The 65,142-nt window shown below is 50.5% G+C and overlaps 2 protein-coding genes, 3 long non-coding RNA genes and 1 other non-coding gene across 8 annotated transcripts; 2 read left to right on the top strand and 4 right to left on the bottom strand.

Moving 5' to 3' along the window:
* The first annotated feature begins 2,895 nt into the window (after nt 1-2,895).
* On the top strand, nt 2,896-35,041 carry myo1eb (myosin IEb). 2 transcript variants are annotated; one of them, XM_088620595.1, is made up of 27 exons: nt 2,896-3,262; nt 11,444-11,572; nt 12,310-12,399; nt 13,619-13,713; nt 14,212-14,299; nt 14,780-14,869; nt 15,904-16,035; nt 16,765-16,899; nt 17,223-17,355; nt 18,723-18,919; nt 19,373-19,453; nt 19,908-19,994; nt 20,715-20,801; nt 21,173-21,340; nt 22,131-22,216; nt 22,402-22,483; nt 22,872-23,077; nt 23,643-23,787; nt 24,730-24,844; nt 25,813-25,982; nt 27,122-27,267; nt 28,353-28,499; nt 28,835-28,992; nt 29,907-29,981; nt 30,237-30,435; nt 31,326-31,501; nt 33,014-35,041. In XM_088620595.1, the coding sequence occupies exons 2-27, from the start codon at nt 11,495-11,497 to the stop codon at nt 33,088-33,090; spliced, it is 3,243 nt and encodes a 1,080-aa protein (XP_088476721.1). In that variant the 5' UTR covers nt 2,896-3,262; nt 11,444-11,494; the 3' UTR covers nt 33,091-35,041. The 2 variants fall into 2 exon arrangements, with proteins under 2 accessions (XP_088476721.1, XP_088476720.1); XM_088620594.1 differs by having other exon boundaries at nt 2,896-3,252; nt 11,435-11,572.
* A 2-nt stretch (nt 35,042-35,043) lies between these two features.
* mindy1 (MINDY lysine 48 deubiquitinase 1) lies at nt 35,044-50,756 on the bottom strand. 2 transcript variants are annotated; one of them, XM_088620602.1, is made up of 11 exons: nt 50,652-50,756; nt 49,459-49,637; nt 46,468-48,296; nt 45,952-46,009; nt 43,099-43,163; nt 40,994-41,152; nt 40,295-40,397; nt 39,494-39,636; nt 38,894-39,091; nt 37,891-38,031; nt 35,044-37,737 (listed from the first exon to the last, which is right to left on the bottom strand). In XM_088620602.1, the coding sequence occupies exons 3-11, from the start codon at nt 47,152-47,154 to the stop codon at nt 37,654-37,656; spliced, it is 1,638 nt and encodes a 545-aa protein (XP_088476728.1). In that variant the 5' UTR covers nt 47,155-48,296; nt 49,459-49,637; nt 50,652-50,756; the 3' UTR covers nt 35,044-37,653. The 2 variants fall into 2 exon arrangements, with proteins under 2 accessions (XP_088476728.1, XP_088476727.1); XM_088620601.1 differs by lacking the exon at nt 50,652-50,756 and adding an exon at nt 50,212-50,279.
* Nucleotides 48,296-49,681, top strand: LOC148639925 (uncharacterized). Its single transcript, XR_015930565.1, has 2 exons — nt 48,296-48,877; nt 49,443-49,681. It is a non-coding gene; the product is annotated as an uncharacterized LOC148639925 (long non-coding RNA).
* A 1,109-nt stretch (nt 50,757-51,865) lies between the features above and the next one.
* On the bottom strand, nt 51,866-51,947 carry trnas-uga (transfer RNA serine (anticodon UGA)). The gene has a single exon. It is a non-coding gene; the product is annotated as a tRNA-Ser (tRNA).
* Nucleotides 51,948-52,522: 575 nt separating this feature from the next.
* On the bottom strand, nt 52,523-54,707 carry LOC148639927 (uncharacterized). Its single transcript, XR_015930566.1, has 2 exons — nt 54,621-54,707; nt 52,523-54,587 (listed from the first exon to the last, which is right to left on the bottom strand). It is a non-coding gene; the product is annotated as an uncharacterized LOC148639927 (long non-coding RNA).
* A 3,836-nt stretch (nt 54,708-58,543) lies between these two features.
* On the bottom strand, nt 58,544-58,751 carry LOC148639928 (uncharacterized). Its single transcript, XR_015930593.1, has 2 exons — nt 58,640-58,751; nt 58,544-58,606 (listed from the first exon to the last, which is right to left on the bottom strand). It is a non-coding gene; the product is annotated as an uncharacterized LOC148639928 (long non-coding RNA).
* Between the last annotated feature and the right edge of the window lie 6,391 nt (nt 58,752-65,142).

The raw sequence follows: 65,142 nt of genomic DNA on the forward strand, positions 1-65,142 counted from the left end.
TGGCCAATAAAGTGATCTTCTAAATCGTAACAATCAGAACGATAAATGTGTTCTGTAAGAACAACAAATAGGTGGTAGTGATAAAAAACATGGCAGTCTAAGTCAGGAGTGCAGAGTGCAGAGGGACATTGATTTCTGAATTGTTGCACAGTTGGCTTTAATTTAGGCCCGCTGTTTCTGAGCCGTGCCGTCTGTGCTTCAGGAGTGGGTGGTTGGGATCCTGAGTGTCGGATTGGGCTTGATGCTTGTGAAGAAGAAGAAGGGTTAAAGGGGGAAGAGCAGGGGTGTCCAATCCTGGTGCAGGCAGGGCCACTCCGTGTTTTTAATGTGTCTCTAAAGCAGCAGCACCTAAAGAGCAGAGAATAAGATCAGATCACTTTATTGGCCACATACAGATTTTTGCATTAGGAATTTGTCTTTTCGCAGACCCCAGCTTGCTCTGCATGAGACACACAGACAGGGAGAGAAGCTGGGGGTCAGAGCGCAGGGTCAGCCATTTATATGGCGCCCCTGGAGCAGTTGGGGTTCAGGGCCTTGCTCAGGGGCCCAACGGAGTAGGATTCCTCTGCCAGCCGCGGGATTTGAACCGGCAACCTTCCAGCCACAGGCGCAGATCCTGAGCCACAGAGCCACTGCTCTGCCCCCTGCTGCTGAAGTGGCACAGCTGTGCTGCTACCCAGCTCATTTAATTCATTAAGAACCACGTTGGAGTGAAAACCTGACACCCACCCTCCAGCCCTAGTATTGGACACCCCTGGAATAGCCTGTTGATAACAAGCTGACTGGTTTACACAGCTTTTTATTGCCTTCACTGTTATCCACGAACAGTCATTTCCCAGCTCTTATAACAAGCTGCGACTGCGGTATACGCCTGAAGTGTGTGACTCCACTTTTTGGTTCGTACTCTGCTCTATCGTGCTTATTGCACTTTGCTGGTCAGCGTGGGGTTGTGCAGCATCTGGTTCAAACCTGGGTCTGACCGCACTCAGAAGGTGCGCTAGTGGTCATGCTATTAAAAACGGGAAAATGACTCTCCAATAAAATGTTTCACTCCATCGTTTTGTAGAGGTCCCCAGGAAAGTTTAAATGTCACTCTCAGTTACCAGTTGCTAAAGCCGGGAGCAGTTATGAATGACAGTTACTTTGTTAAGCAAGTCATTTGTGAAGTTAAGGTGGTTCTCGTTCTTGAGGCCTGGAGGCCAGATTCCTGTTGATTCCTGCTGGCTTGGGAACGACCCAGTTTAACACTAAGGATTACAACTAAATTGTTGTTCATCTTTAGGAACTGGTGATGTAAGGGTGACTGACGGAACCTGTGGGGTTTGGAGGCTCCTGCACAACGTCGTCATCATCATCACCACCTCACTTTCGCTAACCGCTATCCCAGGAAGCACTGGGATCAAGTTGGGACACACCTTGGATGGGTTAGCAGTCCATCGCAGGGCACAGAGACACACTCACGCCAGGGCCAATATTCCCAGAAGCCAATTAACCCCCCAGCATGTCTGTGGACTGTGGGAGGAAACCAGATCCCCTAGGAATCCCACATAAACTTGAGGAGAACATGCAAACTCCACACAGACAGCGCCCCAGGTACTGATAAGTGGAATATGGAATTGAACCCAGGGCCCCAGCACTGCTGACCACTGTGCCCTCCTGCACAATGTGATAACCCTTGAAGTACTGTTCTGGAGTAAGACCTTTGAGTGTCAAACTTGTTTTTACCCCCCCAAAATAAAACAGACAAAATGGAAAGAGTTCTGCAGGACTTGTGACAGACGGTCTGATGCCGTCTTGACCCCCTTCTTCGGCAGGACACTGCTTATCCAGCAGCTCCATCACCCTGCAGCTCCCAGCTGGCAGCCCCCTGGAGCTCAGCAGGTGTGAGCCTGGCCAGTACCTGGATGGGAGACTCCTTGGAAAGCTGAGGCTGCTGGAAGAGGTGTTAGTGGGACCAGTAGGGGACACTCACCCTGCAGTCTGGGTGGGTCCTAATGCCCCAGTATAGTGACAGGGACACTATACTGTAAACAGGTGCTGTCCTTCGGATAACACATAAAACTGAGGTCCTAACTCTTCGTGGTCGTTAAAAATCCCAGGGTGTTTCTCGGAAAGAGTAGGGGTGTAACCCCGGCGTCCTGGCCAAATTCCCCCCTGGTCTTTACCAGTCATGGCCTCCTAATAACCCCCGTCTCTGAACTGGCTTCATCACTCTGCTCTCCTCCCCACTGAGAGCTGGTGTGTGGGGAGAGGACTGGAGCATCATCCAGGTGGGGCTGCACACTGGTGGTGTTGGAGGGGATCCCCATGACCTTAAAGTTTGGGTTGTCGCTGGGCACTAATATCTTGAATGAGGAGGAACACACGTTGTGTCGACGTATTAAAATATGGCTAATCATATATTCATTATATAAAATATAGCACAACACTATACTCCTCCCCAGACAGATGGCATGATCCTATTTCTGGAGTAGTAAATGGGGGTTTTATTGTAATCTTTGCAGTTATTGCCCCTGTCTCAGTAACTAAACCAAATTTTAAGAAATACCTACATACTATATATTCATAAATATATATTACTCATATTTGCATTTGCACATACAACTCTGTTTATCTTTCAAGAAAGCAGGAGGAAAGGTGGATAGTTCAGGGTAGCTGCGTCAGCATGCGTAGGCTGCAAAGGAACAAGTACACACAACGTTTCGGCCTTCTTCAGGTGTATAGGAATAAACCTATTACTTGTTCCTTTGCAGGAAAGGTGGGTGTTTAGTTTTATGTCCTCACCGCGGCCGGTTTCAGGTGAACCTGCGTTCCGGGGACGTACCGCAAGGGGGCGCTCCGCTCCCTGCCCGCCGCCGCCGCCGCCACCTCCTCGCTGCGCCGAGAGCGCAGTACCCACAATTCACCTTCGCCGGTGCGGGCTTACCTGTCGCGGCTTGTAACCTGTTCAGCCGCTGGGCGCTGTTACCCCCCGCCAGCCCCTCCTTAAAAAACAAACTCGGATTGGGACGAGGAGACTAGGAGCAAGGCCGACTGAGGCTCGGAGGATCACGCACAAACCCCACTTATATCTCGGGTGGCGAAGTGGCTTGTTCGCGAGTGTTATGGATATTATATGAGCGCAGTTTCCAGATTGCCAGCCCTCGGAGTTTTGGTGAAACTGGACGCGTTTCGGACACTGATTCTGAAGGAAGCCGGATTTTCCCTGTGTATTTTTAGATTCCAGGAAGTTACTTGAAAAAAACCACAATGGTAAGTTAAAGTGATTTAATTGGCCTCTCCGAGGTGCTCAGCATTAGGCAGCCAAGCAAGTGTTTAATTCGTATTATAGACGCTTTTTCTCGCGTCCGATATCCTTTCTAGGGTCCGTCGTGTCCTGTTTCTTTCGGGAAATCTCGGAAGTTGTTTGAAAGAATTCCTCCTTCAGAGTTTGTTCCATGGGCTTCGCACGGTTAATTAGATCACACGGAAAGCTGCTGGCGGCGTTTCGCCTCCTGCTTTTATAGCAGGAGTGTGAAAAGTTAGTAAATTCCCCGGGTCTTGAGCGACTTTCCTTCGTTCAAGAAAAACTGGGGGAAAACTGATGCACGGATAGCATGCAGAGGTCGCGGAAGTCTTGGATCGGCGGTGAATTGTGTTTTGTTGTTGTTTTTGTTGTTGTTTGAACCTTTCCTTGAGATTCTTTTAATCTGAACCTTTCCCGCTGGCGACTGCAGCCCCCTCGGGTGGAATCCCCAGGTCAACCCCAGCTGCACGTTTCCTGACTCCTGTCAATGGATCGTGCCATCTCGTCATTTTATTTGCACAAAGGGTGGTGGGAGCATGCAACAAGCTCCCCAGCCACGTGCTTGAAAAGCGATGCTCCGGGGGAGTTCTTTCCAGAAACAGCGGGATGAGGTTCTGGGAACGATGAATTACGGACTCCCACCCAGGCCAGATGGGCCGATGGCTTCCTCTCGTTCGTCGTCTTGCTCCTGATCTCGTGTTTTGACCTGGCCGTCAGCGCTGGCAGGTCTTTCACCGTGTGCCTCTTTCCCTTGTTGTTTTTTCCCTCAGTTGTTAATATTTAATCATGAGCCACAGGCCGATGTGTCCCGCCAGGCTGCTGCCTGAGTGGATTGTGAGAGGTATTGCAGAGTGCAGGCGTGGGGCTGCTGTGCAGGGTGTCACAGTTGGCCCCAGTGAGAAGGGCCCAAGTAGAAACTGTGCACTCCTGGCTTGGCGACAGGAGGTGTGGTCTTTACACAGAGAGTTGTGGGTGATGGTAACAAGCTGTTCCAGCCACGTTGGTGGTGGTGGTGGTGGTGGTGTGTCCCGGTGATCCTACAGGAGAAGGCCGGGTGGATATACTACATTTCCGACGATATCTACGGTGCATCTTGTGTAGGGTGATAACAGAAGCAGGTAATCGTCCCAAAGTGTTGTTTAAACTGTAATAACTGCGCTGCGTGTTCAGATTTACAGCTGCCGTCTAAGACTGGGAAGCTATCCAGAGGCAGCAAGGAGCACCAATATGGGATCAATAACTATGTTCTTGTTACGTGATCTATCCAGCGCCTTCCTCTCGTGCCATGGCCACCTTACGGCCTGGTGTGCAAGTGAATTTAAGGACAGAGAGGGAAGAGTGTCATTGAGTTTGTCAGGTGGCGTTGTGCTGATAACATAGACAAATGGGTGTTAGTGTGGCATGTGAGCTGGAACTGAGGCGGTATGGTGGCGCAGTGGTTGAGCGTTGTTGCATCGCAGGGCCTGAGCCCCGGGTTCAATTCCAGACCTGGGGTGCTGTCTGTGTGGAGTTTGCATGTTCTCGGAGGGGGGGGATGGGGTTTCCTCCAGGTGCTCCAGTTTCCTCCCACAGTCCAATGACATGCTGGTGGGTTAACGAGCCTCTGGGGAGATTGACCCTGGTGTGAGTGTGTGTCTGTGTCTGCGTGCCCTGTGATGGACTGATGTGATGCACCACCCTGACCGTGGTGTAGCCTGCCTTGCGCCCTTTGTTTGCTGGGGAAAGGCGCCCCTGAACTCTGAAGCGATTAGAACATGCAAACCTGTTGGCTTCAGTGTGTTCAGGAATAATTATAAAATGTGAATAATGTCATGGGTTCCTACTGGTGACGAGGAAATGGAACGGTTTTATTACAGAAATTCTGTAAAAGCCGGACCTGCTGTGCAGGTGAAGCAAGCTCAGTTCTGCTGGGCCCGGGTGTGCTCATATTCAGGCTGTAGACGTTCTTAGCTGCTTGGGAAACGGATGTGAGGAAGATGAGGAAGGAGGGGTCACAGGAGCATGTGCGCAGGCGATCGAATGTAGGCAATGAATTGAACCTGGCCAGGTGGTCTCTGATTCTCTCGCGATGCTGCGCCCAGTGCTGGGGGCACATTGTAGCTGTCTGATAGACCGTGGCGTGTTTGACACACCTGAACAACAGTTCCCCTCGAGGCAGTCTGAATTGACACATTGGCCAGGTCTGCTGTTGCCTTCACCGGACGCACTGGAAGCTGCTGCACCGATGTGTCTTTAGTGAGGTCAAATCAGACCGAATCCTGCAGGACCAGCGTCTTTCTGATCTTAACCCGAAAGATCTGGCCTGAGATAACGCTGCCTTGTGCACGTTTCTGGACACGGTCTCGGAACGCAACCCCACTGGAGCCCAGCAGCTGGGAGCCTGGCCAGTACCTGGGTGGGAGACTCCTGGGTGAGCTGAGGCTGCTGCTGGAAGAGGTGTTAGTGGAGCCAGTAGGGGGCGCTCACCCTGTGGTCTGTGAGGGTCCTAATGCCCCCGTATAGTGACGGGGACACTACACTGTTAAAATAGGCACTGTCCTTTGGATGGGACGTAGGTCCTGACTCTCTGTGGTCATTGAAAATCCCAGGGCGTTTCTTGAGAAGAGTAGGGGTGTTATGCCGGTGTCCTGGTTAATGTTAGTGTTAATTTCACTGTCCTGGCCTCCTCATCTCTGAACTGGCTCCATCACTCTGCTCTCCTCCACGCTGAGAGCTGGTGTGTGGGGAGAGGACTGGAGCATCATCCAAGTGGGGCTGCACACTGGTGGTGCAGGAGGGGATCCCCATCACCTGTAAAGCGCTTGGAGTGGAGTGTCCAGAAAGGCACTATAGAAGTGTAATTAGTTGTTTTATTAGTCCACCTCCTGCATTGTCGGGCTCCTCCTCTTTCTGCGCTGGAAGGGTCAGGACAGGTTCTCGCTCGGGTCTGTCTTCCTCTGCCTGCGCTGACAAGCGCCGACCTGCCTGGCGTGCCGGCCTGTGGAATTCCAGGCTCCTCCGCAGAGCAGCAGGAAGGGGGCAGAGGCGCGGGAGGAATTCACCGAGCAGAGGGGTGCTGATGGTGCCTCGGCTCTCACCACTGACCCCACACTGCCTCCCTCTGTCTCTCCCAGTGCCTCGGCTCTCACCACTGACCCCACACTGCCTCCCTCTGTCTCTCCCAGCGCCTCGGCTCTCACCACTGACCCCACACTGCCTCCCTCTGTCTCTCCCAGCGCCTCGGCTCTCACCACTGACCCCACACTGCCTCCCTCTGTCTCTCCCAGCGCCTCGGCTCTCACCACTGACCCCACACTGCCTCCCTCTGTCTCTCCCAGCGCCTCGGCTCTCACCACTGACCCCACACTGCCTCCCTCTGTCTCTCCCAGCGCCTCGGCTCTCACCACTGACCCCACACTGCCTCCCTCTGTCTCTCCCAGCGCCTCGGCTCTCACCACTGACCCCACACTGCCTCCCTCTGTCTCTCCCAGCGCCTCGGCTCTCACCACTGACCCCACACTGCCTCCCTCTGTCTCTCCCAGCGCCTCGGCTCTCACCACTGACCCCACACTGCCTCCCTCTGTCTCTCCCAGCGCCTCGGCTCTCACCACTGACCCCACACTGCCTCCCTCTGTCTCTCCCAGCGCCTCGGCTCTCACCACTGACCCCACACTGCCTCCCTCTGTCTCTCCCAGCGCCTCGGCTCTCACCACTGACCCCACACTGCCTCCCTCTGTCTCTCCCAGTGCCTCGGCTCTCACCACTAACCCCACACTGCCTCCCTCTGTCTCTCCCAGCGCCTCGGCTCTCACCACTGACCCCACACTGCCTCCCTCTGTCTCTCCCAGCGCCTCGGCTCTCACCACTGACCCCACACTGCCTCCCTCTGTCTCTCCCAGTGCCTCAGCTCTGTTCGATGCTAGTGATGTCAGATAGGTAGCGACCCCGACAGTCACATGTGACAGGGTGGGAAATTGCTGCAGAGTCTTTCCAGCCTGCTGTTCTCTCCTCTTCTGATCTAATCAGACAGAGAGGCAGGACAGCTCCTCGCCAGGCCCCTTTCACAGTCCTCCCGACCGGATGGGACTGTTGTAGAAAAGAGGAACGACATTAAAAGCAGCCTGGTTGCAAGAACTTAACTTAGAAAGTGAAAGGAGAGCAGGAAGAGAAGGTCTGCCTGCGTGCTTTTTCTAAGCAGTAGTTGTTGACAGAGCCACAGAGTCTCATGGTAGTTTAAGGTGTTCAAGTGTGTGTAGGGGCTGAATTGATTTAGACAGGGTGATCCTTATCTAAAGTCTTCATCTGAGGTGTATGTTCTCCCTGTGTTCAAGGGGGTTCCCTCTGGGAGTTCTGATTTCCTCCCACAGGCCAAAGGCATAGTGACAGATAAGTTGTCTTCTGGGAAAACTGGCCCTGGTGTGCACGTTTGTCTGCCCTGCAACAGACTAGTGTCCTGTCCAGGGCGTACCTAGAATAAGCTCTGGCTCCCCCTTGACCCCAAATTGTGTAAAAGGATTAGAAAATGTTCAAACAGAAATGCAGAAGTAAGGACTGTGGATAATGGTCACCCTGTGTGTGCAGTAAATATTGACAGCCGTCATGACTGTCATTTTCAAAGGCTGACTCTGTCTTCATTATGGTTGAAAAGCACAAGGCAAATAGTGAAGTGGCCTTTGTCTTAAGAAAAGAGAGCAGGGTAGATAACAGATGGGGAAGATGCCTGGTGTATATTTAATCCAAGAATCTCCATCCACCTGAGTCCACTCAGGAATCCTTTGCACCAGCATTGTGTGATCTGACTCTGATAGTGGACTGGTCCACCTCCAGGAGGGACCTGAACTGCGACACTCTGTGGCTCAGTGTTTGCGTGGTCCTCCGTAGATATGGACACGGAGGCCGCAGGTGTTGGTGCAGATCTGTGTAACGTGTAAAGTGCTGTGGCGTGTTTGACACACCTGAACCACAGATCCCCTCGAGGCCGTCTGAATTGACACATTGGCCAGGTCTGCTGTTGCCTTCACCGGACACACTGGAAGCTGCTGCACCGATGTGTCTTTAGTGAGGTCAAATCAGGCTGGTTTCCCTCAGTACATGGAGAAAAAAGCCCGGTCTGTTACTGCGTTACAGTGCTGGTGCATTCGACAGATCAGGCTATTCCTGCTACAAGCTTTGTAAAGGAAGGTATTTGTCCTTCGTTTCCAATAGAGTGTAATCCTTGTTATTAATGAGTTTGACTTCCTTTAACAAGCAGTCAGTCTGATCAGGGGCAGTACGGTGGTCAGCACTGCTGCCTTACAGCTCTGGGGCCCTGGGTTGAAGTCATGGGGCACTGTCTGTGTGGAGTCTGAATGTTCCCCTTGTATTCTTGTGGGTTTTCTTGCCAGGATAGGCTCCTGCTTGCCTGCAGCCCTTGATTAAATTGTTTAGGAATGGTGTGGGTGGAATGTGTCTGATCAAACTTTTGTCTCCTCTTGCATCCCATCTCTTTCTCTAATCGAAGATTCCATCTCGTTTCCAAGTCCTGGCTGGATTTCAGTTTCGAACTTCCTACCGTCTCGTGCAAGAATACAGTTAACCTGCCCGTCCGTTGGCGTCTTAACATTTCAATGTCCACGACCTGACTTTGGAAGAGGCAGCAAGATTCACTGACCTCTGCTGGCACCTCGGCTCCTCCAGAATGAAGTGTTGAGTTGCTGCAGCTCGTGTAGCTCGTTTAGCGGAGCAGGATCTGAGTCCCATCCTCTTCCCCCCCCCCCCGGGGGCTGGACGGGAGGCTCGGAGGCTTTCGGAAGCTTGCGTCCCCTGTGGGAGCTGTAATTACTGCCTACGTTGGTTTTTTTATAGGTCCTTAAACCTGTCATTTAGTCCCTGTGGTGGCTGTGCTGAGGTCCGTTTTTAACTATACAGGTCACAGTCTGGTCTCCCAGCCTTCCCCGAGCTGTGCTGGCAGTACAGTGCTACAAAAAACCCCACGCGATCGCAGGGAGAACATGCAAACTCCACACGGACAGCACCCCAGGGCCCCAGCTCTGCGAGGCAGCTGTGCTGAACACTATGCCACCGTGCTGCCCCTGGACATGCGCCCATGCCAGCATATCAAACTCAGGGATAACGAGGGTTAGGCTCTGACTTGGGGAACAGGGTGTCCCCATACTAAGCTGCCACACGGTGAGGAGGTGACCTGTGGGTTTGCACCACTGATGCCCCAGGTACTGGTACATGCTTCCAGCAGCTACGTGATGGAAAGTTTTAAAACTCCCGTGCACAGGTGGTAGAGAAAGGTCTGGCGCCAGTAACCTTTTCTGCATCGCAGACGGGGGCGAGGGTGTTAACCAATCAAGACGGAACTTCCTCACGACGGCTGTGCCGCTGTGGTGCGGAGGGGAGGGGGGTGCGGACACTCGTGCACACATCTGGCACATCTGGGTCGTCTTCAACCAGGAGCTCCGTCCTCTGCCCAGTCGACCCTGCAAGATCGCACTGAGACGCGACTGCTGCCCCGTGTGGGGTAATTAATTCAAAGGTTAAAACCCTTTAAAGAACGGGACATCGTGATCAGAGCTGCCGGCACGTTTAGTGTGCAGTTGACTTCCCAGGAGGTGCACACACCCCCTCTGCAGTGTGTCGGCCATCGTTTGTGAGAGAAGAGAGTTGCTCGCCTGTCCAGGGATGCCGATGTTGTCTGAGTTCCTGCGTGTCAGATACGTATATTGAAATTGACGTTAAAACTTATTCCTGGAAGCGGGTGGCTTGGTGGTGCCGTGGTTCACATTGCTGACTCGCAGCGCTGGGGTCCCGGGTTCAATTCCGGACCTGGGCTGCTGTGTGTGTGGAGTTTGCGTGTTCTTCCTGTGCTCGTATGTGTGGCCTCCGGCTGCTCTGGTTTCCTCCCACAGTCTAAAGACATGCTGGAGGGTTAGTCAGCTTCTGGGACAATTGGCCCTGGTGGGAGTGTGTGTATCTCGGCCCTGAGGTGGACTGGGGCCCTGTCTGGGGTGTACCCCACTTTCGTGCCCACTATCCCAGTACAGTAGGCTCTGGCTCCCCTGCGGCCCTGAAGTGGAACACAGGGTTAGAAAATGGATAGGTACAGTGGATGGATAAATAGTTTGAATTGGATTCAAGTCTGAGAACTCACTTCAAGGGGCACTTTACACAAAGGGTGGTGAGAGTATGAAATAAGCTACAGAGTCACCTTACTGAAACCTTTGGGTTCATTCAAGAAGCTTCTGGATAGGATTCTTGGATTAATGAGCTACTAACTCCCACCCGGGTTACATGGGCCCCTGTCCTTTGTGACCTTTCCTAACATGGCCTGTTCACCCAAGTCAGGGATGTCCAGCCTGGTCCTGGTGTGCCCCAGTTCGGCGGGATTTAGCCTTAAAATCGGTTTCTAAAGACATGGATCCTTCTTAAATATGCTGTGTTCTTTTAAGGAATCTCAAAGCCATGTTGAAAAACATGATTCAGCCCTCAAAGACCCCTGTTCCCTTCACTAAAATATTACTTGCTTATTTAACCACTGGCTTAAAGAAGTGTTCCTTACTTAATTGTTGAATAACAGGTGATTTAACGTAACCTGGAAGAATTAACTGCTTTAGGCTGGAGATCCCTGCCCTACGTACAGGCCTGAAATCTTTCCGGGACAGGAATTCAAAATCTAATGTGGGATGCAAGCGCAGACTAGCCTAGTTGTTGCAACTGCTCTCTGCCCTTCTCCAGGCTCAGAAGTGCTCGATCCAGCGTGCTGCGCTTGAAGCATGTACAAGCACGAACTTGCTCTTCTCCAGTGACTGCAGAGGCCTCCGGTTTCCCCAGGCAGCTGAGGACAGAACTTCCCCGGTCCTACACACACCTGTCGGATTCTGTTCCTGCCCATCCCTCTGTTACACAATCAAACTCTTAATTGACTTAATAACAGGATTAATCTGAACTGTTCTGGCTGTTTTCAGACCTTAGACATGTTTGACTTTGCCTTTGACTGGGTGAAATAAAATCCCAAATGACAATGTAGGAAATTGTAGGAAATGGCTTGGCCCAGAACAGCGACGCAGCTACTTCTGCAAAGGAGCTGTGCTGAGGTGGAAGGTCAGGGGTCAGGAGTTAGGGGTCAGGGGTCACCGGCATGACCCTTTCCTGACCCTGCCTCCGGGTGTCTCTGCTCTTCAGGGCAGCAAGGAGCGGTACCACTGGCAGACCCAGAATGTGAAGGTAAGCGGGGTGGACGACATGGTCCTGCTGTCCAAGATCACCGAGGACGCCATCGTGGACAACCTGAAGAAGCGCTACATGGACGACTTCATCTTCGTATCCTTTCCGCTGCCCCGGTTCCGATTCCTTTCCCCCTCGGGAAGTGAAGTGTAATCTTCCAGGCTGCTGTCCCCCGTGAGTGTGGGACTTGGGAAGGAAGGCTTCCTTGAGGTAGACAGGTTAAGCAGGCCCTCATGAGTGATTTCAACAATTAAGAGGGCTTGTGAAGTTTGAAAATGGTTATCCTGAGACGTGGAGCCCTGCTTGACGTAGGCGTAAAAAACAGTCCCTTCCAAGTTTCTGTAAAATACTTGCAGATGTCGGTGTTACTCTTGCACTGTTCAGTTATCATGGGGAAAAAAAACATCCAGGATTCTGGAGTCAAGATGTCATATAAAAGAACGCGACACGCTTCCAGTTTAATTTCTCCTCTCGGAGAGCGGTAGTTCCACAGCCCCTGGGAAGTTTGGTTGTCGTGAAGGTGAGGACAGAGGGGGGCGTGGCGGAGGTGAAGGGGGGTCAGAGGGGGGGGTGTGACGGAGATGAGGGGGCGTGGCAGAGATGAGGAGGGCATGAGGGAGGGGGGTTTCAGAGGGGGGCATGACGGAGGGGGGGTTCTGAGGTGGCGTGATAGAGATGAGGGGGCGTGGTGGAGATGAGGGGGCCATGATGGAGGAGGGCTTCTGAGGTGGCGTGGCAGAGGTGAGGGGGTCAGAGGGGGCGTGGTGGAGATGAGGGGAGATCGGAGGGAATTGAAGTGGAGAGGTCACTGTCCTTAACAGGGGTGCTCTCAGACCTACATCGGCCCCGTGCTGATCTCTGTCAACCCCTTCAAGCAGCTGCCCTACTTCACGGACAGGGAGATTGAGATGTACCAGGGCGCTGTGAGTATCCAGCCAGGAGGCTGCCTTGAGCTCGTGGACGAAGGGAATAGTGTCCCTTCAGTCAGGGTCTCTAGCCATTCCACTTGTGCCTACAAATCACCCCCCATCTAATCCATCACTCCTTAGACCAGCCAGTTCCTTATCTTAATCATGCTGATTGCCAATTAAACGGTGCTGGATTTGGATGCAGAAATCCGTGTAGCTCGATTGGCAGGGATGAGTCCGGGTCTGTGCCTTTGTGACCACTGACCTCCAGCATCCAGTCATTCAAGGACACTCATTCTAATTCTCAGACGTTTTTCAGGCAGTAGATCCCCAGGACACTAGCAGGTGGGGGCTGGTGTTTTTCTGGGGAATAAAAAGAATTAAGAGGCCTCATGTGTGACTCCTGGAAGATGGCCTTCCTCTAGTGCTCTGTCTACGGGCCACATGGTTTATGAGACAGGAGTGGTTCAGTGATTAAAAACAACTAAGCTCCCTGCAGGCGAGCAGTTTGTACCTGGGCTGGGCGGATCAAGGCAGGCCAGCGCCTGCGGGAGCTGGTGTCTGTGCGAACAGCTGTCTGCAGGCGTGTGGCCTTCTTCCTTACCTGTGCTTGCGACCCGCGTGACGGAAACCAGGGTCCTCAAGCTTAATGCTCGTTAAGTCTGACTGACAACTGCTGAAAGACAGTTTTACAGCTGGTATTCCCTGCTTTCACTGATGTGGTAGGCAGATCTAAACGTGTGCGTGGGAATACATCAGGAGTCCCTGTTTTGGCTTGTGTCCATGTATTTGTGCTCACTGCCAGTGATAGTATGTGGAGCTCCTTATCTCACGCACGCACATGCACAGCACTAGGGAATGCCATTCTGTCGCCACGGTTACTCCCCAGCTTGAGTCGGATGTTGGCAGGACCTGGGCACGTGTGACCAGTGTGGGTGTGGTCTCGCTCTCCCCTCCTCTGGTCCGGTCGCCCCCTGTGACAGCAGGGGGAGGGGACCAAAAAGAAGTCTGGCGCCATCTTGTGTGGGGGAAAAGAGCTCACGAATGTTGTGTTTTTACAACTGTAGCACGTCCCTCAAGAAGAGCCGAATGAATCTGCCTTTCTCAGTGCTAGGGAGATTTTCCAAAATGTGTCAGCTGTGTGAAGCGAAGGAGTAGTGTTTCTTGTTGATGCCGCTGTTCGGAGGTGCACTGCGGGGCTGTGGGGGTGTTAAAGTGGTGTCGTGTCCCTCAGGCCCAGTACGAGAACCCCCCTCACATCTACGCCCTGGCGGACAACATGTACCGGAACATGATGATCGACGCCGAGAACCAGTGTGTCATCATCAGGTGAGGCGCCCTCCCAGAGCACTGTGGGATACTCCCTGCTGGAGGCCAGATAGCCAGGGCAGTGGTCACTGGGGGGGGGGGGCACTGCAGAACCTTCTGCTCACAGAGAGAGCTGCATCACCCCTGGGCTCAGTAAGCCCCGGATGATGTTTCCTGATGGACAGCAGTTTTGGTCTCAAGCCCTCCAGATCCTTTTGTTGTCTACGTGTGCTTCATATCGGGATCTCGTGGCTGTAAGAGGAGAGTGGTCCCCTTCTCCGTTCATAAGCACGTATGAACAGTGTGGTTTCTGAAATTCCCTGTGACCTGATTTCCCTTGATCCACGTGCTGCGGGTTATATCATACACGCTGTCAGTTCGGCCACCTCCTCACCTGGGTGCGATGAGAGGTCGGGGGTAGGGGATCCGTGTTGTCCTGTCAGGCGTGTGCTGTGCTCCAGTCTCTTTCCTCGGCTGCGCTGAGCACCTGTTCACCTGTCTGCTGTGCTCCGATTGCAGTGGGGAAAGTGGTGCTGGGAAGACCGTGGCAGCCAAGTACATCATGAGCTACATCTCCAAAGTGTCAGGCGGGGGCCCCAAAGTACAGGTAAGGGGACAAACGGGGGGGGGCTGGAAGCAAAGGTCAGAGGGTGGGAGGGGGTCTGGCTCTGCGGCCACTCGTGCATGGACTCCAGAACCTGCTGCAACTAAGCCAGACTGGGCCTGATGAGCCTGGCACTGCTTGACGAAGCAAATACCACTCTTGGCTCAATGGGACCAATGGGTTTGGACAGCGTCAAGAAATGTAAAGGTGACTCGGTTGGTTCTGTGCAGGGAGAGGGCATGGGTGTATGTCCTGTCTGATGCCATCAGAAGTTACACCGAAGTGGCAGCTTTCTTATCGGTGATCACAGCCGCTAAAGTAAGACTCGGTCAGTGGGCGCAGGGTCAGACAAACCAGGTCAGAAGCGGTTCAGCTGACCAGGTCTCCCAGCCTACCAGGTGGGGAGCTGGGTGAAATGTGGAGGGAACCCTGTACTGCTGCTCTTCAACTCTGTCTCGCTGGGTCCCCTCTTCCCTCTCGCAGCAAGTCAAGGACATCATCCTGAAATCCAATCCCCTGCTGGAAGCGTTCGGGAATGCCAAGACCGTCCGGAACAACAACTCCAGCCGTTTCGTAAGTCTGCCTGATCTCTTCTGGTCGGTCGGGACGTTGGAGCCAAATCCGTGTTTAGCACGGTGTTAAAATAATAGGAACACCAGGTTCCTGTTTTAGAAGGTACCACCCAATATGGGATCCGCCATGTGCTCTTGTACTGGAAGGGCGCACATACACGCCCCCTCCTCTGACATGCCCACCTGCTGGGCCGCTCCTCACTGGGCGAGCTGCGAGTGGCCACAGCACCCCCCGGTGGCGGGTGGCGGAGGAGCTGCTCGGCCCTCTTTGACATCGCTGGGCGCCTGCAGGTAGCTGGTGGATCTCAGGCGTCACCCGTGGCTTGGGGGTCCCCTGGCTGACTAATCCCGGGCCTATCCTAATGGCAGTCGGCTCATCCTGTACTGCCGTGTGGGACGTCCCAGTCACAGCTGCCCAGAGACGTGCTGGGACAGCACACAGACCGGGCTCCAGGCTCCCAACACCTGGATCAAGGAGCTCTTCCGGCACCTCGGGATCCCCAATAACAGAGCGCTTCTAATCAGTTGAAAAGACCCAGCTAGCCGTTGCCCCAAACCGGGAAGATTATAAGGAAGACGTTTCTTCTTCCTCTAGTGCCCCAGTGTGTGATCATTTCCATAGCTCAGTCGACTGGGGCATTGCCACTGAGAAATAGTCCATTTCAAAACAGCGGCTTAAGGCAGACCCCCAGAGATCAGGGGGGCATGAGTGAGACGATTCTCAACTCAAAAGACAGCCAGCCTCCATCAAACCACCAGAATCGATCAAAACTTCAGAAGTGAACTTAAATCATCCTGCGTCCCAGTGGCCCTTTCTTAATACTGCTGGTCATTCCCAAATGCCCCCAAAGTCCAGTCTGATGTTTTTAATTTGGGATCGTTGGAGGTCCCTGGACTGGTTACTCTGGGGGGTGTTGCTGTTGTAAAGACCCGGTATGAGCTCTTGAGAGATCTGTAGGTCGCCTACAGCTGAGCAGCATCGCCAAGTGCCCGGCCACAGGTCTCTGACCCGCCCCTCGCCGCGTCTGTCCGCAGGGGAAGTACTTTGAAATCCAGTTCAGCCGCGGGGGGGAACCCGATGGAGGCAAGATCTCCAACTTCCTCCTGGAGAAGTCGCGAGTGGTCAGCCAGAACCGCGGAGAGAGGAACTTCCACATCTACTACCAGGTCCGGTGCTTCCCTGGGAGAGAGTCTTCCAGCCGCCAGTCCGCTCGCTGGAGGTGTATCAGGGGCGCAGTAACGCTAATTCCAGACAAAATATCAGGCAGGGTGTTAAGCAAAAGGAGTCTGTAAAGAGTGATGCTTTTCGGTGACTCCGGGGTCTGTACAGTGATGTGCTGAGTCCAGGGGTGGGATCCGTCTATTTTCCAACTACGTTATCCAGTACAGGGTCACAGGGTCACGGGGTCACAGGGTCACGGGGGAGGTGGAGTCTATCCCAGCATGCAACGGGTACAAGGCAGGGTACACCCTGGATGGGACACCAGTCCATCACAGGGCACGCACGCACGCACGCACGCACCAGGGCTGGTTTTCCCCACATGCCACTTACCTTGTTTGGTCTGTGGGAATGAAACCCACAAGCTCCAAGCAGGTAGCATTGAACTTAGCATTGAACCCCCAACACTGCAAGGCAGCAATGCTCATCTCTGGGCCACCATGTTCTGTCAGGTTTTGTGTAAGTTCTGACAGTTCGGTTGAGAGTGATGCGCCAGTTGGCTGCTGTCATCACACAGGCCGACGGGAAGTGTTTTCAGATAAGGCTCGGTTCGGATGGCCAGGACTGCGGAGATAAGTCTGTGATCGGGGAAGAAATTTGCTCTAGTGAAAAGCCTGGATGAGGGTCGTACGGCCGTTGTTAAATGTGTCAACGTGGTTGAATTTGACCCCCAACAGCTCCTGAACGGCGCCTCAAAAGACCAGAGGGAGAACCTGGGCATCACCACCCCCGATTATTACTACTACCTCAACCAGTCAGGAACCTACACTGTGGAGGATGTGAACGACAAGCAGGAGTTCAGCGAGACCGCGGTAGGAGTGCCTCTCTCCCTCCCCCTGCTGGTTAGCAGGCGGCATCACAGTCTGACCTGCGTAGTGAATGAACCGGTCCAGTCTTGACGAGCCGGCACGTCTGTAGGCTCTCTAGGTCTCTTCAAAGCATCCGCACCTGTCGTGCAGAGAAAAGGTGGCATTAGGTCCGTATGAGTCAAACAAAGTTGGTTTAGGTCCTAAAGAGCTGAGCTGAAGTGGAAAACTGCGGACACGCAGGTCTCTCCGCTGCCAGGTTTGGAAAGTCCTTGCGTCAGGCAGGTGTCTGGGTTAACGAGGAACCCTCCTGCGCCGTTTTCCTGCAGAACGCCATGACAGTGGTGGGGCTGAGCCCGGATGATCAGGCCACCGTCCTGCAGCTCGTGGCCGGGATCCTGCACCTGGGCAACATCACTTTCCAGGAGCAGGGCAACTACGCCGTGGTGGAGAGCGAGGACTGTAAGACACCGGGCGCCGTACCCACACCCACACGGGACAGACCCACAGCACCGCACACAGTACTGTCACGAAGCCCTGTCTGCGCCATTCCCCTGTCTCTGTGCCATGTCCTGTCATTTGCCAAACCGCTTTGTACCGTACGGTGTCGCGGGACGCGGGAGCCTTCCCAGCAGGCAGCGAGCGCAAGGCAGGGTACACCCTGGATGGGACGCCAGTGCATCGTAGGGCACGTGCAAGCCAGTCGTACACGGGGTCAATTTGGAGGCAACAGTAAAGGCCAAAGGGGGTAAATTTGTTCCAGACACTGATAACTCCCTACTCTTAATGAGAAATGCCCGGGGATCTTTAATGACCACTGAGAGTCAGGACCTCCGTTTAACGTCTCATCCGAAGGACAGCACCTTTCTACAGTATAGTGTCCCAACCACTATACTGGGGCATTAGGACCCACACAGACTGCAGGGTGAGCGCCCCCTACTGACCCCACTAACACCTCTTCCAACAGCTGCCTCAGCTTTCCCAGGAGTCTCCCATCCAGGTACTGGCCAGGCTCACACCTGCTGGGCTTCGGTGGGGCTGCCGGTTGAGAGCTGCAGGGTGATATGGCTGCTGGCTTCTTTGTGTTATGTGTCCCTGCATAAGAACATAAACATTAGAAACAAGAGAAGACCGTTTAGCCCATCTGGTCTGTTTGCTAGTTATCCAAGCATCATATCCAGCGGTTTCTTGAACGAAACCAGGGTATTGACTTCCAACAGCAGTGTCAGGGTACCTTGTCCCCCGCTCCCACACCTCTTTGTGTAAAGAAGAGCCTCCTGTATTCCCATCTTAAACACACACCCATGTAGTTCCACTTGTGGTCCCTGGTTTGTGTTTTCCCGTTTGGTCTAGCGAGATCCCGTAGGGTGGCTCTGTCAGGGCCTTTGGGGAGTCTGAATACTGGTAACAGGTGCCCTCGTAGTCTTCTCCGTTCAAGCCTTTGTTAATAAAGTTTCGTGTCCTCCAGCCTGGAAGTGGAAGGCGTTGCCTCTAGAATGCTTATGAATATAATATGATTGAGTGAAAGATGGGAAAATTGTGCTGTCCCTCCGCTCCAGGGCTGGAGACAGCCGACCTGTGCCAGTGCAGTACCCAGCACTGCCCCTCATAGCCACCCGTCTCTGTGCCCACTGTAATTCTGCCTGCGGCTGTAGAAACAGCAGCTCCAGGGGCTGCCCGGGTCTTCATATCCTCTCCGTTGCTGGACTTGACTCTCATTAGGACTTGAATGAGCTGACCCTTAATCAGTTAACGAGTGAGCTAATGACTTAATGAGTTCGTTGACTCCTGCTGGGTGACCCTGCGCGCTGCTCCGCTCCGTCCCGCAGTCCTGGCCTTCCCGGCCTACCTCCTGGGAATCGAGCAGGGCCGGCTGAAGGAGAAGCTGACCAGCCGCACCATGGACAGCAAGTGGGGAGGCAAGTCGGAGACCATCGACGTCACCCTGAACACCGAGCAGGCCGCCTTCACCCGGGACGCCCTGTCCAAGGCCCTCTACTCCCGGCTCTTCGACTACCTGGTGGACGTGAGTGACCGGTCCCCCCTCCTGCTGGCTTTCACTCCAGCCCAGCTCACCGTTCTCAGCAGCTCGATAAGAATGTCTGCAAGTTTGTTTTTCTGCTCCGACGCCTGGACTTGCACAGTGCAGACAACAGCCACATGTCGGAGAGTTAGAGTTAGACGGGTCAGATGAACCCAGTTAGGGCTTCAGTTGTGTAATAAGGCTCAGCTGGAATGAACTCCAGCAGCTGTTTGAGTGGGTGTATTTCTTCATATCGTGGTTGGTTGTCAGGATACAAAGTTCGGACCATTGCTGCTGTACAGTACCGATAACAGTGATGGGTCTTGCTCTTTAGCGCCTCCTGCAGCCCTCTTGAGAATTCGTGCTCTTCAGTGCTGTTGGCAGTGCCGTGCTGCCCTCTCTGCCTCTGTCCTGGAGTGTCCCACCTCTCCTCTCCTGTTCTCCCTTGCTTCCCAGGCCATTAACAAAGCCATGCAGAAGGACCATGAGGAGTTCAACATCGGAGTGCTGGACATCTATGGCTTTGAGATCTTCGAGGTCGGTACCCCTCTTTTCCGGCTCTGGCTGATGCTCTGCTTTTTTTTTTTTAGTGGCGCACTGTTCACACCTGGCTCTTTGTAAAACAAGCTCGAGCCAGTGACCGTGCAGAGCAGATTCTGACTTCGCCAGACTGCTGAATTGATTAATCCCATGAGCCCCGATCCAATCCCACAAGCCCCAGCTCTTTACAAATTGTGGATTGTAGGGTGACCTGCTGGACTGGGGATTTCCAAGACCACGCCTGGCTCACTTTCCTCTGTTTGAGCCCTTGGATAGCTTTCAGGAATCTTTGATGTGTACCATGACCGTTACCATTTCATTACTCCTGGTGTAGGTGGTGGAACAGACCAGCTAATGTTGTAAGCGCCTGGTGGGAGGAGAATAAAACCAAACCGTTCAAAATCCCAACGGCCCTGTTTGGCTGCAAACTAACCCGGATTTCTCTTCGTAGAAAAACGGCTTTGAGCAGTTCTGCATCAACTTCGTGAACGAGAAGCTCCAGCAGATCTTCATCGAGCTGACGCTGAAGGCCGAGCAGGTGGGGCCTCAGTCAGCTGGGGGAGGGCTGCTTCTCGGGGGTCTCTGGGTGCCGGGGACAGAGGGGGTGGCCCCCTGGTCTCTCCTGGGGCAGGATGTACCCCCTGGTTGGGGAGGGGGGTTGCTGGTTGCTGGTTCCAGTCTGGGCCGTGTGGTTTGCCGGGTCTGTGAGCAGTCCGGGTCACGGTTCGAGCAGGAATATCAGGCTCCACTCCTGGGATCCTGCGGGATCTGCTGTGTTTTTTCTTTCATTCCAGCCAAGTTTGGCGATAATTAATTAGCTTAAGTACCTAACTACCAGGACAGGCTTAATACGTCCTCCTCAGACAAAAGCTTTGTAGATGCTGTATCTAAACTCTACAGTATCCTTTTAACTTTTAAATGTCAGTAAAGCAAACTCAAAAAATTAAGAAAATAATCAGATTGCCATTCTAGCTGGGAGTGCTGCAGACCCACTGTGCTGGACACCTCTAGTTAAAGGACAGAGGCGCACCTTATAAATGTCCAGTATTGAGCAGAATTCCCTCAATTCTACAGACGCAAAATGTTTATTTGCATCCACATGCTTCTCCCTCTCATAGCCTGTAGTGCTGCCACAGCTGTAGTGTTTTCAGCCCCGATCAGGCTGATGGATCTGTGCTCTGCTGCCCCGATCAGGCTGATGGATCTGTGCTCTGCTGCCCCGATCAGGCTGATGGATCTGTGCTCTGCTGCCTTGCAGGAGGAGTACGTGCAGGAAGGAATCCATTGGACGCCCATTGACTATTTCAACAACAAGGTGGTGTGTGACCTCATAGAGAGCAAAGTGGTGAGTCTGTATTCCTCAGCCCATATCGCATAGCCCATCCACCCCCCAAAAAAATCTGTAAAATACATACAAAATAAACTACATTATGCCAGCAGGTATGGGGGGGGGTGGGGTTATACAAGAAAATACAATTGTTTAATGAGAAACACAACAAACAACACAATAGTCCACACAGAATTATTACTGTATATTCCCTCATAAACTGAAATTAGGTCTCAGTGGGGATCTATTATTACTTTTACTGTGAAATGAAATATATCACAATCTATCTAAGCTTTAAAGCACTGAGCTGCTTCAATGGTTTGTGCTCCAAAGGATCCAAAGGGGTGCTCCAGGATCCCCGCTTGATTCGCTCGCCCTTCTCTTCCCAGAATCCCCCGGGCGTCATGAGCATCCTGGACGACGTGTGCGCCACCATGCACGCCAAGGGCGAGGGGGCGGACCAGACGCTGCTGCAGAAGCTGCAGATGCAGATCGGCAGCCACGAGCACTTCAACAGCTGGAACAAGGGCTTCATCGTGCACCACTACGCCGGCAAGGCAAGAGGACCGCCCCCCGAGCACACACTGCCGCCCTCTGCCTGCTCTCCAGGGTGAAACACTGGGAATCAGTACTGGCTGAACTGGCCCCCAGCGATCCCAGTGTGACCCACCCATAAAGATGGATGGTGTTTGGTTGTTGTTTTTTTTTGCTTCGATGTCAGCTGCATCTGAGCACTGTTTGCCTTCCACATCAGGTTCGAGGTCTGGGTTTTCGGCACACCTCTGGAGACATCTCCTTGCCTTTCTTTCCTTGCATCTTCCTTCAGTGGCCTCCAGGAAATCTGGGGCGCGCCTGCAGGGGCAGAAGCCTGTCGAGGTCGTCCTCTTAATAAGAACGAACCTTATTGGATAAAAAAGCGCTTTTAAAAGTGGCTTCTCAAAGCGCTTTACAGACAAAGTACACAGTGGGAGGAGACAGCAGAATCACACAGCTACACTCAGGGTTTGGGATGCAGTAGGAAAGCAAAGGGGCAGCAGACAGAACCAGTGCAATAAAGGCCCTTCTGAAGAGGAAGGAGCTCAGGGCAGGAGACTCTCTGATATCCCTAGGGATAGAATTGCAGAGGTTTGGGAAGCAGCAGGAGAGGTGCAAGGACTCCAGGACAGGAGTAACGTGATCACTTTCACTCAACCTGGTCAGGAGTCTGGCAGCTGAATTATGGACTTTCTGTAGTTTCTTCAATGTGGATTTAGACACCCCAGCAGGCTGGGAGTTACACTGATTCTTTTGAGTTATATTGGAGTTACAGTAATAAGAGTAGTATCTCCTCCCCCTCATCATTTCCAGGTGTCGTACGACGTCAGTGGATTCTGCGAGAGAAACCGGGATGTGCTGTTCAGCGACCTCATCGAGCTCATGCAGAGCAGCGAATTGTAAGTGTGGAGAGAGACTCGTGGCAATCATCTAGTGCGCTAGTCGGCTTCCCTGCTCGGAGGTCGAAGGCTGCTGATGTTCCAAGGCCAGTGCCTGCGATTAGCAGCAGCAGACTGGCCAGTTCTCAAACGTGTGGAGAACGCCGGGATGCACATCACCCCTGTTCTGTGTGCTCTCCTCTCAGCCCATTCATTAAGGACCTGTTCCCCGAAAACCTTGACGCTGAAAAGAAGGGGCGCCCCACCACGGCCAGCAGCAAGATTAAGGTAAGATCGCCAGATCCCCAGATCCAACCGTCTGGCCTGTCCTGCGCCCAAGGAATAAATCCGAGCCCTCTGCGCGACCCCCTGCGTGTGTTGGCATGTTCGCAGAGTATGGCATGTTTGAGCGTGCTCCTGTCTGTGCTTGGTGTTCTGTCCCAGGTCAGGTGTCCTCTGTCTGAGCTATGAAGCTTGATTAAAGCCCCATCTCTGCATACACAGCATGCTCTTGCTGAGAGTAGGGCTAAAGCTACAGAGGCTGGACAGGTAGCGACCAGCTAGCTGCATTTTCAGGGCTGCCTTCCAGGACCGCAGTTTGGTGCAGTTCTGCAGCAGGCAGGGGGGGGGAACCCCCACCTGATCTCCTCTAAACAGCCTCCCCTCCTGCCAACAGAAACAGGCCAATAACCTTGTGCAGACGCTGATGAAGTGCACCCCCCACTACATCCGCTGCATCAAGCCCAACGAGACCAAGCGCCCGCGGGACTGGGAGGAGAGCCGCGTCAAGCACCAGGTGGAGTACCTGGGCCTGCGGGAGAACATCCGGGTCCGCCGAGCCGGTTACGCCTTCCGCCGCGTCTTCAGCAAGTTCCTGCACAGGTAGGACTGACACCACTCGCTTTCTCCCCTGCACAGGTGACCCCGCCATGACCCTTTCCCCCAGTTTGTACAACCGACCCCGCCCCTTTCCCCTCCTACACAACTGACCTCTCCCCTTTCCCCTAGGTTGTACAACTGACCCCGCCCCTTACCCCCGCCTACACGACTGGCCCCGCCCCTTACCCCCGCCTACACAACTGGTCCCGCCCCTTACCCCCTCCTACACAACTGACCCCGCCCCTTTCCCCTCCTACGCAACTGACCTCTCCCCTTTCCCCTAGGTTGTACAACTGACCCCGCCCCTTACCCCCTCCTACACAACTGACCCCGCCCCTTACCCCCAGGTTATACAACTGACCCCGCCCCCTTTCCCATCTGCACAGTTCTGACAGGTGGGCGTGTCGGGGGGCCCTGTCTGCCCTAACTTAATCTCTCCAGCGGCATAGCAGTAAGACAGTGGGATAAGACGGATAATAAGAAATAGGTGGATGACGGAGTGTCGCGCCGAACGCACGATGCGACCGGCCGCTTCGTCTCGGCGCGCGACTAAGTGACGCCCTCGCAGGTACGCCATCCTGACGCGGGAGACGTGGCCGCAGTGGCGCGGGGAGCAGCGCCAGGGGGTCCTGCACCTGCTGCGCTCCGTCAACATGGACCAGGACCAGTACCAGCTGGGCAAGAGCAAGGTGTTCATCAAGGCGCCCGAGTCGGTGAGCGGGGGGTCCGCCGGGCGCTAAATCTCGCCAGCACGGTTCTGGAGGTTCTGGAGATTGAACACGGGAAACGCCTGTGTGTTTGACGCACAGGGCCGTAACAGTGGGAGCCCATTAAAAATAAGTCTCGGGCGCGAGAGACCAGAGGAGACCAGGGCAGCAGTGCTCTCAGCCCGACGAACCCCCACCCACACTCCGCTGTTCACTCCCGTCACCCTGTGACGGCGCTGGTCAGGGAAATCGGACAGACCCGGGAAGAAACAGTTAATCCGGCAGTTTCTCGAGCTGGACTGTGGCCTGAACCCCTTTGGCTCTCAAAACGGGTTCTCACACCCCTGATCAGAAGTGGTCGAAGTAGGTCAGTTCTTTAACCCTGAGATGTAGCATTACTGTAGGGTGAAAGAGAGAGAATTATCCAGTGAATTTTATTTTTGCAGTTTGATGAAGAATTCATCAAAAATTGCACACTTTTTAAGCTCATCTTAAAATGCCGAGTTTTGATGAACAAAGTAATTGTACTTGCGGTCCTGTGCTTAATTTGTCTTTTAAGTGATTGACCTTTCTGAAAAGATTTGGCCCATCTCACACACCCCCCAGAAAGGGCATCTTGCACCCCCAGGGTGAGATCCACTGGGTTCATTGTGTCCTTAAGTTCTGTCGAGCTCTTAACTGAAGCACAGGGGAAGATCAAGCACTCTCTCCGAGTGGAAGAAATGCTTCTCTTCAAAGTTTTGCTTTTGTAGTTTCTTAAGAAAGCAATGGTGTTCTTCTGCAATGGCACAATTAAGAGTGGGGCCGGAGAATTAAAGCACACATCTCCTGCTACACTAGCATTGAAAGCTCGGGAAGAGAACACTGTTATTTAGATTAAATAAGCCTCAGATCTCTGCCCTGGAGGCCCATGGGCAGCCATGCAGTGATGCCACTGTCTCTCCTCAGCTGTTCCTGCTGGAGGAGATGAGGGAGAGGAAGTACAATGGCTACGCCCGGGTCATCCAGAAGGCCTGGCGCAAGCACATCGCCGTGCGCAAGTACGTCCGCATGCGGGAGGAAGGTGAGACCTGCGGCGGCGGCGCCCCCTGTCTGTCCCCTGAAGCACTACAGCAGGCTTTCCTCAGCCCTGCCTTGGGCTGCAGACTGTAGGGATGCGAGGAGTCGCAGCGCAGTCCAGTGAAGGTTTGAGATGAGTTTGATTTGACGAAAACGGCCTCTTCGGGAGAACACTGAAGGAGACGCACAGGAGCCAGCAGCTCCGTCACCCTGCAGCTCCCAGCTGCAGGAGTAATGCAGTGAGCTTCTGGCACAACACCAACCACAAAAATGATGAGACACAAACAGCAGAGAAAATCTTTCCCCTGCCCCCCTGTTTTGTTTTTCCAGTTGGTAAACTACCCTGAATAATTTCAACATAAGCAGGTGACTTGCATTAGAGGAGATGCCTCCTCAGTCACTTTTCTACCAGTTGTGCTTTATAGTATCATTACCTGGCGGCACAGTGGTGGGCAGTCAGTGGTGTTCTCCTGCTGGTTCTCACCTTGGCTATGAACTCATAAGATAAGATCACTTTATTGGCCCTATATAATTTCTTGCATTAGGAATTTGTCTTTTCGCACACCCCAGCTTGCTCTCCATGAGACACACAGACAGGGAGAGAAGCTGGGGGTCAGAGGGCAGGGTTAGCCATTTATACGGCGCCCCTGGAGCAGTTGGGGTGAAGGGCCTTGCTCAGGGGCCCAATGGAGTAGGATTCCTCTGCCGGCTGCGGGATTTGAACCAGCAACCTTCCAGCCACAGGCGCAGATCCTGAGCCACAGAGCCACAGCTCATCTGGCTGTGCTGTAGAGTCGGGTCGAGTTTGGAGTAAAAGCAGTGATATCTCCACTGCTCTTCCAGTACCCAAAGCTACAGTCCTGTATAGTCCTGTATAGTACAGGGACGGTGTGATTTCACAGTCAGGATGGTGCGTTCCTGGGTGAAGACTGTACTTCACATGTCTCTTTCTGCTGTCCCACCCACCCGCAGCCTCAGACATCCTGCTGAACAAGAAGGAGCGACGCAAGAACAGCATCAACCGGAACTTCATGGGCGACTACATCGGCACCGAAAACCACCCCGAGATCCGGCAGTTTGTGGGCCGGAGGGAGAGGATCGACTTTGCGGATGTGGTGGTGAAGTACGACCGGCGCTTCAAGGTGAGAGCGCTACTCCTGGGACAGCAGGCATTGCTAATCGAACACAGCACAGATGCTCAGACCCCCCCCAGAGCTTCCAGCACAGGCACTACTAATTGAACACAGACCCCCAGAGCTTCCAGCACAGACACTGCTAAATAATTTAAACAGTGGTCTCTGATCCTGGAGAGTAGATTTGTCTGTATGCAAACTCGGGTTAGGTTCTAGTGGGAAGGAAAAAGGCTATGTTAGTGCAAGCCAGGAATTGTCTAATTGAATTTTGGATGAGGGCTGGAATGAAAACTGGCAGATGAACCTCAGTTGTACACTCCCAAAATGTACGTGTTAGTACTGTTAAAACAGAGTTATAAATGAGAGGAGGTCATCTGTCTCGTTGCCATTAGCTTATTGAGGGATCCCACGGCAACCAACTTCATTTCTATAGCAGTGGTAGCTTTCCGGCCCCCCACAACTGTCTCTGTAAAGAAACACTTCTTGATTTCAATCCTAACTCCTTGTCCTCTCAGTTTCTGCTTGCCACTCTAGCCACTGTTTTATGACTAAGCCTTAAAAGAAGAGGTGTTAGTGGGGCCAGCAGGGGACGCTAACTCTGCGGCTCATGTGGGTCCTAATGCCCCAGTGTAGTGACGGGGACACTATACTGTAAACAGGCGCTGTCCTTCGGATGAGACGTAAAACCGAGGTCCTGACTCTCTGTGGTCATTAAAAATCCCAGGGCGTTTCTCGAAAAGAGTAGGGGTGTAACCCCAGCGTCCTGGCCAAATTTCCCATCGGCCTTTATCAATCATGGCCTCCTAATAATCCCCCTCTATGAATTGGCTTCATTACTCTGCTCTCCTCCCCACTGAGAGCTGATGTGTGGTGAGCGTTCTGGTGCACTATGGCTGCCGTCGCATCATCCAGGTGGGGCTGCACATTGGTGGTGGTGGAGGGGATCCCCATTACCTGTAAAGCGCTTTGAGTGGAGTGTCCAGAAAAAACGCTATATAAGTATAAGCAATTATTATTATTATTATTATTATTATTATTATTATTATTAAGAATTAAGGTGAGAAAAGACCTGCGGTTCGGTGGGAGATGCTGCTAAACACGTTTGTTGTGTGACCTCTTGACCTTTCTCCTCCCCCCGCCCCCTTCAGTCAGTGAAGCGTGACCTCATCTTGACCTCCAAGTTCCTCTACCTGATTGGGCGAGAGAAGGTGAAACAGGGCCCGGAAAAGGGCCAGATCCAGGAGGTGCTGAAGCGGAAGATTGAGGTGGAGAAGGTGCAGTCAGTCTCCCTCAGGTATGGGTGACCGATGAATACTCTTTAACAGCGGCCATGAGCGTCCTTGAACCACATCGGGCTTGGAGATCGTGGACGTCTCATGCTGAAACCAACCCAGACATTTTTCTTTCCTTCAGTTTTTTCATCTTCAATCCTTACTTTATATTATGCATTCGTGCGGTTTGGATTTGCCAGTTGAGTTCAGCTCTGATGTCCACCTGCAAAGCATTTCAGCTCTGACACCCCATGGGCTCTGAGGTGACCTGCTGTCCTCTAACATGCCCACCTACTGATCCATTCAGCTCTGACACCCCATGGGCTCTGAGGTGATCTCCTGTCCTCTAACATGCCCACGTACTGATCCATTCAGCTCTGACACCCCATGGGCTCTGACGTGACCTGCTGTCCTCTAACATGCCCACCTACTGATCCATTCAGCTCTGACCCCCTATGGGCTCTGAGGTGATCTCCTGTCCTCTAACATGCCCACCTACTGATCCATTCAGCTCTGACATCGCATGGGCTCTGAGGTGACCTGCTGTCCTCTAACATGCCCACCTACTGATCCATTCAGCTCTTACCCCCTATGGGCTCTGAGGTGACCTGCTGTCCTCTGACACACTATGTGCTCCAAGATGCCTTGCAGAAGAGTCGACTCTCTCACTGATGTGAGGCTCCAGGCATAGGATTCCCTGTCTTGTCAAAATCTGAGAGAAGCCCCTCTTCATCTAATCTTGCCCCAACCTGAACAGTGCTCTACCCCCTTATACACTGCCTCCTGGTGCCCCTCCGTGCTGCTTTTTAAAAGTATTGTGCACTCGGATGGTGCAAATGTCAGTAGGTTTCTCAGACTTGTTTCACGCAATGTTCTGAGAGAGACATCCACTGTCAGAGTTAAAAAATGTCGCAGAACACTGTCAAGTAGTGAACCTGCTAGACCAATGAACCGGTCAGTCCCTGCGGAGCTCTTCCTGCAGTTGATATGTTTGTTGCATCAGCGCAAGAGTCTTTTAAATACTTTCATATGATGGAAGCCGGCAACCCCACCTTTACGCCCCTTGCAAAGCCTAAGGAAGTTGAGATGGACTCACTCTCGTCTCCAGCACCCTACAAGATGATTTCTTCATCATCCACGAGGAGCGCTATGACAGTGTCCTCCAGAGCACCTTCAAGACGGAGTTCCTCAGCCTGCTGTACAAGCGCTACGAGGAGAGCTGCCAGCGCAAACTGCCCCTCAAGTTCAACAACCTGTGAGTGTGCAGGCCCCAGACCTGCCTGTCTGCCTGTCTGCCTGTCTGCCTGTCTGCCTGTCTGCCTGTCTGCCTGTCTGCCTGTCTGCCTGTCTGCCTGTCTGCCTGTCTGCCTGTCTGCCTGCCTAAAAAGCTGTGAGCACACACTCCAAACCAGCCTGTCTCTCTTTCTGTCAGTTGGACAAGCTGTGAGCATACAGCTGCCTCACTCAAAGAGTTTTTCATTCTCAGACACACTCTCTGACCCAGCTCTGCCCTCTGCCAGTCTGTTGTCCTGTGTTCCCCTGGTACTGCGCTCACTCGTCCTGCCTGCGTCTCATTCCCTCTCCTCCCAGGCTGGAGTTCAAGGTGAAGAAGGGGGGCTGGGGTCCGTTCGGGGCCTCGGGGTCCCGGCAGATCCAGTTCACGCCGGGGCCCGGGGACGAGGCCGTGCTGAAGCCCAGCGGGAAGGTCCTGACTGTCAGCATCGGGCCCGGCCTGCCCAAAAACGCCCGTGAGTCTCTCGCCTCCCACGTCACTCCGAGGTCTTTCTCAAACGGAATAGTGATTAAGAGTTAATCGCAGATACGGGGGCAGTTTATAAGCGCTTATCATGCCCATCGTTTTCATTCCCCGCCGATCATCCAAGCAACGTGGGGGGCTGATCTTCCTCTTGTAATCTCTGGGGATCCTCTGGGCGTTGGAGCAGGAGTTTTTCCAGCCCGGCGGAGTGGAGCCCCAGTCAAACCCAGTCAATCCCCAAGAAACAGGGCCCAGCTGGCTGAGTCCCGCCGGTGTTGGGGTGTTGCCTGTCGGGGTGCTCTCTGCTGTTGGAGGGACACTGCAGGGATCGCAGCAAGAGCTGCGCCTCTCCTCCGGTCGGCCTGGACCCCCCCGTTGGACTCTGGGAGCTCACAGACAGGAAGGCGGGTGGGACATGTGTCCACAGATCCCTCCTTCTCCCTGTTGGGCTAACACTGACTGGCAACACAGAACAGCTGGGGCTTTCAGTAGAGAAATGATTGCTTTTAGACTGGGGGGAAAAAAAAGAGTCCTTCCTTTACCTTGTGAAAACCCAAGATCAAATGAATTGCAGAAGTTGAGTTGAGTTGCAGAAGGTACATTCGTTAATTATTGCCTTCATTTCTTTAAACTTCATAGAAAAGAAGCCGACATCTGGAAGAAATGAAATGATGTTTAATGTCGGAAATGGCAGCATGAACAAACAGGGCAGTTAAAGGAGTGATTTAGTGATGCGGGGTCAGTACTCCTGTCTGCCTGTTTGCAGGACCTCAAACCCCGGGGCGGCTCGGACTGCTGTACAGCGGGAGTCTGATCTCGCGCCCGAGCTCTGGAGCAGGGTGGGGGGGGGCGGGTTCTGTCCGCGTCTCTGACTCTGTGCCCCTGCCCTGTTGCCTTTTGCCGTAGGCCCGACCCGAAAGGACAAGAGGAAGAGCGTCTATCTGGGGAGCCAGAACCCCAGCGCGGGACGGTACGCACAAGGTAAGTGCCGTTCGAGGGGTGAACGGGTGTCCCCCCAGGATTATAAGCGAGTCAGCAGCAGGGGGAGCTCTTGAGATCAGGATGGTGGGCGGAGCTTCTTCCCACCAATCGATTTTGTTTTCTAGGGGTGGAACAGTCTCAACCAATTTCCATCTTTCCGGAGGGGGGGAACATTGCAGTGGCCTTCCTGCACGCCAGTGTTTGGTTTAACTTCGCTGCCTTGCTCACCCTGTCTCTCCTCTCCCGGGCCGCCAGGCTCTCTCAGGAACGACGGCGCGGGACCAAGGCAGCGCGGCTCCAGGAACCCTCAGCCCTCCACCCGCCAGTCCCTCCTGCTCCGGCAGGGCAGCGTGGACCAGCCCACCCTGCCCCGGCACCGCGGGCCCCAGCCTCGGCACCAGGGGCCCCAGCCCAACATGGACTTCATGAACGTGCCCGAACAGGGAGTGGCAGGGTGAGAGAGACTGAGAGCCTCTCGCAATCCCGTGCGAGTGTTTCGCGTCACAGTACCGCTTCGGAGCTGTGAGACGCAGTGCAGCCCAGAGGCAGCCAGGGGGCGACAGCGAGTGCGCGCATCGGGCATCATCTCCTGTGCACTTGTTTCTCTGGCCAGTGCAAACCCCAGGAAACTGCATCTTACTGCATCAGTGTCTGTTGTGTTTCCGGCCAATAGAGATACCGGCTTTTGTATAACCCATCAGCTGAGTTTTTCAAAGCTGGTTGCCCTGTTAGGACTGAGTGAAGTGTGAGGAAAGCAGTTTTTGCTCTTCTTATTGGAGAACTGTGAGATCACATCCCAGGTGTGGTCGTGCTTGTTGTACCTTGAGTGAGGTGTCTCCAGATGGCTTTGGTCACACTGTGTCCTGCTCTGCATGAAGACCCCACTTAGTTTTCCCCCAGAGTACACCCTCGAGTTTCAGGGTTTAGTGCAGAGCAGCAGTTTGTGCACATACAGTTAAGGTATGTAGCACTTCTGGAGTTTTGAGGACCCAGATGGATTTTATGGACTCTCAATTCAATTCAGTTCAATTCAGTTTTATCTGTATAAGGCTTTTTACAACGGACATGGTCACAAAGCAAGGCCTGGACCCCAAGTGAGCACGCCTAAGGCGACAGTGGAAAGGGAAAACTCCCTCAGATTAAAGTAGGAAGAAACCTTGGGAGGACCCAAGGCTCCTCCTCTGGCCAGCACCAGGAAATTAGAATGAACACACATGACCCATTTTCTTGTCCTCCAAGCATGTTCATGTCTAAAGGGGACATGACATTGCTTTCTTCAGTGTTGAGGTGCCAAGCTTCTGCAGACGGCCACATGTCTCTGACGTGTCTCCTCCTCCCCATCAGGTTGCATCGTAGGCGCTCCCAAGAGACCAAGCCCGTGCCGGGGGTGGGTCGCCCCAAACCGGCCCCCAAGCCCAAACCCAAGAGCCCTCAGTGCCGGGCGCTGTACGCCTACGATGCCCAGGACACGGACGAGCTCAGCTTCAACGCCAGCGATGTCATCGATATCCTCACCGAAGGTAGTGGCGCGCGGCGTGTCCTAGCAGTGCCAGGGATCTCCGACCCGCGGGCCCCCACAGACACCTGGCGCTGCTGTTGTGCTGTGTAGAAATGTCATCTTGCCCACGGTACTCTCAGTATTTAAAGCCACGCACAAGACAGCAGAAGGCCTGAGTTTGTCAGACCTGCTTGATGAGCTTCATGCCACTGAGCGAGTGAACGTATATGTGCTGACGTGTCACCACTGGTAGGCATGCTGTTTTAGGACCAATATTTAGGGAAACTAACAGATGGGCAGGGATGGTGCCAGGGGAAAAATCTGTAGGGGGGCGTCGATATTTCGGTTGAAACGGAGCTGTTGCAACTACCCAAGTGAAATTTTGCAACCATGCCACTGATTAGTGCTTCGTGATAGAAGATAACGACGAGCCGTCTGGTATTGAGCGATGAAGTAGTTTCATGTTCATCAGCCCTGTCGCGAAGTGAGGAAAATCAGAATCGAAACCCTCCAGACCTGTTTCTAGATTGGGGTGATCTAACTCCAGTATCAGACGGCCAGTGCAGGGTTCCTGGGTTTCTTCAGAGCAGCAGTGCTGTAGAGGTGGGGGAGGTTAGTAATTAGGTTAATTAGGTAATTAGGTTGCCTGAGGACTTGAAATGCAAAAATGAAAAAAAGCCTTACAGGCACGCCTCTCCTCCAGCGTAACAGATCATTTTTAAATCGCTCTTTCCTGGACACTCCACTCAAAGTGCTGTACAGGTCATGGGGATCCCCTCCACCACCACCAGTGTGCAGCCCCACCTGGATGATGCACCAGTCCGCTCCCCACACACCAGCTCTCAGTGGGGAGGAGAGCAGAGTGATGAAGCCAGTTCAGAGAGGGGGGTTATTAGGAGGCCATGATGGGTAAAGACCAGGGGGAAATTTGTCCAGGACACAGGGGTAACACCCCTACTCGTTTTGAGAAACGCACTGGGATTGTCAATGACCGCAGAGAGTCAGGACCTCAGTTTTACATCTCATCTGAAGGATGGTGCCTTTTTTACAGTAGTGTCTCCGTCGCTATACTGGGGCATTAGGACCCACACAGACAGCAGGGTGAGCGCCCCCTACTGGCCCCACTAACACCTCTTCCAGGAGAAGCCTCAGCTTTCCCAGGAGTCTCCCATCCAGGTACTCGGCAGGCTCACACCTGCTGAGCTCCAGTGGGGCTGCCAGCTGGGAGCTGCAGGGTGATGGAGCTGCTTGCTTAAATGAACATCGATTTATTTTATCTGGTACCCCTAAAAGAAATGCATCTTCGTTGACCCTTGGAGGTGCAGCCACCTGTGATTTTGTCGTCTCTTCTACGATTGGTTGAGCTTTCCAGCATCCTACCTCTCCAGGTCTTCTCAGAGTTTCATGCTCCTGTGAATGTTGTGATCTCTGTACCTGCGCCGAGGGTTGAGCTTAAAACCTTGTACTGCTTCAATGAAAGGAGAGGACCACTCTGATGCCCTTCCTGATGAAACCTGCTTGTCTTCACCCCCAGATCCCTCAGGCTGGTGGTACGGGAGACTCAGGGGGAAGGAAGGCATGTTTCCAGGCAACTACGTGGAGAAGATCTAGAGAGGGCGCCCCCGTGTGGTGGAGTGGAGACACTGCAGGGGCCACATCCTGGACGGGCAGAGGATGAAAAATAGCGAGATGCGTCTTCCTCTCGTCTTCTCGGAGGGATTGCACTCACTCCTTCGCAGGCCTGGTAACAGTGGAGCGCTGTGTGTCAGGGACAGAAATCTCTCTCTAATAACTGGCTTCCTGTCTTATTTCCCGTTTAGTGACCAAAGTGCCAAGTGTTTTGAGGTGGGCATCTTAGATGGCAGTCTCCATAGCTGGTGTGGTTAGGAAAATAAAAGATCAGTAGCCAAATTAGAGAGATTTTCTGTTTTTTTTAAGATCATTATTGCTAAATTGTGGTATTACATTTAAAAATCAATATTTATAGGTTTTAAAAGCAAAGAATATTGTTTTGAGTCAGATATATCTGTCTGTTCTGCTTGTCTAAATGGTGTTGTCTCGCTCCAGTATTTCAGTTTTGATTTCAGAGCTTTTAATATGTCTGAGTATGTCATGCACAAGACAAAGGGAGTGTTTTTAAATTTCCGATTCAGTGTTGCCTGAATTGGATGGCAGGAGAGGATGGATCTGCTTCTTCAGGTTCAGCAGTAAGAGATCCAGCACCGAGGAGCAGATTTTTAACAGGGCTGTACTTGTTTGTCAGCGCCCCCGTGTGGCTGGTCAGTGAAACTGTCATGAACAAATTTTTCTCCCTATGTTGTATTGTTGAATTTTTATAAAAGCTTAACCAGTTGTGTTTTTCCACCCATACTTTTATTTTTAATTGTAAACATGAATTTTAATGCTGTCCTTGTGGCGAAGAAATCGGGCGACCTCACCCATGTACTTTCTGGATGTGAAATAATAAAATAACACTGCCCAGACTCGAAGTACTCCGTTTTCACAAAATCACCTGCAAGATATCCGATGAAGGCTCTGGCTTTTGTCCCATTACATTAATTTTTCCACATTTTTAGCTCTCCCTTTCTTCACATGGAATTTCCAGTTCGTTTTGTGTGTTCACCCTCCTGTTTTGAAGTGGCCAGTATTCAGTCTGCTGGCCTCGGCTCTGCAACCCTCATGACTCGTACCCGTGCCTCAGAGCCGGACCTGCGAGCTCTAGGGCAGCCCTGGGAAATCCCCGGGCTTAAGAAACGGTACCCCCAATCTCACGGACATGGGCTCACCCGTGCGCCCCCTTTTGAAGAATCCGTCACCGTGCGCCCTGTGATGTTCGATTTCTTTTCTGCCCGGTACTGGATGAGAACCGAACCTGGAGCTGGAAATCGGAACGGCGCTGCCCGTTCAGCTCTGTCGTCTCCACGTAGGCAGTGTCTCGTACCCGGGACGATCCCATGGGAGTAGAGCAGACCTGGGAGCACCTCTCTCTCGTGCCGAGTCTTCGGATCGGCACCAGCTCCCTTCGAGCCCTGTGGAGCTCCTAATGTCGGGTAGCTCAGCCAGCAGCAAAGCAGCTTCTCCCTGTGGGCCCCAAGTAACTTGGGATACAGTTATCCGTTCTTTGGACATATTGCGCATGTTTCCTGGGATGCAAAGCCACTGGTGGTCAACGCCGTTGAGACTGCACTCCTGACAGCCTGGGGATGATGCCCTCCTTCGGACCGGTTAATCCAAAGACCATATAGCCATATCTTTTTTCATATAGCATCTTCCATGACACGTCATATCAGTACAAACAGGGCGAGTCTGACCGGTTCGTATCCCTAGCAGCTGTGGCTATCTGACCTTGTAAGGACAGAAGCTCTTGTTCATTTGGTTTCAACTTCTCGCAAGTCACTAAACACTGAAAAGTCACTGAACTTTGTTCTTCTTGCCTTACAGTATCTTTCAAGGTGATTATTAATGATTAACATTACAATCTGCTGGGCCCCACTCAAACGGGAGCTCGTGCTGTATGAAATGTAAGATGTTTAAATGAATAATAAAGTGAAAATAAAACCAACGTGCAATCTTCTACATTTTTTTATTGAGGTGACAAAATTAAATACAAAGAAATCTTGAGCTTGGTAAAAAGATGGAGCATGGACATCTTTGTGACTAGTTAGTGTTGAGTAAATGTAGCCCCCGATGTATTTTAAATGCTTTTTTTTTTAAACAGAAATGTTCGCACTTCTAGACGGCCGAAAGCTTTTACAGGATTTCCAAATGCTTGCGTGTTCCCTTCTCTGATGTGTTGCTCTTTCCTAAAGTTTCAATCTTCAGGTTCACCAAACCCCAATGAAATGGCAAACCCCCCACCTCAGTCTCACCTATCTGCCTGACACCACTCTGATTTGTTTTTACCAGGCCAGAAGAGTTTGGGAACTTCGGAGGGTGACTTTCTGAATGCCTAAACCACGTCACTTCCTTTGCTTTGCCTGTCCACAGTGCCAGCCGTAACTAAAGAAAGACTAGACAGTCCAAATACCCCAGGCGGTTCGGGGCAGAGGGCTCCCATCGTGCTTGAGGGGGCAGGCTGTCCCAGGCAGGGCCAGAGAACGTCTGGTCCTCTAGCTACAAAAGCAGAAGAGACCCAGCCTGCTAGCAAGGGAATGACACTCTGTTTCTCTAGGTACAGTGCTTACGAGCCTCCGGCATTATATCACTGTCGAGAAGCATGGATCCTGTCATGTTGTGCAATGAGCTATCGCACTTACCCCTTGGGGCCAGAGAGAAGATTCAGTTGCCTGGCTTGTACTGCCAACAGCGGTCTAGAAACCAGTTTTCCACGGAGCCACATCCTGGCTATCTTTCTCCATTTGAAATGCTGCTGGTAAGGGAAACCAGTACAGCTGCAGATCTAATTAATTAAGCAGAATCAATACTGCATGTTAAACTGCGCTTCAATGCTGCAATGCCTCTAGTTCAGATGCCTAGTAAGTAAAGTTTGAAGAGACTATTCTTGTAGCTGCACATGAGTTTACCAGTAAAGGTGCTCGCCCAAGTGCAGGTTTAGCTGTATATCCTGGGGTCTGTCACTAGCTGACTGGGACCTTGATGTCCCAAGAGGCAGCGCGAGACTAGAGAAACGCAGCTGAGAGAGATGGGTGCGATTCTCTAGCCAGGGCGCTCTCTGCTCCTGCTGTCGGCGAGGGTCACCCCCCCACCCTACTTCAGTCAGTGCAGATCCCCAATACAGGGCGCTGTGAAATGACGAGTGGCCTGGAGGAGGCTGCCTGCTCTTCCTCCTTCTCCCGTGTGCACGCACAGGGTTCGTAGCTGTGAGCCGAGATGTGAAAAAACACTGCTACAACTGTTCCTGTGACCGATTTAAACGCTGTGGGTACACTGTCTGCGAAGAGACACCAGAGAAGACCTCTGGCCAAGCCTGGCCAAGGTACGGAGATTTTTGGCAGGTAAAATTCCTCTTTTCTGATGGGTAACTATGTGGTTCTCTCCCATGGTGAGATGGCAATGGACAGAGATCTTATCGCACATATATACAGTACTGTACAAAAGTCTGGGTTATTTTCAGGTCTTAATCCACTTTAGCTGTAAGAGCAGGCTGAGGATTTCAGATACAGTGCAAACATGGTTTGGGAAGCCAAGTGGCTGGTAGTTATTCTAAGAGTTCTTTAGGGGGGCATTCTGGAGGCCTGACAGCAATCTGCCTAACAGCCTGCATTTAAGAAAAAATATCATATTCTGGAAAATAAGTGATGTTTTATGGGCAGTTTGGTGTAAGAGTCCTTCAAAGGGTACTTCCATTTGCAGTTTCACTTCATGTGGATGAAGATAATCCACAAATGTGGTCATATGCAGATCGCCCTCAGGTACCTGATACCATAACAGACATGAATTCAGTCCATGTGTCCGGGTGGAAGGCTACAGCATCACCGTTCTAAATGCTATTAACCACAGGGTGCTTCACTGCTGTGCAGAGAGCACGGAGAGTAACCATTTTTAAAGCGGTAACCCAAACTTTTGGAATAATACTTAACGTTTGGTTGAGACACAACATGTATGAAAAAGCTGACCATGTTGAAAGACCAGTACCTGACGGACACCAGGCCTATGACTCACTGCTAACCTGGGCCTTGCATCAGACAGCAGGGGCAGCCCAGTCCTTCTGGCAGAAACCTGCTGAGCTCCGCAGCAGCCATAACAATGACATTACACAGGGATCTCAGTCCACCTTTGGACACAGTTTCCCAAAGACCTCCCTTTTCCACGGGGTCTTCAGCTGTCCTGTCAGGGAAGTGCACTGCTCCGCGGGAAACGTTACTTTCAATCAGATGGCGGCCGAATAACTTAGTAAGGGTCAGTTATATAAAAGCTGGAAATAAGAGATCCTGCTGGATGAAGACTAACGCAGCGCCCTGTGGGCTGCTGTGGTCTAGATTTTGTGCGTTCCTGGTACAGCACTGATGTGAAACAGTGGTGAAACCAGCAGGCCCGCCATCACCGTGGCAGTGGAAGGAGTCTGGGAGCTGTGGGCTCTCAGCGCAGCGCACCTCTCCCAGCCTACCATCGTCTTCACGCTTCCTCCTGGGGGCCCGGGGCTGAGGAAGGTCACCTGCTCTGGACAGGGGCGGGGGAAGAGAGTGCAGGTTCAGGCGAGGAGGGGGGGGGTGGTTACAATATGGCACAGTCCGAGTCCTCCTTCTTTTCGGGCCGGCGTCTCTCCGCTGCCTGCCTCCCGGACGCCTGACCTCTGACCTGGAAAAGAGAAACAATAATTCAAAAAATAAAAAGAATTGATCATTAATATTATGAATTCCTTCTACAAGTATTTTCTAGCCACCCCTCGCAGGGCTCTTTCCAGGTCATGGGGATCCCCTCCAGCAGCACCAGTGTGGGCGGGCGCAGTACCTGAGGCGGTGGCTGAGCAGGCTGTGCCTGCTGCTGCTGCTGCTGCTGCTGGTACTCCTCCTGCTGCAGCTGCCTGGCCAGCTCCAGATCGCTGATGGGCGGCGGACTCTGCTGCTGCAGGGACATGGCCACCAGGTAATCCTGCACGAGCACAAGCGGAGAGCGCCGGTCACTCTCAAGAGCTTTCAGACAGGGAACTGAAACCGTGTTAAAAGGTATCTTTGCACCAACACTAGAAAACTGTTTTTTTTTACCCAAAGAATTGTCTAAGAGGTTACCAAAACACACAGAAGCAGAGGCACTGGGATACTGCCAAACTAATACACTGATAAAAGCATGCAGGCAAGTGATGCACTGTCAAAGAAAGGCCAGACGTCCTATTAGCTGTTATCTTGTTCCAATCTCGGAGAACTCTAGAGCAGTTTTACTAGGAGACGGATCTGATGTGATCAGCGCGCTCTGGACTAGCAGGTGGCATTTCCCTGCATGCAGGTTGCCTGTAGGCTTCTCTGGCCAAATTATTAGGAGCTCCTGCTCCCCACTCCCGCCCCCACAGTGATGTAAACAGATACTCACAGTGGTTAGGGAGTACCTTTAGTGGTATCAACTCTCGTGGTAACTAGAGATGAGGAACGTGAGACCACAACAATCCCTAGATCTCAGTCCTAATGAAGAGGAAATGGTAGAATGGACCATTCACCCCACTACAGTTACCATCCTCACAACAGCCCACATCCAGTTCAAGATGTATGTTTAGATGTAACATTACTTGGCAAGAGTTCCTAATATTTTGGCCAGTCAGCTTACACAGCAAAGGCTTCCTAACCATATCCCAGCTCCCAGAATGAATGTGATTAGACAAAGTAGTTTTACAAGGAAGCAGAAGCCCATGAAAAACCCTGATCCAGCTCTTATTCCAGTCCAGTCACAGTGATTCTGTGGGGATGAGAGAGAGGGGCGTGTCCGGACTCCGGGGGGGGACGCGGGGGCCGCGCTCGCTCACCTGGTCGATCTGCCTCTGCTGGGCCTGAGCCTGCGCCGCGGTGAGGGGCGGGGCGGGCGACGCCCGCGGCGGCGGGTGGCACAGGAGGAAGTCGGAGTCGCAGAAGTTGCCGTCGCCCTCCACGTTGTGCAGGCTCTCCCACACCAGCCCCTCCTCCTGCAGGAAGCCCTGGTCCGTCACCAGCAGGTACAGGTGGCCCTGGGAGAGGAGGAGGAGGAGGGGCCCATGCGCCCGTGAGCGATCTGACCACAGGGGCGGCGACACTGCCACTGGTTCACAATTTGCACCCTCCAGTTGGCACTTTTCGACAGTTTGATTTTACATCCCAGGTGTGGATGTTGCTACAATTTATGGCAAACATGATTTAAAGTATTTATGGCATTTCTACAATTAACTGATATTGGTGCAGTATGAAGTAATGTATTGGTCCTTTAGAATCCAGAAAAGTATATTAGAATTGTTTCATTAAAATTATGTAGTGCTTATTATTAGAGGGTAGACCTATGAGATCAGCTGCCAATTAACATGTTTCTAATGGCTGATGCTGAGCTGCCCTGTCACTCTTCCTTTCAAATACAGAGTCCGAGAGTCTCCAGGCACCTTGTGCTTGATCATGGTGCTGAAGTGGTTGTTCCTGAAGAAGACGGAGAGCTCCCCCTCCCGGGCCGTGGTGCTGAGCTCACACAGGCCGTGGTACGACAGCTGGGTCGCCGTGGACTCCAGGAACTGCTCCGCTACCAGGCCTGCCAGGGCGGGAGAGGTCAAACACTTCACACGCGATCAAAGAGCTGCACGTGGGTTTAAGATCCTCATTATTCAGAGCATGAGAAGGAGAAACAGCCAATTGACCCATTAATTGTTCCTGACTGATGAGCTGGGAGTGATTCCTGACTGATGAGCAGGAGAGTGAGAGAGCTGGGAGTGATTCCTGACTGATCAGCAGGAGAGTGAGAGAGCTGGGAGTGATTCCTGACTGATCAGCAGGAGAGTGAGAGAGCTGGGAGTGATTCCTGACTGATCAGCAGGAGAGTGAGAGAGCTGGGAGTGATTCCTGACTGATGAGCAGGAGAGTGAGAGAGCTGGGAGTGATTCCTGACTGATGAGCAGGAGAGTGAGAGAGCTGGGAGTGGTTCCTGACTGATCAGCAGGATAGTTTCCTGACAGAAAATTTCCTGGGTACCTCAATGACCAGGTCTGGTCCCAGTGTCCAGCTGTAACCATCACCACTGCTCTAGGGAATACCCCGGCTTCTCTGACACACACTTCAACGTAAGCCTGATTCAGTGAGATCCTACTGCATTCCACGCTGTTTACTGCCTAAAGGACAATGAAGTCTGCACGCTACAACTGTCCACAAAGCCCCGTTTCGAGAGTTGGGAAGCCCCTGCCCTGTGGCCATACCTTCGCTGACTTTGCTGCTGTCGGAGGAGTGCTTGTAGTCGATGATCTTCTCCACCAGCTGGTTGTAGCTCAGCTTGCCCACGGCCTGCACCATCTCGACGCTCTGGGGAGGGGAGAGAGGAGACGGAGATCAGCCGAGCCCGGTGGGTTGAGCAAGAGGTGGGTCTGCCACCCCCGCCGCTACTGAATGTCTTTAGCTTGTGAAATGAACTAGTGCGATAACCACATCCTCCCCTGGGGCAAGGGTAAAGCTCACAATATTGAGAAACAATCACCTAGAAAAACATGATGTGGTTTAAACTTGCACAACTGGGTGTGGTTTTTTGTAGCAAAGAGCAGAGCAGTGGATGGTTCAGGAAGATGGCCTACACAGCGACTGCTCCTCTTTGTTAAACTTACTGCACTGTTAGCCTTTTTATTTTTTTTAATCGTTGTGGGACATTTGTACGCGAGAGGTAAAAGGACAGCCTGGCACTCTTGTCCCATCAGCTTCCATTCGCCTTAGTGTTACAAACACTCTTCGGGGGGGAAAAAAACAACCTGTTAGAATGGTTTGCTAAAAGACGAATGTCTACGGCTTGAATGGGCAAAACTGATCAGAAAAAAAAAAAGCAAAGACTGCAGCCAAAAAGACGCAACCCTTTCCTTGACGACGGAGAGGACGGATAGAGCTCTCTTCTCGTGCTCAGGGCAGGGTACCTGGGGGTCCACCAGCCAGCCGTGGTACAGGGGGATGTCCAGCAGGTCGAAGACGATGCACTCCGGCGTGTACTCGAAATCCGACACCCCCGTGAAGCGCACGTTGACGTCCAGGCCTGTGGACAGCTTGGGCAGGACGGCCATGGCGTCGCTCATGTTCTGGAAGGGGAAAGAGACGAGGATTCGGGTCGGCCCGTGCTGGATTATACGTGCGAGAGGCCAGCGGCTGGCCAGATGAGAAGCAGCTCAGGCCGCTATGTGACGCGAGTCTCTTGTGAACACGCCTGATCTCCGACCCTCCCAGCCAGTCCAGAAGACAGTCATGTAACCATCTGACTCGCTGGGCACAGAAAGAGTCCTTGATCACGTTCACCGTTCTTCACACCCGTCTAAAATGAAGAGGCTCCAGTTCAGTTGTGAACATTTCCTGCCAGATCGCCGGTTCCTGCTCTGGCCAGCCTGGAGACACGTTCCAGTCTTATCCAGGCGCGGAGAATCCTTTGCTCCAACAGAGAGCTGATGCCGTTTTGGCATCTCTCATGAAGCATTCGCTTCCCGGGAGAAAAACTGGACTGGTGTCATCTTAGCAAGCATGGGACGAGTCAGGCTGAAATAACACCTGCCCTACAGCAGCCTCCCCTACAGCAGTCGATCGGGTGCTCTTGAGCGAGAGCAGGGCCTCACAGGCCCCTTCCTGGAGGCCCACACTCCCGCTGGGTCTCACTGCAGCCCCGCTCCGCGCCCTCATCCGGCCGACAGGTTGTTCCCATCAAGCTTTGAAAGGAACGGCGAGGTTTCGCAGGTCAATCCCATCCGTTCAAGAGCTGAAAAACTGTCGAACTGCTCGAAGTAAGCCTCTTCCTTAAACGGACGAAGGGTTAACTTGTGTGACCGAGATTTGGGCTGCGGGGAAAGCCAGCAGGCCTGTGAACATCCGGGACCAGCAGCACGCAGCCCTGGTGTAAGCCGAGAGAGGGAGCTAATCTGATTCCAGCCTGCGGGTCTCCATTCCAGTTCAGCCTTTAACTACCTGATTATTGGCTTAACTGGAGCAGCTGAACACACGTCCCCAGTTCTTTATATGCTGAAGTTCTAAAGAGACCGGTAAAAGATTCGGCTGGGTCACAGCCTTTCCAGACGGGAGTTGTACCCCCCGCCCCCCCCAAAACCAACAGACAATTTTTGTTCCAGCCTATAACACAGAGCAATAGGACACTTCCCCCTGCTCCTAAGCTTCTTTAGTTTAAGCGGTGCTGTGGCTGCAGAATCCGACAGGAGTGACAGCCTGGGCTCTCGCAGCTGTTGTTGTACAGCCGGCCATGACGACATCAGTCATCAAGCTGCTAACGGCCATGTTCTGCTCCGGGCCGTGGATAACGGCAGGCCGCGCCCCTAGCGCGGGCGCTCAGACATGCCTCGGGGGAACAGGGGGAAGCGAGGTTTGCCTGGGTTTCTGACGCAGGCTGGCTGTGCAGAGCGCAGGCTTCAGCAGTGTAGAAACCAAGAGATCCGAGCCTGAGGTGTCCGTTCGTCAAGCCAAGCTTTATTTACAAGGAGCAACACATTGAGGCTTATTATTGTGTTGCTCAGAGGGGGATATGGCTCTACACAGCTTATATATACTTTTCTCTTTGCCCTTTGAGGTAGCCTTCTCAAGAAACTCCAGGACTCAGAAAGCACCTCAAACATTCCTTTCTTATCAGGGGGTTTAGTACAGAAGATGGGAGTTCAGTACAGGGAGGGAGAAGCATTTGTGCTCAAGCAGGAGTGAAGGTTAGAGTTTAGCATGTGAATTCAGCAGGAGTTCACCACTCCTACCACTATATGGGTACAGAGTACCATACAGATTCTGCCCTACAGGCCTCCAAGCAGGGGGAAGGGGTTCCCGGAGACAGTGGGGAGCCCTGTTGCGTGGAAGAAGGCCGCGGAGGAGACAAAACAGCAACCCGGGAAGCAGGCGGCAAGGAGAACAATTCCCTGCCTTTTTAGTGCCCTTGGCTGGCGGTGGAAAAAGAAAAAGGCCAGTTCAGTACCGAACAAGCCCCCTGCTTAAGCCCTGAGAAAATAATATTGAGAAGCGCTTGTGTTAGGAAAGCCGTCCGTACCTGCTGAAAATTCAGTTCCAGCCCTTCCGTTTTCTCCCTCGGTTTAATCGATAGAATGCACTCTCCTACAACGGAAGAGAAGATTTAATTTAGTGTTTCAGGAAATAAGGATGATGAGGAAAAATACCGCTAATGAGCTATTTCTGAGCAAAGAAGATCTAAGAGGCAGTAATTGAAATCGCGTCAAAGAGCTCCAGAGCTGCCATTCCTCTCTGCTCAGGAGCACAGGTTTTGCGCTCAGGCCAGGTGTGGGAGAAGAAAAGGGTTTTTTTGTATCTTGAGATTGAACAGTAGCTATAGGCCAATAGAAGTGGCTACAACCCCCCCCATGGGAAATGGCACAGTCCACCTTTTCTCAAGTGTTATAGAATCTACCTCCAGTGTATCTTTGGGGACGATGGGACATTTAAATATCATGGTCCTTGTCCTGCGGTTCAGCATTTTAGTAGAATTTTTAAATATGGTCAGGCCCGTGGGTCTGAACCTTGTGAATTCTTCAAAACCGAGAAAGAAAAACCCAATTTGGTAAACCGGATGTTGAATTTCCTGCTGCAGACACCTGGGTTCAGACGTAATGGGGACCACAGTCTGAGTAACTCTAGCTCCAACAGTGAACGGCCAACACAAAACACACATAAACCAGACTCAGCGGGGAGTGTGATTACTAGCTATGTCCCAGGATCCACGCCCCGGATAACTGTGGAACATCCACCAGGCACGCCTAGCTGTTATGTCCCAAGATCCCGAGCTCTCCGTCTTTACCTCCTATTATTCATTTTACAGTTCGCCCTCTCCCTTTCTCCAGCTGCCGTCCCCAGTGTGGTCTGGCACGCTGCATCGTAGGGAATGCGGTTTCCCAATGTAATTCTTCCCTCGGCAGCACCATGGTAACCTGAGTCAGTGTTTTGCATACAGCGGCTGACAGGACAAGAGCTGTTCTCCTGGAGTCCAGAGATAAAAGCCTGATCCCCACCCTCCGCCCCAGACACGACAGGGCTGCACCACGGTGCTGGAGCTCGGGCAGGCTGTCTCACACGCAGACAGCAGGAGAAGAGCTAGGCTGCTCCGCGGCTGGAGTGCTTCTTGCCTTAGGAACTGAAACCCGCCATTCAGATCTCCATGGCTGTTTTCCCCACCACTTATTCTGCTTCTTAGTGCTTGTATCCGTCGTACAAGGGGCTGGCACCAACTCATGGACAAAAGCAAGTGGCAGGGCCTGGAGGAACTCTTTAATAATAATAATAATAATAATAATAATAATAATAATAATAATTGCTTACACTTATATAGCACTTTTCTGGACACTCCACTCAAAGCGCTTTACAGGTAATGGGGATCCCCTCCACCACCACCAGTGTGCAGCCCCACCGGGATGATGCAACGGCAGCCATAGTGCGCCAGAACGCTCACCACACATCAGCTATTAGTGGGGAGGAGAGCAGAGTGATGAAGCCAATTGATAGATGGGGATTATTAGGAGGCCATGATTGGTAAGGGCCAATGGGAAATTTGGCCAGGACACAGGGGTAACACCCCTACTCTTTTCGAGAAACGCCCTGGGATTTTTAATGACCACAGAGAGTCAGAACCTCGGTTTTACGTCTCATCAGAAGGACGGCACCTGTTTACAGTATAGTGTCCCCATCACTATACTGGGGCATTAGGACCCACGTGGTGAGTGCCCCCTGCTGGCCCCACTAACACCTCTTCCAGCAGCAACCTTAGTTTTTCTTTAATTGCGCAAATCCAGCCCCATCATCCACTTGCACAGACTGATCATGGACAATCGCCGCCGTTCGGAAGGTTTTTATTGCATGCCGAGTTCATACCTAGTCAGAACGTGTACCACATTTGTGAGAACGTTTTTCCTCTGTGAGATGCTGTTTTGGAAATAAAGCCTATTTAGATTTTTTCAAACAAATCCGTCGTACAAGGCGAGGGAGCGCGGGAAGGGACTGTGGGCCCTGTAGAGGGACAACAGCGGAAATCCCCGCTCCCTGAGCTCCTGCTCCGCGGTTTCGGAGCCGGGACAGGGAAAGCAAGTGGTGGGGCTCGGAGGGACACTACCATTGCGCAAAACCGGCCCCATCATCCACTTGCACTGATCGATCATGGGCAATCACCGCCGTTTGGAAAGTTTTTTTATCAGATGTCAGTTTAATAATTTGTTCGACTGTGTACCTATTGTGAAATGCGTTTTGAGAAATTCAGGTTACTTTGATAGGAAAAAAAACAATCTGTCGTACAAGGAGGACATTCCTAGGCTGGCGGCGGTTTTTCCAATGGTACGCAGTCGCTATGAATTAAACGTCCCGGAAAGTGATGGCTCTGGCTGCGTCACAGGGCTTAGAAAACAGAACCATCCCACAAGCCAAAGCGGAGCCAGAACCCATCCATCCGGGTTTAGGATTGCAGGGGAGCTGGAACTGCTCATCATGGGGCAGACAGACATAAACAGACACATTAGAGCCAAGTAACCCCCCAGCATGTCTGTGGACGGTGGGGGGAAACCAGAGCCCCTAGGAATCCCACATAAACATGGGGGAGAACATGCAAGCTCCACCCAGACAGCACTCCAGGTCCAGAATTGAACCCAGGGCCCCAGCGTTGTGCGGCAGCAATGCTCACCACTGCGCCAATGTGCTGCCCTGACCCAGAGCCAATAAGTCCAAACAAGGCTTTATATACACAGAAGGTGGAACCTTTAGATCCCTTAAGGCCGGGATGGTGAAGCTGCTTCTGAAATGCCAGGAGCTCATTAATATTCGTTCCCATAATACACCGGGCATCCATTTCAAGCACAGCATAACCCTCCCCAAATCTGAACAGACACGCAGGCCGATGGCGTCATACCCAGATGTGCCATTAACTCCTCGGTGGTGATGACTTCCGTCTGGGCGGGCAGCTTGGCCTGGGAGGGGAGGAGAAGAAAGGTCAGACGGGGTGAGGTTAAAACAGGGCAGGCACAAGTTCACGACTCCAGGCCCTCGGGGTCTGTCTGCCCTCGGGGGTCGCCACGGTCCTGCTTCAGCGTGGAGTTCCCATGTGTACAGATCAGGGCCTGTCACCAGGCCTTATTCTGATGTAATCAGAATATGATTACATCCGGGGGGGGGGGGGGGCGTTAAGTCCACTCGGACCGTTTGGTAATTAGTAGCTAAAGGAGGGATCCCCGACCCTGGTCCTGCAGAAAACCTGGTCCAGCAGGCTTTGAAGGTCAGTATTACATCACCAGTTTCGAAAGAGACGGAACAACTCCATTGTGAACCGTGAAACAGGTGAGTGTTAGATCAAGTAACTGGGAGCTCGTTAAGGACTAACCGTTCGCAGGCGTCGCCGGAGTTTAAAACCCGTGGGCTGTTCTCTTACCTTCCAGCGCAGGAACAGGATGTTCATGATGGCCAGCAGCGGGCAGGGGCCGTTTTCGCTCTGGGTGACGATGGGGGTCTTCTTCCCTTTCCATGTGATCCACTTCACGAAGTAGTAGGCGGGCGCGGCTCCCGGTTCCTGGGCAACAGCAGCAGCAGCAGCAGCAGCGCCGGCGGCGGAGGCGTCCGCTACAGGGTGGGCCACGCCTGCCCCCGCCTCTGAGGCCTCCTCCGGCCCCGGGGCCGGGCACGAAGACAGGGGCTCGTCCAGGTAGCAGCCGTCCCCTTCCGACAGCCCCAGGCTGGGGGCGGAGAGCGAGCCGGACTCGGCCTCCGAGGGGCTGTTGTCGTCCGATCTGTCGCCGCCGCCGCCGCCGGGACCCTCCTCTTCCGCTCCGGGCTGGTCGTCAGGGCCTCGCGCGGCCGGGCCTTCCTGTCTCGCGCCGTCCGCGGCCTCTGGGCCTCGGGGCTCCTCGGCTCCCGCCTGTCCCAGAGCCGGGCGCCCCGCTTCCCCGCCCGCCTTTAGACTGGGGCTCCCGGGGTGCCGGCTCGCCTCCCACTCCGAAAAGGGCGGCTCGGCGGCTGGCCCCGGTTTCGTTGCCTCTCCGGGCCCCGTCTCCGGCGGGTCCTGTTTACTCGCGGCCTGGAGCTGCGGGTGGCCGAGCGTCTCCGCGCTGTGATCCGCCATGACCGGTGTCGCCCAGCGGGGCCGGCGAGCTCCGCCGCCTTCTCTCGAAAATGACGACCTTACCCGTTTCCTCTCCCGCCCTGTCCTCCCAGCTCCCTCGTAAAACGGCAGCGTTTTTCCCTCCTAAACTATCTTCGTTCCCTCGCAAAAGGACGTTTTAACATCGGTAAAAGCCCGCTATAATTCTCGGTTCCCTTCGCGGGTTAGGTCATTAACGGCTGTCCTGAGAGGGGTGGAAAAAACAAACAAACAAATTTCGTCAAACGAGACTGAAAACTGTCGCTTTTACAGCCCTGAGTAAAGGTACTTTCGAGACGTAGTGTCGCATTACTTTTTCCATTATTGCGATGGATATTCCAGTTTACACGCAATATAAAACGTATACACGCAGCGAGACGTAACCTGCATTATTATTTTTTTCTATTCACTTTTAAGGCTATAAGTATCTTAAACTAGTATAATATCTTGGGCTATGCTTTTCCAGCTCCCAGAACGTTTCCTTACAAAGACGATTTACTTAAATTCCAGGTTTTATTCTCGTTTTCTAGCAATTTACAATATACTGTTTCAATTACTTGCCACTTTAAAATACAAAGCAACTGCTGAATTAAACTGTTTATAATAATAATTTAACAGTTTGAACGCGGAACTATTTACACGTATAAATATACAGTTCTCATATAAAACATTTTTAATTTGTTGAAAAACAATATAAAAATTAGACAAACTTATTGAACGGAGACCGTGTATTTCACTGTTATCGTGTCGGGTGTCTCAAGTTTTAAGACGACAGTTTAAAAAAAAAACTATTTTTTCCATTAAAAAGGTACGCGCTACGAGAGGCTGCTATTTAAAACCTCGCAGTTTGCAGAAACGACACGAAAGGTGAAGCCGTTCGCTTCCGCGTCGTGTCGCAATGGCGTGGCGTGTTTTGTAGTGTGAAGTTTTGTCACAGGATAAACTGTCCTTCACGGGCAACTCAGTGTAATTTTTTTTTTTTTGCGGGCTGGAGCTGGACGACACCAAACTATATAACCTGATTTTTTTTTTCTCCCACTGCTTCGTATTAACAGTCGTAAATTCCCCCAGAGGGTAATGGGGTCGCCAAAATCGATATTCTTTATTGCCGTTGTCTTTTCTTTCTGGAAAAAAAAACAGACAAAAATGTCAATGTAAGCAAGGAAGCAGCAATGCGAGACCCGTTTATACAACAAAATATTTCAAAGGCAAAGGTGAAAGTCGAGCCTTGTTTTTTTTAACGACTAGACAGAACGGGAACAGTGTGTTCTCTCGCCCTGCCGGGCTGTGGAGAGTATTTGTCCATAAATACAGTACAAGGACTCCGTGGGTGTCACGTTACTAATACAGCGTGATTTCCGTGGAAATGTTTTTTTTTCTCTGCACACGTCCTCCTGCGCACTAACAATATATTGTATGAGAGGGAAAATAATGTATAACCGACAGTTGACACCCACGACTGTGGATTTAACACTGCAGTTTTTCCACCGGTTCTCAAATAATCACGCTCAGACTGAAAGGACGCGTTCATCTTTGTTTTGTTTGCAAAGTACTCGATTCTCTCGTTCTTCAGTTACGAAACCAGCTGATTTCAACATTCAGATACTACTTAGCCAAGCCGAATCATTTTAAAAAGCGATCTCCATTAGTTTTCTATTTATACATGTACGTTTCCCTGAAGATGCAACTTCAGTGTATCAGGGAAGTAAGTTCACCCGTCGTCTATAAAGTTCAGTTTTATTTCCGCTGATGTAGTTCTCTGGATTAGCAAATATTTTGCCCTGTTTTTTCCCCACCTTGCGTTTCCTAAAACCGACGCATTTTCTTCTGGGTGCAGCAAATATTAAAAAAAAAAAACACACCCAGACTATGTAGACAGCAGTACATCTGATGAGGGGGGAAAAGTTATTCTAAGGTTACAGCACACGAAGTTGCTGTACCAGCGATCGCACACACGGTAGAAATATAATAAAATTATATGACGCGGCATTGACAATGTAGACACAGGATTCCGCAGTCGTTTTAACTGTACACAACCAGAGTGGGACAAAGAAAAGTTGATTTTTATCCCAGAGCCACAGAGAGCTTATACTCGCCGCTCTCCATGTTTCGTACCTTGTTTTTGCCTAGAAGACGTGATCAGCCTTCGGGTGACGCATCACCGCGTATGCGTCCTGTACATCTCTCGCACGGAGAGCCCCTCTATCATTTCAGATAAATAATAATAATAAAAAAAACACCACTACAATTTTTTTTCTCTCGCTTTCAAGGTAATGACGTCCCCACCTGCTCTGACTCCCACTGTCTCCGCTTGTAATCAGGGGTGTCTAAGCCGGGCAGGGCACTGCAGATCCCGGCTCCGTCCCCGGTGTCGTTCGGGCTGATCCGGGCTCCGGGCTGGACTGCGCTCCGAGCACCGTCCGCGGAAAAAGGCAGTGGGCGGCGGCGGACCGGGCTCAACCGGGCTAAGGAGTGGAGAAAAGGGGTGAGGGAAAAAAAAAACTCAAAAGTTGTGTACACAACAACTACGTAACATGGCAGCGGCAGAGAAAAGCGCTGCTCTGCCGTCTCGTTTTGGTGACGGGGGACAACTTGTGGAGGGAGGAATGAACTTCACGCGTATCCATTTTTTTGAACCGCTGGGTTGGAGGGTTAGTTTCAATAGCTCCTCCTTCACGGGCAGCGGACTGTGTGAACAGATTGTCCGACTGTCTTGGTCGCAGCACACGAACCTTTTTTTTTTTAGAAAACAATTAGCTTTGTTTTGTTTTAAATAGACACACTTTTGATCCACTGAATATCGCCTTATTTCGCGTGCGCACGAAATAAGCTGTGGGTCAAATAATGCGATCGGTTGTTACTGAAGGCACCTAAAATCGAGTTCAATAATCTTGGTTGTGATGTGGCAATTTAGCGTAGTTCATGATGAACTATGTTACATTAAAAAATGCAGGTTTCCAAGACAAAAACATACTCAAACTAACATGCATTTTCTAAATCGCATAGGAGTGGGTAACGTCGTTTTGTTCTGTTCATTACCTTCGAAATAATAACTTTTAGAATGTTTTTTTTTTCAGCTCCAGAAAATGTGGTGGCCGTCATATAAAAGCGTTCAAAATCTGCAATAGACACCGCAACACCTTCAAATGCTTGTTTCCGGTCCACTAAGCGGTGGACCTTACCTATATGGCTGCTCATCCTGGCTATTGAAAGGAAAGATGTGTTCAGTATAGTCTAGACGCCCTCTATGGGTCAGGAGAACAACTCGTCACATTTCAGTACTCGCCCTGATCAGGGTTTTAGAAATTCGAAACACGGGAAATGAATAGAATAACGTCTGCACCATCTTAGACAGGATCAGCCAAAACGCTCCCACATCCTTCCGAAAAAAAAAAAGATCCGACATATAATTCGTTTCTATATTAAAAACAGAGATTCTTCGATAAAGAAACAACTTATGAAAAACAGTGATCACACACAAGATCATCCAAAATTGCTGCCATTCCGATTCCCGGATTCAGGAGAGACTTTTCCAGAACAGCAGAGCTCGGCCGGACCGGACCCGTGACGCCACCTCCTCCTGGACCACAGGAATGTCGGCTTCGGGTTCATCTCGCGAGAAAATCCGAAAAGTCAAATTCCGAGTTTTCTGGACTTTAAAATCCGAACTTGAAAAAATCCGAACTATTCCAGACGCACACGAAGAAAGGAAAACGATTCCGAAAGACGTTTAAATAAAAAATTCTCGTAAGAGCTCCGCATATCAATATAAAGATCTGTAAAACTCATAATATCATTCTACAAAAGGAAGTTTCCTGCACAGCCCACACTACCTCATCCTCCACTCCGAGAGTTTTAAATCGCATCTCTGCCCGTCCGCTACACAAAACGCGCTCTGTCACTGTGTCTCTTCACTAGTTGGGATGATGTCCGGTGAACAGTAACGCTGAGAGAGCGAGCAGAGAAGTATGACGCAAAAAAAAAAGCAGAGCAGAAGTCCACAACACTTTCACAGTGATTTTTTATTTAAACGAATAAAGAATTTACAAATACAACTACAACCAGAGGATCCAAAACAGGTACAAGAGAAAAAAAAACATTTAACCGCCAGAGGTAATGAAGTAAATGATGTGATCAAATTGCATTTTTTACATATATCATCATCAGAATTTTTATAGAATTTAAATAGTGTATCAGATCCACCTCAAAAGTACTAAAAAGGGGAGTATTATTGGACCATTTTGATTTATGAATGTAAAATTTACCCAGAATGACTAATATATTTACTATAAATTTCACAGTGAAAATTAAGCTAGCCTGGAAAAGCCTCACCACGTGCTCACGCCGCCGACCCCCTTACCTGCGCTCGCTCAGGGGGCAGACCTCCTCCTCTCCCCGTCTATCCTAGCCGTGTCTCGGGCTGGCAGGTAGCCTCGGCAGGTCTGCCGAGAAAAACGCTTCGCTTTCTTGACGTGGCGCTACTCGCCTTCATCCACACACACTGCGTTTCTGCAGCTCTCTCTGGGAGCAGATTGTCGCTGCCTCTTGAGAAACAGAAGCACAGACACTTCTGCGTGTTTCAGTAAGCTCCGCACTCAACCCATCACCGGGGGGATGTTTCTAGTGGTGTCAATCCATTGAAATAAGTTGTTCAAAGCCCGTCCTGCCGTCGAGGTCGTCCAAAAGGTCTTCTCGTAGTCGACAGGATTCGAACCTGCGCGGGGAATCCCCAATGGATTTCAAGTCCATCGCCTTAACCACTCGGCCACGACTACCTGAGGACACGAGCGTGGGCTCGGGTCGTGGGGAGAATCGCTGTAACTCAGCCCGCGGACGTAGACTTTCTGGACCGCGCGTATTACCCTCGTCCGTCTTCGCTTTTACATCACTCGAGCTGAAAAGGGAAAAAAACAGACACGACAGCCGCTCTTTCTAGCTCTTGGCTCAGGCGCCTTGCTTCCAGTCACGGCGCGCTGTCCTAGAGAGAAGCCGGCGGATCGCAGAGATGTTTTTAATTAAAAAAAGACAGAATTAGAAAGTAAAAAAGACTAAAATTACAATGAAATAAAGACTCACACTCCCCCCCTCTCTCTCTTCATTGACCCGCCAGTTCCTAATTTCAATAGGCTTCACTGGGATGACAGTGGTAATGGGCTCAGACTCATATATGGAAACCACTGACCACATTAGAGTAAAGGAACAGAGTCGTCCGGCTTGAGATCGGACCGCGGAGCAGAGAGCCGCTCTTTGACGACGAAAATGTCATCAGTGAGTGCCCGCCCGTGCCTTCTCAAACTTTCGAGCAGTGTCGCTGTGTTGAGGGACAGAAGGAAGACGCAGACAATTCGGATCAATGACATCGCCTTTATTTCAATATTGACATTTCACAAGTTCGGATTCATTTCATATATCGTGTCAGAAACAGTCTTGTTGAGGAAGTTGCTTTCAGCTTCAGTTGTTCAGTCTGGACACGGAGAGACAATTCGCGGAACGTCTTGAGCGCTGGTTCCCGGACAGAGAGAGTCTCCACTGCGGAAAGTCTCGGAGACTGAGGTCGTCTCTCCCTGCGGGATCTCGGCTCCTGGATGGACGAGGCCGATTTAAACCGGCAGGCGGGGAGGAGACTGCAGCAGGACCCTCATGATGACCAGAAGCGGTTCCAGGTTTTTCCAGAGCCTAACCGCAGCCTCCAGCACTCCGGCCAGAGACAGCAAAACGCGTTTAGTCCCGTCGAGGAAATCACAGGCCCTGTCTGAGCAGGAGCTCCCGTGAGCCTGAGCGCTGGGCGCAGCTGTGGGCACAGAGCTCCCGGGCTGCAGCGGGCTGCTGTGGGCGGGGCCTTCGAGGTGCGTCACTGCCCGAGGGGCGGGGCCTTCGAGGTGCGTCACTGTCCGAGGGGCGGGGCCCGCAGGAGAGGGAGTCTGGTTGATCATGGTGATTTATCCGGAAGCGGAGAGCTGTCGCGCTGCGGGCTCCTGGCTATTTAAATTAAAGTTTAAATTAAATTCCTTTCGCATTTCGGATTTGCTTCTTGGATTACTGGTATATTCTTCCGTATGTTTATTATAGGGTGGGCGCTGGCTGTTCTTGACGAGTTTTTCTGTATCGAAGACCCCTTTGTGCATTTTAGGTGAGAAATAAAAATCCGAAGAATAATTCCCTTTTACTATGATCCTGTCTGAGGTGGTGAAGGACAGGATTCTTCGTGTTCATTTCCAGCGTTACATTTCGAAAGTTTAAATTCTAAATAACGATTGTGTTTAACACCCAAGTGTTTTCGAGTTTTCATTGAAGGTGTTGTGCTACTGACCCGGTTTTAATTCCTCTCTTTATATTTGTGTGTTTGCTACATCCATCAGTTTCCAAGTACTTTTGTGAAATTAATACAACACTACTGCACGTCAGTATGTTGTACAGGAATTATTTCTGGTGTGACACCAATAGATCTACTGCAGTTGTAAAAATAAGACGTGAAAAGATTTGGGTTTCAAATGGTGTTCGTGTCTCTTCGTTGTTTCACTGTGAAAGTAGCTACTTGTCCTACTTCTCTGCTCGCTCTCTCAGCGAGAAAGTTCCGCTTCTGTTCACCTCAACACTACAGAGACACGGTGGCAGAGCGCGGTTTCTGGAGTGGACGGGCAGAGAAAGGTTTCGGTCACCTGTACAAGCTGTAAACTGTCGGAGTGGAGGACAGGGTGTTGTGGGCTGAGCTGAAACTCCATACACAGAGAGAATGCACTCTGCTCTGGTGCCGGACTGTGGGCAGAAAGAAGTCAAGGGGTTTTGCGAGGCGGGGAAGCGAGAGACTAACTTCACGGTTTACAAGAAAACCGGGTCTCGCAGAGCCGAGACCCGAGTCGCGGTCGGTTCGGACGCTTTGGACCTGCAGGTATATCGGAATGTACAACTGAATCCGCACTGACCATGAGTTTGTAAGACATGATTCGCAGGAAGTAGAGAAGAACGATTTCGAGATTTGTAATTTGGGGTCTTGAGCAAACCTGGAATGTTTTACATCCGGACGTCCTCGCTTTTGTCGGACTATAATCGTTTTACTTGTCGTTTTTTCCTTTCTCGAAGAGTCTTTTGCGCAGTTTTCGATGGAAAGAATGAATTTTTCGGCTCTTTTTCCTGTAGGTTTTGGGATCATTGTCCTGTCCTATGATCCTGTCTGAGGCGGTGGCGCCGATTGGCGCGGTTTTTAATCTTCGGAAAACGAAATCCGGACTAATAACCGAAATTTCTTTTCGGCGCAACAGAGTCTTCGATAAAAAAAAAAAAAAAAGCAATAGTCCGAAAGTTATTCCGAATATTAAGTACAGTATAAAGCCCCGAGCGCACAGCGTGACAGCAGCACTCCGCTACCAGATAAATCACCATGATCAACCAGACTCCCTCTCCTGCGGGCCCCGCCCCTCGGGCAGTGACGCACCTCGAAGGCCCCGAACCTCGGGCAGTGACGCACTTCGAAGGCCCCGCCCACAGCAGCCCGCTGCAGCCCGGGAGCTCTGTGCCCACAGCTGCGCCCAGCGCTCAGGCTCACGGGAGCTCCTGCTTAGACAGGGCCTGTGATTTCCTCGACGGGACTAAACGCGTTTTGCTGTCTCTGTCCGGAGTGCTGGAGGCTGCGGTTAGGCTCTGGAAAAACCTGGAACCCTTTCTGGCAATCATGAGGGTGCTACTGCAGTCTCCTCCCCCCCCTGCCGGTTAAAAACCAATCTAATGAATTAATGGGCTCATTGGTATAAAAATGAAAGCCCTGGGTATCTACTTTCACATGTAGTGAAACATGAAATACCGTTTAAGCGCATTTCTTAGAATGTGAATCTTCTCTGAAATGTGTTTGGAGAAATAAACTTGATTTTGATTTAAAAAAAATCAAACTCCTCCAACCAAGTGGAGGAACTGTTTTTATTGTTAAACTGTAGTGCTGGCAAAATATCTTTTTCAAGACGCAAAATGCAATATTGCTTGAACTCAAATGATAAAGAAGAAATGAAGAAATATTCTTAATCTGATTCATTGTCGTTTTTTCTTTCTCAATGAGTCTTTTGCGCAGTTTTTGATGGAAAGAATGAATTTTTCGGCTTTTTTTCCTGAAGGATATGGGATCATAGCAGCCATATCACCCTGCAACTCACAACTGGCAACCCACTGAAGCTAAGCGGGCATTACTCTGCTCTCTTCCCCACTGATAGCTGGTGTGTGGGGAGCGTTCTGGCACACTATGGCTGCAGGTGGATGCTGCACATTTGTGGTGGTGGAGGGGATCCCCATTACCTGTAAAGCGCCTTGAGTGGAGTGTCCAGAAAAGCGCTATATAAATATAAGCTATTATTAATTAATTATTAAATTATGATCATTGTCCTGTACTACGATCCTGTCTGAGGCGTGAAAAGGGTAGTTTTCGTATTCATTTCCATATTTTGGTGCATTTCGAAAATTAACATTCGTAATAAAGATTGTTGTAATTGAACCCAAGTGCTTTCGAGTTTTCATTGAGGGTGTTGTGTGAGTCCTACTGTCCTGAGTGTAATTCCTCTCTCTGTTTCTGTGTGTTGCTACATCCATCAGTTTCCAATCATTTGTGCCACATCAATAGAGCGCTACTGCGCGTCAGTACATAATTATTTCTGGTGTGACACTAACAGACCTGCTCTACGTGTAGCAGGAGTAAAAATAAGACGTGAAAAGATTTGGGTTTGAAATGGTGTTCGTCTCTTCTTTGTTTCACCGTGAAAGTGTTGTGCACTTCCTGCTCTGCTTTTCTCTGCTCGCTCTCTCAGCGAGAAATTTCCGCTTCTGTTCACCTCAACACTACAGAGACACGGTGGCAGAGCGCGGTTTCTGGAGTGGACGGGCAGAGAAAGGTGTCGGTCACCTGTACAAGCTGTAAACTGTCGGAGTGGAGGACAGGGTGTTGTGGGCTGAGCTGAAACTCCATACACAGAGAGAATGCACTCTGCTCTGGTTCCGGACTGTGGGCAGAAAGAATTCAAGAGGTTTTGCGAGGCGGGGAAGCGAGAGACTAACTTCACGGTTTACAAGAAAACGAAAGCTAGCGGAGTGTGTCTCAGGCGCTGGGGACGGGCGTCACTGCTCTCTTCCTGGCCGCTTGATTTAACGAATAGTACATTGTTTTGTTAATACTTTTGTTTCCATTGAATTTAATATATATTTTCCTTTTAATACGTTAATATTTGTATCGGTGCAGAGACAAGTACACGAGAGACCTGACCGGAGTCGCATCATTTTGTCTCAGTTGAGTAAATTCCTTTCGCATCTCGTGTCTTTCTCGGATTATCTTCTTGGATTACTGGTATTTTCCACCGTATGTTTATCGATGGGATGAGGCACTGGTCGTGTTTTTGTCTTCATCGAAGATTCTGTTGCGCCTTTTTGGTGAAAGTGTCCGAAAGTAAACCCAAACCTCTCAATTAGCAGCAAAGGTTGCTGTAAACCGACTCCCTGCTGGTTTTGTTCATTTGATTTTTTTTTTGCGTTTTGGATTTTCATCCATTTTAATCCGGTATTGTCGGTGTGGCTGAGGAGACGGGCTGGACTCGGACCCGGGGGTCAGCACACCGGCCCGCCAGCGGAACCGCGGAACCCCGTCCTCCGGGCTCCCAGAAACCCGCAGAGCCGAGACCCGAGTCGCGGTCGGTTCGGACGCTTTGGACCTGCGGGTATATCGGAATGTGATTTCACATGAATCCGCACTGACCATGAGTTTGTAAGACATGATTCGCATGAAGTAGAGAAGAACGATTTCGAAATTTGTACTTTGGGGTCTAGAGCAAACCTCGAATGTTTTACATCCGGACGTCCTCGCTTTTGTCGGACTATAATCGTTTTACTTGTCGTTTTTTCCTTTCTCGATGAGTCTTTTGCGCAGTTTTCGATGGAAAGAATGAAGTTTTCGACTCTTTTTCCTGACGGATTTGGGATCATTGTCCTGTCCTATGATCCTGTCTGAGGCGGTGAAAAGGTAGTTTTCGTATTCATTTCCATATTTTGTTGCATTTCGAAAATTTAAATTCGGAATAAAGATTGTTGTAATTGAACCCAAGTGCTTTCGAGTTTTCATTGAGGGTGTTGTGTGAGTCCTACTGTCCTGAGTGTAATTCCTCTCTCTGTATCTGTGTGTTGCTACATCCATCAGTATATAATTTCTGGTGTGACACTAACAGACCTGCTCTAGGTGTAGCAGGAGTAAAAATAAGACGTGAAAAGATTTGGGTTTGAAATAAAGGCGATGTCATTGGACTGAACAGCAAACTGAGAGTGGAATTCAATTCACATTTTAAAGTAGAATTCATTTTGATTAAACTCTACTGGAAATGTAAAGAATCCAAAGACAAAACAAACAATGGAAATATGTAAAAAGTATCATTTTCAGCTTTTATATTTGTGAATTCCTCTAGCAGTGAAATGTCTATTAATGTTTCCATTTTAATATTGTCTCCTTTTTTTGTATTTATCGTGTTAAAATATAAACTTTAAAAAAATAACTCTTTCACAGTGACAACAAAGAAGAGCCATTTACACCATTTCAAACCTAACTTTTGTGTTAATCTGTACTCCTGCTAATAAATGCAGCAGGTCTGTCAGTGCCACACCAGAAAGAATATTTGGAAACTGATGGATGTAGCAACAAATCTAGAGAGAGGAAGTACAGCCGGGTCTGAAGGGTTTTAATAAAAACTCGGAAAAACTTGGGTTCAATTACAAGATTAATGTCGAATTTAAATTTTCGAAGTGCAACAAACGCTGGAAATGAACATGAAGAATCCTTTCCTTCACCCCCTCAGACAGGACCATAGCACAGGAAAACGATCCCGATAAAAATCCGAAGAATAATTCTTTTTCACCATAAATGCGCCAAAGGTTCTTCGAGAAAGAAAAACGCGTCAAAAAACAGCCAGCGCTCACCGCATTAATAAACATCCGGAGGAATATACCAGTAATCCAAGAAGATAATCCGAGAAGCGAAAGGAATATTGAATTGAAACACAATGATGCGAGTCGGGTAAGGTCTCTCGGGTAATTGTCTCTGCACCGATACAAATATTAACGTATAAAAAGGAAAATATATATTACATTCAATGGAAACAAAAGTATTAACAAAACAATGTACTATTCCTTAAATCAAGCGTCTTAAACATTCGACGACGAATTGATTGGCGTGGTTTTTAATCTTCGGAAAGCGAAATCCGGACTAATAACCGAAATTTCTTTTCGGCGCAACAGAGTCTTCGATAAAAAAAAAAAAAAATAGTCCGAAAGTTATTCCGAATATTAAGTACAGTATAAAGCCCCGAGCGCACAGCGCGACAGCAGCTCTCCGCTACCAGATAAATCACCATGATCAACCAGACTCCATCTCCTGCGGGCCCCGCCCCTCGAACAATGACGCCCCCCGAAGGCCCCGAACCTCGGGCAGTGACGCACCTCGAAGGCCCCGAACCTCGGGCAGTGACGCACTTCGAAGGCCCCGCCCACAGCAGCCCGCTGCAGCCCGGCAGCTCTGTGCCCACAGCTGCGCCCAGCGCTCAGGCTCACGGGAGCTCCTGCTTAGACAGGGCCTGTGATTTCCTCGACGGGACTAAACGCGTTTTGCTGTCTCTGTCCGGAGTGCTGGAGGCTGCGGTTAGGCTCTGGAAAAACCTGGAACCCTTTCTGGCAATCATGAGGGTGCTACTGCAGTCTCCTCCCCCCCCTGCCGGTTAAAAACCAATCTAATGAATTAATGGGCTCATTGGTATAAAAATGAAAGCCCTGGGTATCTACTTTCACATGTAGTGAAACATGAAATACCGTTTAAGCGCATTTAATACTCTTAATCTGATTCATTGTCGTTTTTTCTTTCTCAATGAGTCTTTTGCGCAGTTTTTGATGGAAAGAATGAATTTTTCGGCTTTTTTTCCTGAAGGATATGGGATCATAGCAGCCATATCACCCTGCAACTCACAACTGGCAACCCACTGAAGCTAAGCGGGCATTACTCTGCTCTCTTCCCCACTGATAGCTGGTGTGTGGGGAGCGTTCTGGCACACTATGGCTGCAGGTGGATGCTGCACATTTGTGGTGGTGGAGGGGATCCCCATTACCTGTAAAGCGCCTTGAGTGGAGTGTCCAGAAAAGCGCTATATAAATATAAGCAATTATTATTAATTAATTATTAAATTATGATCATTGTCCTGTACTACGATCCTGTCTGAGGCGTGAAAAGGGTAGTTTTCGTATCCATTTCCATATTTTGGTGCATTTCGAAAATTGACATTCGTAATAAAGATTGTTGTAATTGAACCCAAGTGCTTTCGAGTTTTCATTGAGGGTGTTGTGTGAGTCCTACTGTCCTGAGTGTAATTCCTCTCTCTGTATCTGTGTGTTGCTACATCCATCAGTTTCCAATCATTTGTGCCACATCAATAGAGCGCTACTGCGCGTCAGTATATAATTATTTCTGGTGTGACACTAACAGACCTGCTCTAGGTGTAGCAGGAGTAAAAATAAGACGTGAAAAGATTTGGGTTTGAAATGGTGTTCGTGTCTCTTCTTTGTTTCACCGTGAAAGTGTTGTGCACTTCCTGCTCTGCTTTTCTCTGCTCGCTCTCTCAGCGAGAAAGTTCCGCTTCTGTTCACCTCAACACTACAGAGACACGGTGGCAGAGCACGGTTTCTGGAGTGGACGGGCAGAGAAAGGTGTCGGTCACCTGTACAAGCTGTAAACTGTCGGAGTGGAGGACAGGGTGTTGTGGGCTGAGCTGAAACTCCATACACAGAGAGAATGCACTCTGCTCTGGTGCCGGACTGTGGGCAGAAAGAATTCAAGAGGTTTTGCGAGGCGGGGAAGCGAGAGACTAACTTCACGGTTTACAAGAAAACCAAAGCTAGCGGAGTGTGTCACTGCTCTCTTACTGGCGATGACTCAGCCGGCCTGAGGACTCTCGGTTTGGGGCGTCGCTGTGATTGTGGATAGGAATCGCTCTCCTCCTACAAACTGCTGCCCTGAACCCGGAGTATATTTTTTTCTTATTTTTTTTCTTTATTATTTGAGTCCCAGCAATATTGCTTTTTGCGTCTTGAGAAAGATATTGTGCCAGCACTACAAACAGTTTAATAATAAAAACACAGTTCATCAACTTGTTTGGAGGAGTTTGATTTTTTTAAAAGTAAGTGTTTACATGTCTTAATCTGTTGCATTTGGCATTGAATGCACTGGCATTTTAACAGTTTATTGGGTTTTCCAGACTCTTAACCTATTTAACGCTGATACCATGCTCATGGAGAGTACCATTCCACACAACATTTCCAATAGCAGAATGCTTGTCAAGAAATGAAATTGTACCACAGTGTTTACATTTTGTTTGGTGTGGCAAGGCTGCTAAGTCTTTTCAGACTAATATTTTGATGCCCTGGGTTATATTTTCTGATTAAATGAGTGTTAGGTTGCATTGAAGAAAATCTGAACCCTAACCCTAACTACCCAAACCCTTAGCTAGGGTTAGGGTAAGTGTTATTAGAAAACATAGAGGATGTTTGATGGCATGGCTGTGTTTTAGGACAGAAGAGAAATTGAGGAAAAGTGACATCTTAACGTTCTCTGCACATTTTTTTCTTGCATATATGTCTCTATATATTGCATTGCCCTAAATAGGGATGTTGTCTAAATCCCCAAAAAGCAAAAGTTTGATAGAAAGTGGTTAAACAACTTAATCTGTTGCATTTGGCATTGAATGCACTGGTATTTTAACAGTTGTAGCTACAATTTATTGGGTGTTCCAGACTCTTAACCTATTTAACGCTGATACCATGCTCATGGAGAGTACAGTTCCATACTAAATTTCCAATAGCAGAATACTTGTCAAAAAATGAAATTGTACCACAATTGGTACATTTTGATTGGTGTGGCCAGGCTGCTAAGTCTTTTCAGAGTAATATTTTGATGCTCTGAGTTATATTTTCTGCTTAAAGAGTGTTAGTGAAATGCTATTGAGCTGTGAAGAAGACCCCCTATCATAATATATCACCTGTAGTGTTATCTTCAAAAAATCCTTAAAAAATAAGAAAACGTTCCACAACCCAAAGCAAGGTTGTGTAAGGTGAGGGGGGCTGTCTGATGTGTAAAACACCTGGTTGCAGCACTGTGGCTGTTGTGCTTTAAAAGCTATTGAGTCATGATGAAGACCCCCTATCCCAGTGTATTACCTGTAGTGTTATCTTCAAAAAATCATTAAAAAATAAAGAAAAGTTTCACAACCCAAAACAAAGCTGGGAAAGGTCAGAGGACCTGCTTCGTTTGTAAAACACTTACTTGCAGCATTGTGGGTGCTGTGGTTTGAATGCTATTGGCTTGTGAACAGCATTCCCCTATCCCAGTGCATAGTGCCACATTAGATAAAAGCACGAGAAAAAGAGATTCAGAACGCAAAGCTGTGTCAGTCTTCTGTGTAAACAATCGGTTTGAACATCATGGGAGCTGTTTTTAATAAGCTGCTGAGTAAAGAATATTTGTAAATGGTGTAAATGGCTCTTCTTTGTTTTCACTGTGAAAGTTAGTTTTTAAAAGTTTATATTTAAACACGAGAAATACAGAAAAGGAGACAGAATATTAAAATAGATACAGAAATAGACATTTCACTGCCAGAGGAATTCACAATTATAAAAGCTGAAAATGAAACTTTTTACATATTTCTGTTGTTTGTCTTGCTTTTGGATTCTTTACATTTCTAGTAGAGTTTAATCAAAATGAATTCTACTTTAAAATGTGAGCTGAATTCCACTCTCAGTTTGGGGCGCCGCTGTGACGGCGGAGAGAAATCTCTCTCCTTTCACAAGGCGCGGCCCTGAACCCGGAGTCAGGCGTCAGTGTGTCGAGCAGTGTCGCTGTGTTGAGGGACAGAAGGAAGACGCAGACAATTCGGATCAATGACATCGCCTTTATTTCAATATTGACATTTCACAAGTTCGGATTCATTTCATATATCGTGTCAGAAACAGTCTTGTTGAGGAAGTTGCTTTCAGCTTCAGTTGTTCAGTCTGGACACGGAGAGACAATTCGCGGAACGTCTTGAGCGCTGGTTCCCGGACAGAGAGAGTCTCCACTGCGGAAAGTCTCGGAGACTGAGGTCGTCTCTCCCTGCGGGATCTCGGCTCCTGGATGGACGAGGCCGATTGAAACCAGCAGGCGGGGAGGAGACTGCAGCAGGACCCTCATGATGACCAGAAGCGGTTCCAGGTTTTTCCAGAGCCTAACCGCAGCGTCCAGCACTCCGGCCAGAGACAGCAAAACGCGTTTAGTCCCGTCGAGGAAATCACAGGCCCTGTCTGAGCAGGAGCGCCCGTGAGGCTGAGCGCTGGGCGCAGCTGTGGGCACAGAGCTGCCGGGCTGCAGCGGGCTGCTGTGGGCGGGGCCTTCGAGGTGCGTCACTGCCCGAGGGGCGGGGCCTTCTAGGTGCGTCACCGTCCGAGGGGCGGGGCCCGCAGGAGAGGGAGTCTGGTTGATCATGGTGATTTATCCGGAAGCGGAGAGCTGTCGCGCTGTGTGCTCGGGGCTTTTTATTGTACTTAAAACATTCGGAATAACTTTCGGACTATTTCTGTTTTTTTTTTTATCGAAGACTCTGTTCCGCCGAAAAGAAATTCCGGTTATTAGTCCGGATTTCGCTTTCCGAAGATGAAAAACCGCGCCAATCAATTCGTCGTCGAATGTTTAAGCCGCTTGATTTAAGGAATAGTACATTGTTTTGTTAATACTTTTGTTTCCATTGAATGTAATATATATTTTCCTTTTTATACGTTAATATTTGTATTGGTGCAGAGACAAGTACCCGAGAGACCTGACCCGACTCGCATCATTGTGCCTCAATTGAGTAAATTCCTTTCGCTTCTCGGATTATCTTCTTGGATTACTGGTATTTTTCTCCGTATGTTTATCGATGGGTTGAGGCACTTGTTTCTTTCCTTTATCGAAGATTTTGTTGCGCACTCAATTAGCAGCAAAAGTTGCGCTAAACCGGCTCCCTATTGTTTTGTTCATTTTATTTTTTTTTTGCGTCTTGGATTTTAATCCATTTTAATCCGATATTGTCGGTGTGGGTGAGGAGACGGGCTGTACTCGGACCCGGGGATCAGCACACCGGCCCGCCAGCGGAACCGCGGAACCCCGTCCTCCGGGCTCCCAGAAACCCGCAGAGCCGAGACCCGAGTCGCGGTCGGTTCGGACGCTTTGGACCTGCGGGTATATCGGAATGTGATTTCACATGAATCCGCACTGGCCATGAGTTTGTAAGACATGATTCGCATGAAGTAGAGAAGAACGATTTCGAAATTTGTACTTTGGGGTCTAGAGCAAACCTCGAATGTTTTACATCCGGACGTCCTTGGTTTTGTCGGACTATAATCGTTTTAGTTGTCGTTTTTTCTTTCTCAATGAGTCTTTTGCGCAGTTTTCGATGGAAAGAATGAATTTTTCGGCTTTTTTTCCTGACGGATTTGGGATCATTGTCCTGTACTTCGATCCTGTCTGAGGCGGTGAAAAGGGTAGTTTTCGTATCCATTTCCATATTTTGGTGCATTTCGAAAATTGACATTCGTAATAAAGATTGTTGTAATTGAACCCAAGTGCTTTCGAGTTTTCACTGAGGGTGTTGTGTGAGTCCTACTGTCCTGAGTGTAATTCCTCTCTCTGTTTCTGTGTGTTGCTACATCCATCAGTTTCCAATCATTTGTGCCACATCAATAGAGCGCTACTGCGCGTCAGTATATAATTATTTCTGGTGTGACACTTACAGACCTGCTCTAGGTGTAGCAGGAGTAAAAATAAGACGTGAAAAGATTTGGGTTTGAAATGGTGTTCGTGTCTCTTCTTTGTTTCACTGTGAAAGTGTTGTGCACTTCCTGCTCTGCTTTTCTCTGCTCGCTCTCTCAGCGAGAAATTTCCGCTTCTGTTCACCTCAACACTACAGAGACACGGTGGCAGAGCGCGGTTTCTGGAGTGGACGGGCAGAGAAAGGTGTCGGTCACCTGTACAAGCTGTAAACTGTCGGAGTGGAGGACAGGGTGTTGTGGGCTGAGCTGAAACTCCATACACAGAGAGAATGCACTCTGCTCTGGTTCCGGACTGTGGGCAGAAAGAATTCAAGAGGTTTTGCGAGGCGGGGAAGCGAGAGACTAACTTCACGGTTTACAAGAAAACGAAAGCTAGCGGAGTGTGTCACTGCTCTCTTCCTGGCGCTGTCTCAGCCGGCCTGAGGACTCTCGGTTTGGGGCGTCGCTGTGATTGTGGATAGGAATCGCTCTCCTCCTACAAACCGCTGCCCTGAACCCGGAGTATAATTTTTTCTCATTTTTTTTCTTTATTATTTGAGTCCCAGCAATATTGCATTTTGCGTCTTGAGAAAGATATTGTGCCAGCACTACAAACAGTTTAATAATAAAAAACAGTTCATCAACTTGTTTGGAGGAGTTTGATTTTTTTTAAAGTAAGTGTTTACATGTCTTAATCTGTTGCATTTGGCATTGAATGCATTGGCATTTTAACAGTTTATTGGGTTTTCCAGACTCTTAACCTATTTAACGCTGATACCATGCTCATGGAGAGTACCATTCCACACAACATTTCCAATAGCAGAATGCTTGTCAAGAAATGAAATTGTACCACAGTGTTTACATTTTGTTTGGTGTGGCAAGGCTGCTAAGTCTTTTCAGACTAATATTTTGATGCCCTGGGTTATATTTTCTGATTAAATGAGTGTTAGGTTGCATTGAAAACAATCTGAACCCTAACCCTAACTACCCAAACCCTTAGCTAGGGTTAGGGTAAGTGTTATTAGAAAACATAGAGGATGTTTGATGGCATGGCTGTGTTTTAGGACAGAAGAGAAATTGAGGAAAAGTGACATATTAACGTTCTCTGCACATTTTTTTTCTTGCATATATGTTTCTATATATTGCATTGCCCTAAAT

Source organism: Lepisosteus platostomus, chromosome 26 (genome assembly GCF_059453375.1).
Source record: "Lepisosteus platostomus isolate fLepPlt1 chromosome 26, fLepPlt1.hap1, whole genome shotgun sequence".
NCBI lineage: Eukaryota > Metazoa > Chordata > Actinopteri > Semionotiformes > Lepisosteidae > Lepisosteus > Lepisosteus platostomus.

Bases quoted from the DNA above. Each gene is read 5' to 3' on its own strand.
- myo1eb (XM_088620594.1), top strand. The intron at 19,454-19,907 runs GTCGGTACCCCT...TTCTCTTCGTAG, and splicing joins ATGGCTTTGAGATCTTCGAG to AAAAACGGCTTTGAGCAGTT. The intron at 22,484-22,871 runs GTAAGATCGCCA...TCCTGCCAACAG, and splicing joins CGGCCAGCAGCAAGATTAAG to AAACAGGCCAATAACCTTGT.
- mindy1 (XM_088620602.1), bottom strand. From the start codon at position 47,154: ATGGCGGATCACAGCGCGGAGACGCTCGGCCACCCGCAGCTCCAGGCC. The intron at 41,153-43,098 runs GTACGGACGGCT...TTCCCCTTCCAG, and splicing joins TGGAACTGAATTTTCAGCAG to AACATGAGCGACGCCATGGC. The intron at 38,032-38,893 runs GTGAGCGAGCGC...GTGCTCGTGCAG, and splicing joins AGCAGAGGCAGATCGACCAG to GATTACCTGGTGGCCATGTC.